Below are 72,089 nucleotides of genomic sequence, written 5' to 3' on the forward strand. Positions count from 1 at the left end.
AAAGAATTTGTCCAAATTATTTTATAAGGAAAATGAGCAGCTCACAAAAAAAGTTAATAATCAAAAAAGAAATTGAATTACCATAAGTGAGAATTAGCAAAAGTACCAGACAACAGAGCCATATGCTGAAATAATTTAGATTTTGGAATTATTAAACACAGAACATGAAAATCTATACTTATTATGTTTAAAGAAATAAAAATGTGTGTGGGAAACAAGAAATTCTAGAGAATGACCATATTTGAAAAATTATTTCATTAAACTTCAGAAAGTTAAAAAAATCAAGGAACTCAAACTGAAGAGATTTATAGCAAATTAGACACAATTAATTAGAGAATTAGTGGATTGGAAGACATTTCAGAAGAAATAATTTCTAAGACAATAAATCTTAAAAGTTCTCACCATGAGAAAATAATTATAACTGTGGTGGTAATAGATGTTAACTAGATTTATCATGGTGATCATGTCACCATATATACAAATATCAAATCACTTTGTAGTACACCTGAAACTGATATAATGTCATACATCAATAATACCTCAATATTTTTGGCCACACTGCACATGGCGTGTGGGATGTAGGATCTTAGTTTCCCCACAAAGGAATCCAACCCATGTCCCTTGTAGTGGAAATGTGGAGTCTTAACCACTGGACCACCAGAGAAGTCCCTCAGTTTTTTTAAAAACAGAAATTATTCAGAAATCAGCACAGAGAGGCAAAGAGGTAAAATATATGAAAGAGTCTACAAAGTAATTTTATAGACAGGCTTTGCTATTTGATAAGTTTCAATCCAAGGTGTATAATATAACATCTAGTAGGTATTATAATAAATTTTTTTTCTGATCAAAAAATCAACCGATAAAAGAAAACAAAATTTCCAAGAAAGAAACTTGGAATTTAGAGTGATAGATCTGAATTATACACTTAATCAGAGTTCTAAAAAGAAAGTAGAGGTAATAGCTAAGAGCTTTTCAGAACTAAGCAGAGATACAGAGTAAAGCAGCCAGAGAAATAACACAGATTACTTTCAAAGAAAGGAGAGACATCAGACAGCTAACTGACAGCTGATTCCCAACAATGGTGGAACCAAAAGACAATTGAATTATAGCTTTAATGTGCTAATGGAAAAGAACTATCAACCTACAAGTGTATGCCTTGCAGAAATATCTTTCAGCTAAGACGGTGAAATATAATGAAAGGAATTGCCACCAGAATCTCATTTAGGAAATTTCAAAGGCAAAATAAGTTACTGCAGATGCCAGAGATGTAAAAAGAAGAACAGAGCAAAGCAAGTGAAAACATATGAATAAATCTAAATAAATATTAACTGTATAAAAATAATTAAGTCTTAGAGGGTTAAACTATATAAATATATAGAATTAGGATATAATAACAACACAAACTGAGAGGGAGCAGTAAATGAACCTAGTATTTAAAGGTCCTTTTGTTGTCTGAAGAGTATTGATTAGTTCTAAATTTGTGTAGGTTTCATACTGCAGTCTCAGTAATGAATAACTGTTTAAAAATAAAATCAGAGGGCATAATCTTGGGATTAGAAGAGAAGAAAACCATGGAATAAAAAAAGGTAAGAAAGAAAGGACAGAAACGTGGTAAAGAGGAGCTTATAGAACAAAAGTAAGGCTATAAAGTTAAACCAAATATTTAAGTATTTAAAGTATTTAACTAGCCGAAATGAACAAAGATGTCAGATTGGTCTTAGAAACATACAGGCAGTTATTTACTGAGACATATTAAAAACCATAAGAAAGCAAAAATATTGAAAGGAAAAGAATGGGAAACGTATATATCATAGAACAGTATGCAACCCAACTTGATATACAGATTCAAGGCAATTTCTACCAAAATCTCAGGTGATGTCTTTGTAGAGATTGACAAGTTGAGTGTAAAATTCATATGGAAATTCAAGGAGATCAAAACAACCTTGAAATAGAACAAAGTAGAAGGACTTGCGTATCCCAATTTCAAAACTGACTACAGCACTACAGGAACCGAGACAGTGTGGTACTGGTACAAAGATATACATATAAATCAAAGGGATAGAATTGAAAGTTCAGAAATAAACCCTCAAATGTATAGTCAATTGATTTTTAAAATTTATTTTCAAATTGAAGTATAGTTGATTTACAATAACTGTGTTAGTTTCAGGTGTGCAGCAAAGTGATTTAATTTATATATATACATAAAACATATATGTTCTCTGCAATTGTTGCTTGAATAAATGGAAGTTGGGGTGAAATTGAAGAAAAAGAATAGAGACACTAGAAGAAAGTCATATAAGGCTGGGTTCAGTTGCTTTTATTTTTTTTTTCAGTTGCTTTTAAATAAAATATTTATTGAGGTACACAAACAAAAAAATTTGCAAATCTCCAGTGTACAATTCATGATTTTTTACATGTAAAAGCATCCATATAACCAACGCCCAGGTCAAGAAATATTAATAGAACATTACAAAAACCCCAGAAGCCTACCTGGTACCCTTTCTCAGTCACTATCTCCCCTAAGAGAACTATTAATCTAACTTCTAACACCAAAGATAAGCCTTGTCTGTATAACAACTTCTGTATTACAGCCAAGACTGGATCAAAATTTGATACCTTCATTATACACTTCAACCATACACCACTACTACTAGCAGTGGCTAAGGCTTGTTGAGCGCTTTCTGTTTACCAAGTATAGTTCTAATTGCTTTACATATATTAACTAATTTATCCTCAAAGCCCCCTGTGAAGTAGGTACTATAATTACTCCCCATTTACCAATGAATAATCTGGCATAGAAAGAAGTTAACAAAGACCCATAAGAGCTAAGTGGTGGAGCTGGTATCTGACCCCAGATAACAAGTCTCCAGAGTTTGTTCAGTGCAATGTACAAACAACATCAAACTATCTCAGCAACATATGGCAATAGTGTAAAATGGCTACTTTGCATCACCTGCAGTTGCAAAATGTGAATGTCAGAACAAGAGATACAGGGTCTCCCAGGCACTTGTGGTCAGATGCCCTTTATATGTCAATGCTGTATAGTTGTTGAAAACCAGACTTTTCTGAGTTCAAACCCCAACTCTGCTGCTCACTAACCCTGTGACCTTAGGCACTTAGTTACTTAACCTTTTTGTGGCCCAGTTTTCTCATCCAAAACTGTAGATAATAATAGCACCTAGGTCATATGATTTTTGTGAAAGTTAAAGGAATCATTCCTGGCATAAGGTGTGAGCTTCATTCATTCATTCACCTATTCAACAAATATTTGTTCGTGCTTACCATGTGCCAGGCACTTTGATGCTTGGGATGGATCCGTGAACAAATCAAAGATCGTGCCCTCTTGGAGCGTAGTAAAGAGCAACCTGGAAGGGGGGTGGATGGAGAGAACAGAAGAAAAACAGTATAGTACATTCAAAAGTGATACAGTGCTATATTTTTTCAAGTAGAGTAGGATAACGAGAAGTGGAAACACTGGAGAGGTTGAAAGTTGACAGGATTAAATAGAAGGGTCAGGGTAGGTCTCACAGAGAAGCTAAGATCTGAACAAACACTTGAGGAAGGTAAGGCAATAAGATATGTGAATATCATGTACTTTTTGAGGAGCATTCAAGGCAGAGGGAACAGGCAGCCAAATCCCTAATGGTGAGAGGGTGCCTGGGTGTTATAGGAACAAGGCAGCCAGTATTGCTAGAGTGGCGTCATCAAGGGACAAAGTGGCGGGAGAGGAGGTCAAAAAGGTATTGTATGGAGGTGGGAGTGGAGAAAGAGGGGATGGGGATTCTCCATGCAAATCCTGTAGGACCTTGTAGGCTGTTATAAGGATTTTGGTTTTTACAACAAGTCAAAGTGAAAGCCTTTGTTAGGCTTTTGAGCAGAGTGGTAACATGGTCTGACTTAGTATTTTATAACAGTCTCTCTGGATCTGTGTTGAGAATAGACGGTGAGGGGGTTGTGGGTTGACTTGTGTCCCCCCAAAAGATATCATCATGTCCTTACCCCTCTTCCTGTACCTATGAATGTGCTCTTGTTAGAAACAAGGTCTTTGCAAATATAATCAAGTTAAGATGAGGTCGTACTGAATTAACGTGGGCCCTAACCCAGTTAACTAACATTCTTACAAAAGGAGGGGACTTTGGGCACACAGACACACACAGAGAAGAGATAGCTATGTGGAGACACACAGACACATAAGAACACCACAAGAACACAGAGGCAGAGATCGGAGTGATGTGTCTATAAGCCAGGGAAGGCGACAGATGGCTGGCAACTCCCAGGAGTTAGGAGAGACACACTGTTCCTCAGAAGCTCAAGAAGGAGTCAGCTCTGGTGACACCCTGATTTCAGACTGCTAGCCTCTAGAACTATGACAGAATAAGTGTCTGTTGTTTTAAGTGCCCAGTTTGTGATACTTTGATATGCCAGCCCTAGGAAACTAATATAGATCAAGTGTGGAAGCAGTTAGGAGGCTATTGCCATAGTCCAGGCAAGAGATGGTGGGGGTCAGGATCAGAGTGGTGATAATAGAGACAGTGAGACGCCATCAGATCCTGAATACATTATGAAGGTACAGCCAACAGAATCTGCTGATGTATAGGATATGAAGTGCGAGAAATATTCGCTGTTATTATCTGCATGAATAATTTAAATATTTATAAACATGATGCATATACCAATAAATGTGTATTTTTTCATTCTCCCAAATATCCTGCATTTGAGACTACTCAAGCAAGTTTGCCAGGGAAATCAAAAAGCAGCTTATTTTGCTGTGTGATCAAGGAGTAAATCACATTACTTGTCTGGGTCTCAATATCCTATTTGGTAAAACAAGAAGATTGGGTTCCATTGTGTGACTGTATGATCTTGTTACTATCACATGCCTTGTTTTGGTATTGATAAAGGTTCTAGAGGGGTAAACTGTTTTCTGTCTTCCATATTTGAAAACCTATCTCCAAGTCTGAGTACCTTCAAATAACAAATCTCTGTCCTCACTGTTGTTTACTCTCTGCCATTTGATACTTGACTACATGAAGGAGTGACCTCCTACAACGGAAGCAGAGTCCTCACCACTGGACTGCCATAGAAGTGCCCTCCATCAGTGTGTTTATATTTTAGGAGGGTAATGAATTTATAAGACAAGATGATATTAGTACTAATGATAACAGCAAACATTTATATAGGGTTGGCTATGTGAAAAGGGGTAGCAGAGGATGAGATGGTTAGATAGCATAACCGTCTCAGTGGACGTGAGTTGGAGCAAACTCTGGGAGATAGTGGAGGACAGAGGCGTCTGGCATGCTGCAGTCCATGGGGCCACAAATAGTTGGACACAACTTAGCGACTGAACAACAACATGTCAGGGATTACTCTAAGGGTTTTAAAGATATTAACTCACCCAATCCTCACAACATTCCTATGAGTTAGGTACAATTATAGCTTCTATTGTATGAGCAGGGAAACTGACTCACAGAGCAATTAGGAAACATTCTTTTCTTATATTCGGAGAAGGCAATAGCACCTCATTCCAGTACTCTTGCCTGGAAAATCCATGGACAGAGGAGCCTGGTAGGCTGCAGTCCATGGGGTCGCTGGGAGTCGGGCACGACTGAGCGACTTCACTTTCACTTTTCACTTTCATGCATTGGAGAAGGAAATGGCAACCCACTCCAGTGTTCTTGCCTGGAGAATCCCAGGGGTGGGGAAGTCTGGTGGGCTGCCGTCTCTGGGGTCGCACAGAGTCGGACACGACTGAAGCGACTTAGCAGCAGCAGCAGCTTTTCTTATATTAATAAAGGATCTTATATCAGGGGAAAAAAATGAAACCCTTTTAAAAGAACGAAAATAGACATGATAAAATGCAAAGTAGTTTGGAGACTTAATGTCAAGGAAAGTAGTTTTGTCAGAATCCCAGAAACTAATTCTGATGGGGTCCATAACAAAATCAATGTTGGCATTGAGCCTCTTCCTGCTGCCAACTCTTGTTGACATTGGTTCTCTAAGGAGGAAAAAAAAGACTGAGAACTAGGCCTCCGGGCATCTGAACGCAACATTGTCAGCCACCAAACACCTGTTAGATCTGATTCCCAAGAAGTTTTGAAATGAATCCTGGTCTTGTTTCTGTCATTCCCTTGCTAGGTCTTGAAAAATTAGACTGTCACTTTCTTTTTTAAAATCCTTTTCTCTTTATTTATTTTTTAAGATTTATTTGTTTGTGTATTTTTGGCTGCACTGGGTCTTTGTTGCTACATGCAGGCTTTCTCCAGTTACAGCGGCTCACTGGTTGCAGGCACATAGGCTTTAGTTGCTCTCTGGCATGTGGCATCTTACAGGACCAGGGATGGAAATGGTGTCCCCTGCATTGGTAGGTGGATTCTTAATCACTAGACCACCAGGGAAGCCCTTAGACTGTCATTTTTTAAATTGTATAAACCTCCTTTCACTTGAGATTCCAGAGTCAAAGTTTCTTTTCACCTTGCTACTCCCTAGAAAATACCAGATTTCCTGAAAGTCACTGCTGCTGCTGCTGCTGCTAAGTCGCTTCAGTCATGTCTGACTCTGTGTGACCCCATAGACGGCAGCCTACCAGGCTCCGTCATCCCTGGGATTCTCCAGGCAAGAACACTGGAGTGGGTTGCCATTTCCTTCTGCAATGCATGAAAGTGAAAAGTGAAAGTGAAGTCACTCAGTCGTGTCCGACTCCCAGCGACCCCATGGACTGCAGCCTACCAGGCTCCTCCATCCATGGGATTTGCCAGGCAAGAGTACTGGAGTGGGTCACTAGGATTATTATTTTGGACAGTCCAGTCTCTCTTTGTTTCAGGCCTCACAACTTTTGTCTAGTCCATCTTTCCGTTAAGCCCAGGCTGGGTACCAATCAGACTATAGCCAAGGTGCATAGTCAGTGTGTGTAGCCAATTTGATGATGGAAGAATCATCATTCGGCAACAAGGCTAGTCAAAGTCTGAAGAGATCATTAATTTATTTAACAAAATAGTAGGACTTAAATCTATCACATGATGAAGAACATGGGCTTGTTCCCCAACCAAATCAGGAAAGTTGTGAACAACCTTTGAAGCTGGAAGAGAGTAGCTTGGGGACTGATCAAAGGAAACCACTTAACACTGCCAGTAGCTTGGATTCTTGTGTGTGTGAATGTGTGTGTGTGTGTGTTTTAGTCGCTCAGTCCTATCTGTCTCTTTGTGACCCCATGGACTGTAACTCACCAGGCTCCTCTGTCCATGGGATTCTCCAGGGAAGAATACTGGAGTGAGTTGCCAAGCCCTTTTCCAGGGGATCTTCCCAACCCAGGGATCGAACTCATGTCTTCTGCATTATAGGCAGATTCTTTACTGTCTGAGCCACCAGAGAAGCCCAGTGTTGGAATAGTTGCCTTCAAGAATACTGGAGTGGGTTGCCATGCCCTCCTCCAGGGGATCTTCTCAACCCAGGGATTGAACCCAGGTCTCCTGCGTTGCAGGCAGATTCTTTACCATCTGAGCCATCAGGGACGCCCATTTACCAGCAACTGGTTTTAAATTCAAATAGGTGCAAGAGTGGTTTAGAGAAATTCCTGAGTGATGGGTGAGGACACCATGGGCTAGCTGGGGAACGAGCCTGGTCTCCCATAGGCGCGACCAGGACACATGCTCTCCTGATACAGGCCCTTAGAACCTCGGTCAGAGGCAGAAATTCCGGCCAGACCATTGTGCTGACTGGCAAGGATGTGCGGGGGGGGGGGGGGGGGGGCGTGTAATTCCCACGTTGTCAGGGACTCCGAACCAAATCCAGGCAACCTTCCAGAGCTGACCGTCCTCGAGGGAACGTTACTAAACTGCAGGCCTAGGGATTATCCGTGTGCCACTCCCCCCCCCACCCCGCCAATCGCAGAGTCCAGGTGGCTTTGTGAGTCACCCACACCCTCCGTAATAAGGCCACCATGGGTGGGGCTGCCTCGCAGTTTCTCGCTCCTTCCCTCCCTGACTCTTCTCTCCTGCTCTTCGAGCTCGGCTTTCGTGCAGGCAGAAGCCACCGCAGCGCCCGCCCCACCGGGCATGCTCAGTGCTCAGGCGGGTTGTGACGACCGCCAAGCAGCGCAGGGCCCCGCGCGCCTGGCAGCGGCGCGCGGGTCCCTTTAAATCGGACCGGCCGGTTGCCAGGCAACGGCGCGAGCCGCGCTGGCGCTGCAGTGCAGAGGCTCTGCTCCGGGCCGGCCCGGCCGGGTCGCGGTGGCCAGCGCCGAACCCAGGTCATCTGCCCGCTGCTGGAGGCCGTCTTCGGAGAAGAGGGACCAGGGCCCACTGGACCCCACCCACGCCACCAGGTACGTCTGAGCCCAGTCAGGCCGGGGCTCCCCAGGCTCGCCCCTCGCCCTCCCTGGGTGACCCGGGCGGAGGCATCGTGCTCCCTGCCTCGACGCCCGCTGCGGTTTCCTCACTCTTTAGGGCTCCGGCCGGGAACTGGCGGGCGTTTGCGAACGAAGGTGACTGGGCGTGGAAGTCGGGGTGTGGAAGGAGGGGTGGGGTCAGGCCTCGTCCCTGCTTTCTCCCAGCCAAGGGGTAGATGGGGGTAGGGCCTGGGGAAGTGGGAGGTGTCACCTGCAGTGGCGTCCCGGGCAGCACCCGAGCCTCACCATCTCCTCTGCACGGGAAGCTGCGGTGGCAGGAGTTTAGTTAATCGTTTACAGAGAAAACCCCCAAACTCTGCATGCTTAGATGCAGCTTTATAGCAAAAATGTGACTTTCATACTAATACGGTACTCAACCTTTCAGAATTAAGGTGACTTCCTATCTTTTCTTCTAGAAGGAGTAATTCCACACTAATAACAAAGAATTGGGGGTAAGAACCGTTCACAGGGCCCAGTTTTCAATGGTTCTTGGCTTCGCTCTCAATATCCGCCAAACAATAGACAAGACAGTTTGTCCCGTGAAGTGGACACTTGGCTCATATGTGAGGACCCTGAGAGATTAAGGCAAAAACTGGGATCCCTTTCCTTTTTAATGGTTTTTCAAAATAACTGGACTCTGGGAGAGGGAGCCAAGGCCTTGGCTCCAGCCTCTGCTAACGTGGCTCTTGGCATGCTCCTTACTAACAAGCATGTTGCTGTGGCCGCTAGTGGTGGCTCATTTGTTCAGTAGTTGCTAAAGGCAAGAAGGTACAGTGTTGAATAAGATGCGACCATGATTGTTGTCCCATCTGATATTTGCATTGCTGGGGGAAGGAAGACTTAATGGCGTAATAGCTGGGAAATTGGGTTGACAAGTTAAAATGAAAACTTGCTTCAAAGTGTCTGATGTTGCATTTCAGATCAGCCAAACAACATTAAAGCTATCACTTGTAATTTTAAGCTACAGCTCAGATATGAACACAATTTGGTCATTCTTGTTAATTATATTTTCTAATTAAGCTGTGGCATTTTCTTTTTCAGTTCAATCTGGAGAAGGAGAACGGTGGCAACCAACAGAAGACCTTGGACTTCAGGAACTGTAAGTACCCTTGTGCTGGCTGATAGCTTGCTATGGGTGTTGAGAAGCACAGAGCCTCACCCAACAAATATCTTCAATCTTTTAACAAGACCATTAGTCTGCACTGTCAGTACACTATCAAAAAAGCCTCATAGAAATACAAAAAAAAGTGTCCTAAAGACTTTAGCTGAGCCCAATAAACTTTGAGGGAAAAATAAAAGTTCTTTCCCTAAAATGCCACCCACAAAACCTCATAAGCCAAAGGAAAAATTACAAGTATTTACAGAAACTCAATTAGAATCAAAACATTATAGAATTTTCAGGAAGAATATTAAGAATTATTCACTCAACAAATATTTATTGAGGGCTACTATGTGCCAGGCAACAACAAGGGATACAATGATGAAAAAGATGCCAGGAGATCTCAGCATATTGGTAAAATGAAACTGTATGAAATGATGCTGAAGCACAGAAAAAACTTGCAGAGTCATCCTTGCTAATCTTCAAACTGATGCCCCAATTGTAATATTTTTAAGATGTTTATTGGTGGCTCTGAAAAACATTGGGACATTTGGTAAGTTCATGGCAAAGCGATTAGTGATTTAAAAAAATGTAAATCTCTTTGGTGTAGAAAGGCTACCACTCTTCTGCTTAGAATAAATTTAGCTTGGAAATCTGGGGACATCAACAACTTACAGGATTTAGGGCTAATTCTTCCATGAAGATACAGCTCAAATTAATGTAAGATTCAAGTTTAAGTTCCCCTCTACCTACCTTAACAGTACTTCTTTTTTTTTTAACTGACTTCTTCTGAGGTCTGATGACTTCAGACTGGCAATTCTGAAGCACATATCTTTGGAGAAGGGTTGGGTTGTTGGTTGATGTTTCAAGGGAAGGTAAGGAAAATCTAAAAAAGAACAAAACCCATTGTGTACAGTATAAAATTGCTTGCATTTTCGTTTTCACTAATTTTTCTTAACCACCTGGAAAAAGGTGTATTGTCTGTATATTACACCTGAAGAAACTGAGGTTCACAAAAGGTAAGTTTCTATGAAGTTCTAAAATGTGGGTGCCAAGATATCTGACGTCTTCAGTCTTTTTTCCACCAGGGTTGACACAATTCCTTTCTCAAGAACTTTCTTTTCCTTCTTCCCACAATTTTGCACGGCAAAACATATTTACCCACCTTCTTTCAGACAGCTTTGGAGAGTCCTCATAATGGAGAAGCTCCCATAGAGGGGGCAGGTCAGAATCTTCTGGAGCAAGGGAAGAGAGTAATGGTGGCAGGGTTTTGTGCTTGGGAACAAGGGAAGCAGAAAAATAGGTTGAGAACTACTGCTTTTATGTGAGAACAGATTGGACAGTTGAGCAATGAAGGAAGGCCAGTGATCTTTGTAACAAACTTTTCTATTCCTATCTTGGCCAACCAGTTTTTCTGAGGGTTGAGAGAACTGAAACCATCCAAGAATAATGGGGAAAAGTTCCCTGGGCTAAGAAGGGCCTTTTGTCTTCCCCCTTACTGCCCCTAAGCTGTCACTAAAAGCCACAGTTTTAGTTGAGTGTGGCTGAAGTGCTGAGGGTTATAACATAAGGTTGTCCATCACAGGTTGGAAATGACCTTTTCTAAACATCACTCCCAGTTTACAAAGTTTGGGGCAAAGCACTGTTGCAAGATGGGAAAAAGCTTCTGGAGGTTTCCCAGTCCCTGGCTCCCCCTGCCTGGAAGCATAATTGCCTTTTGCAGGCAGATCGAGATTTATGCAAAAGAGATACTCCTGACATTTTGAAATAAAATCTAATGTAAATGAGATAAGGAAATAGAGAAAAAAGATCTTTGATTTTTATGTCATCAGATTTCTCTAAAGCATGTAATTTAAAGTGAATATTTTAGAAAATAATTAGATTTCCTATATTTGATCACTTATCCATCTTAATATGAGCATATTCCCCAGGGCCCCATACCTTGAAAATGAAAATGAGATAGTTTAGTGGGTTTCTCCTTTCACAATAAACAGTGTATTAGTTTCTGGAGCTATTTGAGGACAGATATGCATTCACCTAAGATTTTTATGTAATAGTTTGCCTAAAAATCCACAATAAGTGATCACTCTTCGCTTAGCTCTCAACAATTACACTATGTTATATTACATTATAAATCATTTTCAATTTATTTTATCAGTGGTTCCCAAATTCTTTAGGTGAGTAGAAACCATTTCCATGAGTCAATAAATTTCCTTACTCCACCAAGATGCACTACTACTTTACCTTTGCAAAAATAAGGAAGTTACTAGAGGATGAATGGTGATGTTTTAGAGAGACACTAACTAGAATAATCAGGAGTCCATTATCAATTCACGTCAGACACAAATGCATACATGTAGCCATATAATGGACAAGCATGCAGTGCAGTCCCAAGGACTTCTGGGAGATCACTGGCTTAGAGGACCACTAACGTCATTTTTGTCATATGACTTTATATTGTTTTCCTGTGTCCTGGTTGTTTCTTTCTTTAAATGTTTCATTCCTCTTGAACCTCCTTCCCCTACCGAAGGTCCTTCAACACCCGATATTGTGTTGGGTAGGCACTTGTAATAAAAAGTGTTAGCAATTGACCCACTAAAAAGGCATGCTTATTCTCTCAACGGCTCTGGTTTGATTTGCCTTATGCTGCGACAAATTACCTAGTCAAGTTTATTGAAAGCAAACTGGCTGCCATGCCAGGATAGAGGAAGGAGTGTCATTGTCTCAAAGCATATTTCTTGTCTTTGCCAGAGAATACCAATGTCGTACTTGTTCTGTGGAAAAAACAAAGAGCACAATTTGAGAAGAGAAAATGAGCCTGGTACCTTTTACCCTCAGTCTGGGCTTTGCCATCCTCTGTGACTCGATTTGGGAACAATCCCTTAAAGCATATCTTGCCAATGAAAGAGGAAAAAAAGAAAGAGAAAGGAAAGAAAGAAAGGGAGAGAGAAAGAAAGAAGCAGTTCAGAGACCTCTTGACCCTGCCCTGTGTAAGCCAGGGGAGGGAAATTCCAAAAGGCTTTTCAAACCTTTCTCTGTTCTGTCCTTTGATATGTGACATGCAATTCTCCTTACCCTCCCCCATTCATTTTTCCTCTCTCCTTTTGTGGCCCTTTAAAAAATACCTAAGCTCTGAAAATAGTGGGTTGTTTTCTTTCAATCTGTGGAATGAAACCTATCAGAAGAATAAAGAGAAATTTTAGAATAAGCACTGATCTGGGAGACAGGGTCTCAGTTTTACCACTATAGGCTGTGAGGACTTGGACAAGTCACTTCACTTCTTTGAGCCTCAGTTATAAAATAAGTGGACTGTTCCCAGTTCTGTGAAAAGCATTGGCTGTATCAGGAAATTGTACAGAGGCTCAGGAAAGAAAGATAGTAACACTGAAAAAAATATATATATATATAAGTTTTTAGCCAGAGATTTATGGGAGGGTTGGAGATAGAGTGACTTTTTCAAGGTGCAAAATCATTAATGAAAAGAGCTTTCTATTTTAACCTTTATCTACAGCCAGACCCCTATCTCAGATTTGTCATTATTGCTATCTCCAAGTATAAAGTGGCCTCACCTGACTTGCCCCGCTGCACACCTCTTTCCTGGTCAACCTCACCAATACCTTTCACTCAGAATTTGGTAGAAGGAATAATAGTAATCTGTCTCCCAGTGCTACCAGATTAGAAGCATTTTTGGGGCCACTCTGCACAACTTGTCAGAGAGTACTGCACCCCACTCCAGTACTCTTGCCTGGAAAATCCCATGGACGGAGGAGCCTGGTGGGCTGCAGTCCATGGGGTTGCTAAGAGTCGGACACGACTGAGCGACTTCACTTTCACTTTTCACTTTCATGCATTGGAGAAGGAAATGGCAACCCAACTCCAGTGTTCTTGCCTGGAGAATCCCAGGGACGGGGGAGCCTGGTGGGCTGCCGTCTATGGGGTCGCACAGAGTCGGACACAACTGAAGCGACTTAGCAGCAGCAGCAGCAGCACAACCTGTGGGATCTTCATTCCCCAACCAGGGTTGGAACCCGAGCCCTCAGCAGTGAAAGTACACAGTTCCAACTGCTGGACTGCCAGGGAATTCCCTAGATGCATTTTTAAACTCTTACAGAGTTGTCTGGTAAAAATTTGACTGCTAAAAACTGTGACTGGCAATTAGCATCTTTCCCCTTTTCTCTGTTCGTTTCCTTTATGATCACTGTAATAATCCCCAGTATTTGCATTCATGTTTCTAGAGAGGAGAGCAAGTGTGATTATGGTCATCTTCGTCTTTAAGGGCAGATACATCACTGATGCTTCTGGATGGTGACTAATAGGATAACAAAGTCAGAGAGGACTATTTCAAGAGAAAGCAGAGGATGCTCCAATGGCAAATATTGGTACATATCATGAATTTCAAGTCTCGACTTACTACTGTGGTCTGATTGACTAAACTTAAAGTTTGGGTTATGGCTTTTAAACCAATCATTTTAACACCTTCACTGCATATTTGCACCTTTTCCTTTCCTCGAAACCAAATACTTGTCAGTGGAGATATATCCTTGGGTATAATGAGTTACCTTCCCTCTTCTTTGCGGGGGAAGGTGTCAGGCATGTAGGTATTGAGTTTATTCTCTCATTGTCTGTAGCAAGAAAAACTTGGTAGAATTTAAACTACATTTGTTAAAAAGTATCGAGAAGTAATATACCAAAGAGTGGTTATCTCAGTACCATGGGATCATGACGAATATTTCTGTGTGTGTGTGTGTGTGTGTCTGTGATCTTCTGTATCTTCCAAAATTTTACAGTCATGCTAATGCATGACTATTAGCATCTTTATATGAAATATTATATTAATTAATATAATATAACATTTATACTCTTTAATAATACTAAAGAAAATATTAATTTAAAAATAAGCACAACTGCCATTTTTGTTACCAAGATAAAATTACATTTGTGTGCATGGGAAGAATAGATGCAAACATACTTTGATTTTTCTCAGTAGTAATGTTGCAAATATATTGCAGCAATTTAATGTATAGAATGAATAAAGTGATCCCCTCCTTTTTCTTCCCACCCTTTAGCAGTAACTGCAGTCACCAGTTTGGTGGCTTCAGATGCCAGTTGCCCATCAGTGTGTTGCTTGGGTCCTTCTTTTTCCCTTTTTTCAAAAGTAGTCACTGATCAAATATTTTTGTGTTTTAGGAAAGCTGTATGTTATGGACTCTCTTTGAATGGGGAAGACTCCTTTGGAAACAAAATAAATATCCTGTAACTTTTGTAAATTTAGAAAGTTGGTTGTGGTTTAATATGCTAATTTTTCATCTAAAAATTATACTTGGAGTCAGTATCTTGGAAAAAGAAACCCATTTGGTGGCATTAGTATTTCCAATTGTTGACATTCGGTTCTCATCATGAAATTGCTGTCAAAATGGATTGAATTCTGTACACTTGGCAGTCTTGTCTAAAAGCAAAGCCCAAGACTGGAATAACAGGAATTTACAGGTCAAGACAGAAGGGCACTTGGCAGAGTTAGTCATAAGGAAGTCTGCATGGTATACTTTACCAAAAACAGCTCACATTGCATTAAGCACTGATGTTTCAGTCACTTTAAAGAATGAATAAACAGTAGTTCAACCAAGAAGAACTAGAAAAAAATCAAGCACATTGGAAGCACAGGCTTACCTATTAATTAAAAATCACTTATACTGTTTTGAAGCAATCTGTTTTCATGTTGCTTTCTCATAGGATTATTTTCTCTATAATAAATAGCCAAGCTTGTCCATTTATTGGTTATATTTCATAGGATCAGAGAACTTTAAAGCTGGAAGGGTCTGTAGAACTTAGCCAGTTTAGCCCTTTCCATTTATAAAAGAAGGAACTGAGGCCTGAGTCGCGTGGTGAATTAGAGGGTGTGCCAGCCCTCAAATATTTAGATTCTTTCACCAACGGGCCAGGATTCTTAGTTCTTTCCACTGTCCCAGCTGCCAGTGTAAATATGTGCCTTGATTTTAAATTTTGTTTTTCAGGAATTGGAAGAGGTACCTGAAGAAATGGATGCTAGGAGAAAACACTGGAAGGAGAATAAGTTTGCTCCTCTTTTCAGTGCACAGGATATTCCAAACGAAGCTGCTCAGCTTGAATCTTCTTCTGAACAAATGCCTTTAGATAAGGTCAAGAGAATGGAAATAATATTTAATTTGTCTAGTAGAAAGTTTCGAGAAGAAAATAAATTTAAAAGGAAAGAATTTATTTCCCAACCAAATGAAAATGAGCAAGAATCAAATTTAATAGAGAGAAAGATAAACATTTCAAAGACTGAGGCAGACACAAATTCTGTCTCCTGTGAGTCATCTAATTTAGACATTGCAACTGAAGAAAGCTTTAATAGCACAGAAGAGCTTCCTACCTGGGTTATAAAGGAGTTATCAACTCCACCACAAAAAGACAAGAAAAAGAAATTCACTGAAGGAATGTCTTCAAAACTTCGCCTGAATCTTTTGAATGAAGAGCTGGAAGTGCTTGATATGAAATGCAAAAAAATTGAAGAGGAATTTGAAAGTGCAGAAAAAGAACTTTTGAACTCCAAAAAAGAAGTCTCCACAAAACCCCTAAATTTTCAAGAAGCAGAGGTGGAAACCTCCAAGACAGACTGGGAGCTTCAAGCTTTAAGAAATGACCTCTCTGAAAAAGCAACAAATGTTAAAAACTTAACTGAAGAGCTCCAGCAAGCCAAAGAGGTCATCCACAAGTTGAGCCTTGAGAACAAGGATTTAAAAGAAACTGTTAGGAAGTTAAAGCGGCAGACTGAGGTTGGAAATGCATTCCTAAAAGAAGAAATGAAATTGTATTATGAATTAGAAATGGAAAAGATCCGTGGAGAGCTCACTGCCATCAAGAATGAACTGAGAACAGAGAAGAGCCTACAAGCAAGAAATAACAGAGCCCTGGAGTTGCTTAGGAAACACTTTGCTTCTGTAATGCCATCAGGTACCTCTGACAACTTTATGGGGGATTTTTTTTAAAACTTAAAAAAAGAAAATAAAAAAAATCCTTTCATTGGGCAAATCTTTGAGCCAAATCAGTGTTTCTTGTGCTTTCCTTGTGTATGACTTAAAACGTGTGGGACAGGATATAGTTTTCATGTTTGGTGAATCGGGCTACCCATAAAGGCTATAGATGTTAACTTCAAAGCTTCTGCTTTCTTTTTCTAATGAATTTATTGCCTAAGTCCAAATAGAAATGAAGTTTCAGAAACCCCTTTATATATATACATATGTATATATATATATGTGTGTGTGTATATATATATATGTATATATATATGTTTTTAACTCAGAGACATATAGTAATTCACCAAATCATTGATAAACACAAATTAACAGACATTTGTGATCTTGTGAGCAATATTTCCTTGGCACATGAATATTCTTCTATCTGTGTTCATTGATATTAACAATAAAAATTTCATTTATGGATATAAGTATGACTTGTGTATGGGTCTTAAAGACTCAACAGGATACTGAAAAGGTATCTGCTTTCCCTGAGATCTATCCTTAATTAGGAATAGATGAACATCACCCCCAAATGCAGGCTTTTCCTCCTTCCTGCTGTTTTCCCCATGCTTTCTCACTTGACCTGGCCATGGTTCTCATAGACTGGAAGACAACTTAGAGACATGGCTGTGACCTTGGCTAGAGCCCTGATTTTGACAGCCTTGGCTTTTGCATTTTCTTATGTTGACCAGCAAGGGGCGATGTTGACACAGTTCTTCCAAAATTCTACCAGGGGAAAATTTGTAAGCTTCCTGTCCAGTTTACTTCACCAGCTGGCTGAGAGGGAGTGAAAGGTGTTGGATGTCATCTAGGTAAGCTTTTACTGAGCTGGCTTGATTTATACAGGAATCCAGCTGTGTAAAGAGCCCAGACGATGACAGTTTCTTTTTTACTTAAAAAGAATAAAAATGTACTGCCTCAGGCCTTTGGTGGAGACTGTGGGCCAGTCGATTGTTGCACTTGTTTGTATCAATCAAGATTTTTTTTGTAATTGGAGCTCTATTTGCATGGTATTTTTAAGTCCAGTGAGCCAAATGTAATTACAGCCTGTGATGGTGAGATACAGTTGTAAGGGTTCAAGTATTTTCCCTCACGGGAAATCCCCAGACTGGGAGTCTAGACATTTTGAGTTCTAGGACCTGCTTTGTTGTTACTAACTAGCTAATTAACCTTCTAGACCTAAAAGTCCTCATCTATAAAATGCAGAAGTAGATCTATCATCCAGATTCTGTTCAGTTCTAACATTCTGTGATTTCATCACAGTGATTTTAATCACAAGTGTATAACTACCTACGAGCAAGTAAAACATGGCTTTGAAAGCATTCAGCTCTTAATACTTCAGGGGACCTACTTTACAGAGCTTCTCCTTTCAAAGGAAATGCACAAAGGCTCTTTTTTATAGTTTGAACATCTCCGAATACCATGTCAATAATAAATCAGGAGAGGGAGTAAATGAGGTTATTTCTCCTCCTTTCTCTTGATTCCTTTTTACTCATTAAGGTCAGGGAAGGCACTTGAATAGAGAGAAACTAGGTTGACCTGGAGTTGAGCAGAACTTGCCTGGCCTGGGAAGATTGGACTAAATTGGGAGATAATCATCTTTGGAACTTTCTGACTTCAACGTGATAACTTTACCCAGGAGCTGGCAGCCTGCTCAAAGAGGAAGCTGACTTTCAGGCTTTTAATGGTCACTGCTTCCAACCCAGGGTCTTTCCTTCCCCCACAAAGACGCTCAGCCCCTGACTGCTAGTGTGCACATAAGCTTACATGTTTAAAATATTTCACAAATTGTATTAAGCTATTACGCTCCAACCTCTTAGTATATTTCAATTTCTAAAGAGAAGTTTTTACTCCAGAATTTCTATCAACCAACCACACATCGATAGTCTTCGGTGACAACTTGGTTTATCTTGCGTGTGTGTGTGTATGTGTTTATGAGTGCTTGGGGGATGAGAAAGGAGTATGGTTTTAGGAGGTGCAGAAAAGATAAGTGCATCACTTAGTCCAGCTCTTAGGTCGAGTGGTGGGGGAGGCTTTGTATTTCTAGGATGGAACTGAAACAGTCCTGATGAGACAGCCTGGGATGGTGAGTCCCAGCAAGCTTCACCCTGTGGAAAGGCCCTTTAGAAAGCCTAGATCCAGAAACAATCCAGGGAGAACAATATAAAATCACCAAGTCCAGAGGGCCAAGGAGAGCCAACAGTTTGGAGCTGAGAAAGGACCACATCTTTTGATGCTTTAATTTTTCAAAGCAGGGCTGAAGCAAGCTGAGAGAAAGCTTAGAAGTTACTGTTCATCTTCATGGGCAGATGGGAACAGCAGTGGATTGAATTGGCTTACAGAACCAGAGTCAAGGCTGATGCAAATACTCTGTCCCATTGTCTCTGTAATCACACTCACTTGAGTGATTGTGGGCCCCCAATTTAGATCAGAACATATTGTCACTGTACCTTCTAGTCCATTGAATGAGCAATGTGGCAGTGTTTCTTAACAGGAATGGCATGTCAAGCCACTTATCCCTTCAATCTGTTGGGTAAAATATTTGAAATCAGCAATACAATTGCACACCATCCCTATCAACTCCCAATTCCATAATTATTCAAAAACAAGGGCTCTAGGAATAGCTGCTCCACCTTGAGTTTACAACCCAGTTCTAGAAACATTTGCTGAGCAGTTATTACCATAGTTAATCACTTCTAAAACATAGATATACTAAGTGCTAAGTCGCTTCAGTCATGTATGACTCTTTGCAACCCCTCCGACTGCACCCCACCAGGTTCCTCTGTCCGTGGGATTCTCCAGGTAAGAATATTGGAGTGGGTTGCCCTTTCCTTCTCCAGGGGATCTTCCCAACCCAGGGATCAAACCTGCATCTCTTGTCTCCTGCATTGGCAGGCGGCTTCTTTACCACTAGCACCACCTGGGAAGCCCCAAATAAATAAATAACTAAATAAATAAACATCCCTGAATTTGGGGCACATCTTTAAATTGATGGCAAGTCATAGTATAATTGTCTGTGTTTGGTTTTTTAAGTCTCTCTTAGTAGTTCATAAAATAATGGTGGATCTTACAATCACTGGGGTTTTAGATTTGATGAAATGTGGTATGAGCTAGGCCAGGGATATGGGGATAAAAGGATTTAAGAGTAAGACAGGTCTCTGACCTCAGGGACCTTACTTATGCAACTAACTAAAACAACGTGGCCAGGGCTCTACTAGCAGTGCTAATACAAAGTGCTGTGGGAGCACAGAGGAGGAGCAATTAATTCTGCCTGTGGGGCTGGGAAGGACTTCATAAAGGAGGTGACATTTGAGCTGGGCCTTGAAGGATAAGAAGGATTTTTCCAGGCAAAGCATGGGGGCAGGGGTGGGGGCATTTCTGGAATGTGAATGTGCAAAGTCTATTTGGCTTCAAAGAAAACTCTTTAACAGCAATGAATTAGAACACTGCGATGTTACATTCTGCTGACTACGTTTTAAAGTCCCATGCGAGGTTCTACTCTGAAAACTGCCTGGATTCCAGCTTTTTGCAGATAAACTGGAGAATGAAGTTCTTGTGACATAAACACGAGATTCCAGATAACAAATTGCAGGAAACATTTTTTTACTGGTGCCACTGTACCTGTGGCTGCCATCATTTTTGTTTTGGAAACAAAAGATCTAAGAGATTGTCTTCATAGTACCCAGCTAAGTCCACTGTGAGTGGTCCGGTTTCAAAGAGAGATATGAAACAGAAATACCACAGTGGCTCCTGTCTTCAAGAAGCAGTGTAACACAGAGATGAAGTGCCCAAACTTTGGTTATCTACTTACTAGCCCTGTGGCTGGTCAAGTTGTGTGATTCCCTGTAGCTCAATTTTCTCACTTTGCAGGATGGGGTTAATAAATAGTGTTGTCAGAAGGATAAGATGAGATCACATACAGTCAGTAAATGTCACCATCTTTATTATTATTATTTTATCATATAACTGACAAGGGGAAGTTGATCAAGTCCATCTGTCTCCTCCCAGCTATTATTTTCATTAAGCTTTTTACATTTATTGACCCTCAAATTGTGTTCTCTGGAGAATTAGGATAAACTCATTCATAAGATGTGTATCAATGATGTGTGTGATATATTTGGGAAGATGGAACAAATTGCAGGGGGGGAGGCGATATTTTGATTTTGTTAGTGTATGAAGGCTTAAGCCAAAGTAGTGAATCTGTCATGATGGACTTTCAGGCCTCAAGACAAAGGGAATTTTCTTGGGTCAGAGCCCACCCAGCCCCCCTTCAATCAGGTCAGAGTAAGGCTGGCCCCTGGCCTTGGCAGGCACAATACCAGAAGGAGGAAGAAAGCCCCGCTCTAGTGCTCCAGTGGGAAAAAGCTCATCTAGGAAGAGGGAATGGAGACAAGAGAGGCTATTATAGTATTTTCCATTTCCCCTTGGCACAAGGAGCCATGCAGCTGGGGACCCACTACTACAGCTGCTCGGATAAGAATAAGTCATTGTCTTCTTTTCTGTACTCTTAAGACACTGAAGCTGAAGTTTCCCATGTACTGTAGGTGTGCCCTTTTTTCCGTACTGAGTATCAAGGTGGTGTCTCCCCTGTTGAGTGGGCAGAGCTACTGTTCACACAGCCTCCTCCTCCCTCGCTTCCTCTCCCCCTCTCATTCTCATTCTCTTCCTCACCATTGATCACACCCAACTTTTGATGATTGCAACATTTCAGTGGGCTCAAGTTGCATTTCCCAGGAGACTCAGTTTATACCTGCTTCTCTGAGGGTGTGTTCTGGGGTACTTTTAAGAATTTCTTTGGCCTTTCAGCCCATGCCTGCTAACTCCACAATAGGTATATTCCAGACCATGATAGAAGATATAACCTGAGAGATTCTTTTTTATGTCAGTAGTACTGTAGCCTGCACTTGGACTGTTGGTTGGAGACTAATTTATTTTGTGTCAAATATTTCCTTGTACCTTGTCTTCTGTAATCTGCACAAAAATCCTTGATTATCAGATGAGGAAACCAAGGCTCAAAGATATTAAATGACTTTTTCAATATCACACAGTAAGCAGTGGATCTGGAATTCAAACCCAGCTTGGCCAACTCCACATGTGATGTTTGTTCCATTATATCAGGTCACTTTTTTGTACAAAAATTAATAAGCCAAAGGTTCAATCACCATAGAGGTTATTTAACTTTCTCAAGGATAAACTGGTTTATTGCCACAATCCAGACTCAACTTGAGTCAACCATCTCTTAAATGGCAAGGCTGAGTAGTGAAGATGCATCTGATTATTGAAAAGACCATAAAGTATACATCTTCTGATGGTGGGTTATTAGGTCTACATGAAGGACACAACATACAGTAACATAAACAAGAACAGTTGAAATATGAAGACCAATTGACAGCTCTCTAAAACAAGCTCCAGCACTAATAGAACCAACTTAGTAAACAACAAGGAGTCTTTCTATGCTCATCATAGCTTTGGGGTTTGAGTTTTTTCTTTAAAATTAAAAATTACTAATCACATTTTACCCAATTTTTTCCTTTGTATCTTTGCTTCCTAAAGTGTTTTCATTGAAAGATGGCTACTTTTTAAGAAAAAAAAAAAATGCTCTAAGCCCCCCTTACCGCTTGGACAGTGTTAAGTATGCTGATAATTTATATACTTCACTCTTATTCTTTCCTTGATGCTCTGGTAAATTTCTGAAAGTTCCAATGAAGGAATCATATTGTGTTCATTCATAACTAAACAGTTCTCCGAAAAACCATTTCAATATCTCTTTATTAAAATATCTTCAATAACAGACAAAATGTTTCCTTTAGATTTACAAATTTTTTCAAGATTTTATAAAACAACATGTCCCCTTCATATAATGAAGTAGAAGAAAATCTGGAGAGCTGCTCTTGACATTCATGAATGTGGGTTATGTCAGCAGTAAGCCTGGAGGGCATTTCTGGTTATAAGGTAATCAACCTTTTAAAATGCATAATACATTTTATGTGGTTTTAATGAGTACAAAAATACCTTTACATGTAGCATAAGGACTTTTCTCCCATAAAACATGAGTTATCTAAAATCTTTTCCTTTGGGTATATATTAGGGTATGTTTATAAATAGAGCTGAGATTGAAGGGCTCCAGCTCATATGTTTGTGCCAAGGCAGGGCAGTGTACTAGCAAAGCAGGAGATGTGGAGTTTGCCTTGTTGGGTCACTGATAGAAGATGGAGTTTAGGATCCCAGAAATTTATGAGGGATCGACACCTGTGAAGGAAAAGAGGAAGCAACATTGAGCAGAGAGGGAATTGCCATGTGAACAGCAAAGTCTTGACAACCGGGCAGAAGCTCTGGAGTTTTATCCATCAAAGTGACCCCCATTGGGTGGAAATGGCTGGGCCTTTGTGCCTCGCCAAATGCCGGCGGTCTCTGGAAGGCGGAATGGCTCTCTGAGGATAAAGCTGTTCCTCAAAGAGCTGACGGCTACAGATGTCTCCAGCCCTCACTCCCCTCTGTCGGGTAGAGTCCGTCCTTAAGGAGATTTGGGAGGTTCATCTTTGCATCCACAACCCTGTCCTCCAAAGTCTTTCTGGCCTCCTTCAGGCTTCTCTTCCAGAGGGGAAACTTAAAAGAGTTACGTTCGTGGGACTGACGACAACCACCACCTCTGCAGCTGCTCTTGGGGCTGCAATTATCACTCAGCATCTCCTTCCTTCAGCTTCTTAGGCTTCCCAGGAGGCTCACTGGTAAAGAACCCACCTGCCAATGCAGGAGATGTGGGTTCGATCACTGGTCGGGAAGATCCCCTGGAGAAGGAAATGGCAACCCACTCCAGTATTCTTGCCTGGAGAATCCCATGGACAGAGGAGGCTGGCGGGCTACAGTCAGCTGGGTCGCGAAAAGTCAGACACGACAGCATGCATAACCACAGGATCTTCTTCCTTCACTCTCTGTTCTAGGTCATGCTCTCCCGGTGCTACCGCCCTCTGGTGGCCTCAGTGCCTTACTGGCGGGCCTGACCCAGACCGTCTTCGAAGGGAGGGAGCCCCTGGTCATCATGCCCTTCTCAGGCTGAGGCTGCTGTATCTGTCCACCTCCTGTCATCACTGGGCAAAAGAGAACTCACAGAGGCCCAAGTGGCCACACAGTTCCACACGCGCTTCTTCAGGGCTCTCGTTTAACAGCAGCCCTGCTCCTGACAATCAGAGTCCATTACCCCTGCTGTGTCACTGACCTCTCTTCTGGCCTGCTGGACACTGGACACAAGGGCCCTAAAAGGCTTAGGCAGCAGCTGTAGCTTAGAATTCAATGGGATTCTTGGGAATTCCCTGGTGGTCCAGTGGTTAGGACATGGTGCTCTCACTGCCAGGGCCCTGGTTTGATCCCTGGTCAGAGAACTAAGATCCCACAAGCTGCACAGTGCAACCAAAAGAAAAGGAAAGGAAACAAACTCAGTGGGATTCTAGTTGTGTCCCCAGAGAAGGGATGCCTCCTTTGGAAACCAGGTCCTCAAGTCCTGTAGAGTTACAGGGAGGGTAAGTGTAAGTTCCTGCATTAGGCAGGATTCAAACAGAGAAGTAGAACCATTAAGAGATTTTATTTTGATATCTATACCTATATCTTCTACATTTCTTTATCACCTATCTATCTGTCTACCTATCTATCATCTATGGATAGAGACATCACAGATGGTGTGATACAATGTTATATGGCATCCCATAATAAGTCCTGAGAAAGAAGTTGCTAGCTGAGGACCTGCAGGCAGGAGAGTGAAGCCCATACTTGAAATCTGTGTCTGTTTCTATGAGAATGACCCATTGGCCCTTTCAGGATGGAAGGAACATAATGTTGTGAGCTTGCTACCAGGTGCCCAGTTGGTCTCAAGGAATAGTGCCATCCTGGGGGCTTTGTGTTGGTCTCTGTATGTGGCATGTTGAACATTCTGCAGTAGCATTAGCAAGATCAGCCTTCGTAAGCAGGAGTCCATGCTGTTGGAGCCATGTGTAGCTTCTGAGTCTGCCACCGTGGGCACTGTGTTCACGTGCCCATCTTGCCATCACTGGGGTGGCCAGTGACAAAGATTGGCTGATGTCGGCTGCCCAGGTCGTTTTGTTTACTTGGTTATTCAGTGCCTCCTCTGAGCAGTATGCTCTCTGGTGGATGTTAACATGTGATGCAAAGATCTTCATGCGTAGAGCCAATTCACATGCTTCTGTCTCAGATCTCCTTGTTCCTCATCTACCAGGCTTTTTCCTTCCAAACCCCTAACCAGCTATTCAGAACCTTCACCACTGACCATCAATGTATAAATATTTTAACCTAGAGCTACTTCTCTTTCCACCCGAAGTGGGTGATTAAGTATATCACCCAAATCACTGCCCATTGGGAGGACTTTCATGTGACACTCTCTTTCAAGTCCCCCATCCCCTGAAGGAGGCTAATATAGCTACCATCCATTTTTCACTTCTGCCCACATACTGACCCAACCCATCTGTAAACCAGGCTTTTCCCTCCTCCTCCAGTTCATCTGATGGGGGTCCCCAAAGAGCTGTTGGCATGAACTGAGGGAGGTGCTCTGTGTATCAGTGGTGCGTGCTATGGGCATCGGAGCTACCTGAGCTGGCAACTTGCTTATTCCCTTTAGTACTGTTCATGATCACCCTTGGATACCTCCCTTTCATCTTGTAATGAATTGTTGCTGGGTCTGCCTGACCTTATGATTTAATGGACCTGATAAGACCCAGTTTATGATAGATAATTCTAGTTGCATGGTTACTTCGTGTCCTGTGGTCAGGTGTTTCATCTTCTCCAGGGCCCAGCAGCATACCAGGAGCTGTTTTTCTAAAGGCATGTGACTCTTTTCTGCAGATGGCATGGCCTTGTTCCAGAACCCCGTGGGCCTGCATTGTGATTCTCCCATGGGGGTTTGCCATGGATTCCATACTGTGTCTTCCCACTGCTGATACCTCTAATTCCATGTGATCTGCCAAGATCATATGGCTGGGCAGCATGCATGGCAGCCTGGACCTGCTGCAAAGCCCTTCACTGCTCTGGGCCCCAGTCATAGCTGATGTGTGTTGCCTTGTCACTTGGGATGGAGTGGAATCTCTGGATGTGAGATACACTGCCTCTACAACCCAAGAAGACCCATCAGAGGTCATGATTCCTTCTCTTGTGGCAAGAGGTACAAGTATAAGAAGTTGTCTTTTGCTTTGAAGGGGGTGCCCCCAGCAAATCCCTGGCCACTGGACCTCTAAATATTTTATGGATCTGGTAAACCTCTGAATCTTTGTAGGGTTTATCTGCCATCCTCAGGAGTACATGCATCTTACCAAGAAGTGGAACAATAGCTCCCTCTTGCTCTTCTAGTCTGATCAACGAAATATTGTCAATGTAGTAGGCTAGTGAGATGTTCTGCAGGATTCCCAGAAGGTTCTGATCTCTTCAGACTAAATTATGACAGAGGATAGCAGAGCTAATATAGCGCTGGGACAAAGCTGTAGGTGTGGGACTTCCCTGGTAGCACAGTGGATAGGCATCTACCTGCCAGTGCAGGGGACACAGGCTTGATCCCTGGTCCAGGAAGATTCCACACGCCGTGGAACAACTAAGCCCGTGTGCCACAACTACTGAGCCCATGTTCTAGGGCCCACAAGCTGCAACTACTAAAGCCCACGTGCCTAGAGCCTGTGCTCCACGACAAGAGAAGCCACCACGATGAGAAGCCCACGCACTGCAATGAAGAGCAGCCCCCACTCACCGCAACTAGAGAAAGGCCTCGTGAAGAAACGAGTATCCGCCAGAACCGCCCCAAAAAACCCCAACAACCGTAAATGTGTATACTATTTCCTCTTCCATTTGAATGCTAATTCTTTTCGATTCTCCTTTCTGATTGGGACAGAAAATAAAGTATTTGCCAAACCAGTGGCCATAAGGACGTATTTAAGGGGATCACATCTAGCACAGCTGATGTGATTGGAGCTACTACTTGGTTGAACTTGTGGTGGTCTACAGTCCTATCCCAGCTAATGTCTGCAGGCACAAGACTGGCAAATTAAATAGAAATATGATGAGAATCACCACCCTGCAATCCTTTAGAACCTTAAGAGTGGTATTAATCTCTACAAGCCCCTTCTGCAATGTGACCATTTACTGTCACAGCCAAGCAGGGCAGTGTGGTGCTGGTGGTTCAGTATCAGAGGTTTCCACTTGCCTTCCCCACTGTGATAGCTCTTATCTCACTGGCCAAGGACACAGAGTGGTAGTTGTGCCAACTACCTAATTGTACCCTTGGAGACTGGAGTGATGACCACGAAGTTCTTGTAGCCACGGACCTTCCATGAACTGGATCTTGGCCAGGACTCCACGTATTACCTGGGCCTCATATGTTCCCACTTTCACTGGAGGCTATGATGATATTTTGAGTATCCAGGTATCTATGTCAACTCAGACCCTATGTCCTATAGCCCTCAAAATATCAAAGTGTACTCTTTCTCCAGTACACAGTTACCCAAATAAATGATCAGAGGTCCCTTTGCAGAAGGGAAATCACTATAGTGGATACTTGCTGTGATATTGCAGGGTCCTTTCTCTGAGGGATTCAGCCAGGTCTTCTATCAGTGAGTCGAAAACTGAATTGGGTCTGGAAACTGGACAGGGGATCATGATTTTTCGTTGTTTTAAACAAGGGGCCTTGGTCTCCCAGACTGTTTCTGTTATCACAAATGGAGTAGTAATAGTGCCTGTAAATGCTACGCTCTGTTCACTATCTCCATAACTCTGTGGGTCAGACCCCTTGGCTGCCAGTGTAAACTTGGTTATATTACAATAACTGCAAACTCCTGGTGCCTGGTGATTAAGCACCACAACCTGGCTTCTGTTGTCATGAGTTTTTTCATCTATAAGGCTATCAGTAACCTAAGTTTATGACAGTTTTTTCTCAGACCTGGATGGCAAAGGAGGCCACCACTGAACTCTTGAGTGACGTTGGCGTCCGTCTCACCTGAGCATTCCTGACAGCTTTGTTAAATAGTGTGCTCTCTGGCTCTTCCTATGGAAGACAAACTTTTATGCTGGTTCTTGTGGTTGGACGTGGGGATGTCCATTCCAGCACGCCCACTTCCTTGAGCCTTCTAATCCCATCCTCAACTATTTGCCACCACAGTAATTGACATTTCAAATCCATACAGCATAGGCTATCACATTTTCCTTCTAGGAGCCATCCTAATAGAAAATTTACACCACTTCCTGGGGTCCGTAACAAGGTGTTATACCTGTATTTCAGGAAAGTACTCAGTAAACTCAATTATATCTCTCTGAGGTTATCCATCCCCACATCGATCAACCACCCTCAAAATCCGATCTTCTCCTGCTGACACACACCAGCTACCTCTTGCAGCTTCTTTGGAATATAGTCCTTTTCCTCCGTTGTCAGGCCCAGTGCATCTGGGTTATGTTTAGACTTACCCTGTATTCACAGCACCGTTTGTTGCCCACTGTGTGCTCTTGACACCCTGGTCAAAGATGACTTGGCTGTATATGTATGAGTTTATTTCTGGATTCTCTATCCTGTTCCATTGATCTATGTATCATTTTTATGCCAATACCATACTATTTTGATTACTATAGCTTTGTTATATAGTATGAAATCAGAACACATGATGCCTCCAGGCTTGCTCTTCTTTCTCAAGATTGCTTTGGCTATTGGGGGTCTTTTGTGTTTCCATATGAACTTTAGGATTGTTTTTTCTCTACTTCTGTGGGACTCTGGAGCAACCAGTGATGACCTAAGTGCTCTGTTATCAAGCCAAAATAGCTACACCTTTATAATCCAACCTCTCTGAGTCAACAGATGCAGGCTGTCTCAGAAAAGGTGCGATCTGGCTGTGAGGTAACTCTGTAGCTGTGGAAGGAGCTGACAGCTGGAGGCTGTTTGCTGACTGAACTCCCCACAGCTAGGCAGCATTTCCTTCCTCGAGGTGGACTTCTTTGTGTCTATCACGGAGAAGACGAGGAGGATCTGAGTCCTGACTCACTGTGTGACACCGGACAAAGTTCTACATTGCTGAATCTTTATGGAAATACCTCCCTCATGGGGTTGTTATGGGAAGATTAAAGGAAGCAATACACATATGATATCACTTTGTAAACTCTAAGGTGTATTATAAATCTCCACATGCAAAAAAGTCCACATTAACTGGGATTCATAGGGTTTTTTCCCTTTCTCTGAACTACTTCCACTTCTTTCAGCCTCCTAAATTAAGGTGATGCACTGAATAAAGTCTTAACCAGCATTTTTCCTGTATTGGGGAAAGATCTTCCTTTCATGTGAAGATCCATGTTTGACTTAATATGGATAGCCAATAGTGCCTAATACAGAGCTTTGTTTGTTGTTGTTTCGTCACTAAGTCATGTCCAACTCTTTTGGACTATAGCCCACCATGCTCTCTGTCCATGGGATTTTCCACGCAATAATGCTGGAGTGAGTTGCCACTTCCTTCTTGAAGTGATCTTCCTGACCCAGGGATCAAAATCTCCTGTACTGCAGGCATATTCTTTAATTCTGAGCCACCTTGGAAACCCAATACAGAGCTTGGCACTCAATAAATATTTGCTCAGTTAGTGAGTGAATGGGAAAAGTTGTGCCCACTTTTAGAGGAGACAGAAAATGTAATCAGAAATGAATAATTATCTGGAAAATTAAATAATAAACCCATATTTTATTTTCATGATATAGCTACATTAGTAGACCAACAGGTTGTGAAATCCTTTAGTTTGAATATGCCATTACCAACGGGCTGAGAATTTCCCATCAGATGGGTCCTGCATGTTCTGAGACAATTGGCTCATTGGCTCCCTTGTAACAGGCACAAATTGTTAGTAGTATTTACCTGGTGGCTTTATAATCATGTTCATGCAAGTAAGCTCTTGTTTAGGTAGACAATGCTTCTTTCTATCGTGTGAGGATCCTATGTGATCATGTACATAAGAAGCTTTGTAAATGACTATGTGCATGCTTTCATTTCCATTAATATTATTTTCTGACCAATCAGTCCCTCCCTGAAAGATAATTTCAAGCCACTGTCAAGAAGTCCTTTCTGGACTTCCATGGTGGTGCAGTCCACAGGAGTCAGCCTGCCAATACAGGGAACACAGGTTTGAGCCCTGGTGTGGGAGGATTCCATGTGCAGTGGAGTGGCTGGGCCCATGCACCACAACTACCAAGCCCGCAATCTATAGCCTGTGGGCCACAACTACTGAGCCAAGTGCCGTAATTACTGAAGCCTGTGTGCCTAGAGCCTGTGCTCTGCAATAGAAGAGGTCGCCACAATGAGAAGCCGCACACCGCAACAAAGAGTAGTCTCTGCTCGCCGCAAGTAGAGAAAGCTTGCCCATAGCAACAAGACCCAGCATAACCATAAATAAATAAAATAATTTTTAAAAGTCCTTTCCTTGAGGCCTTGCCCCAAAGTGTCACTTTCTCACTGAAGGCTGGACTTTAAATTTCCTCTTTCTTTCCTATCAAAACATGAGCTCCTTGATTATCACAGTACAGATATTCAATAATATTTGTTGAATGACTAAGTGACTGAATGAAATATTTTTAAAAGGCAATTAAAAAAAAGAGATGTTATCATATAAGAAACAAATCGCCAGTCCAGGTTCGATGCACGATACAGGAAGCTTGGGGCTGGTGCACTGGGATGACCCAGAGGGATGGTATGGGGAGGGAGGTGGGAGGGGGGTTCAGGATTGGGAACACGTGTACACCCATGGTGGATTCATGTTGATGTATGGCAAAATCCATACAATATTGTAAAGTAATTAGCCTCTAATTAAAATAAATAAATTTAATTTAAAAAAATAAAAAAGAGATGTTTATTGCTAAATAGAAGGCCTCATTTGTTCCCCTTCTATTAAATGTTCTGGTTCCAAGAGAACAACTAAACTACTTTTTTTTCACTCTAGGCTTTCCCCAAGTTTCATAGAACTTTACATAGGAACTTTTTCATTTTTACATATGATTTCAGTTTTATTTATGCTACTATATATATGTATATAAAAGAGAAATACACACATATAGGGAGAGAGTCAACCTATGTTACAGTCAATATATTTGTAACTTTTTCTGCTTAAAATTTTCTAATTAAATTTTCTATACAAAGTCATTGCCAATTAATATGGCAATGATTTACATACAGCTTATATAACCAAAATACATTTAGAAAGCTATAGTCTTGGATCCCCTTCCTCTCCAAAACTGAATAATTAACAATGTCATAACTTGCATGTATATATAGTATTTGAAAAACAGTATCTCAAATCAAGTATAGAAGTATCCATACCACCTACTTTGAATCACAATATTCCCATTACTTTGTACAGTGTTTATACATAGATTATAATAGCTTCTGAAATACTAGTTGTTTAACTATTGTTACCTTTGCTGAACTGTGTGACATTATAGAAATTGTTTTGGTTTTATTATGGAAAATTTCAAACATACAGAAAAGCAAGCAATAATATAATGAACCCCCACAGATACATCACTCAGCTTCAATAATTACTAGCACATAGCCCAACTTGTGTCAAATATATTCCCTCCATTCTTCCTCCCCCAACTCCTACAGGACAATTTTAAAGCAAATCTGAGACAGCATATCATTTCACCAATAAATGCTTCAGTTTCTAAAAACTATTTTGAAAGAGATATTTGCCATGTTGTGTTTGTTTACTGGTATCTATAACAATATTAATCTCCTTGAGGAAAATGTAAAATCAAATATTCTCAACAAGGCAGTATTGGTATTTAATCCTGTATTCTTTCTTTGTTTTATCTTTGGCTGCACTGGGTCTTCATTGCTGCAAGCAGGCTTTCTCTGCTTGTAGCTCATGGGCTTCTCATCGCAGTGACTTCTCATTGCAGTGACTTCTCGTCGTGGAGCACAGGCTCTAGGCACACGGGCTTCAGTACTTGTGGCACATGGGCTTAGTTGCCTCATAGCATGTGAGATCTTCTCAGACTAGGGATAGAAGCAGTGTCCTTTGCATTGCTAGACAGATCTTCACCACTGGACCACCAGGGAAGCCCTAATTCTACATTTTTCAAAAGCAGCTTAAGGGACTTCCCTGGCAGTCTAGCTGGGGGCAGGGGTTCAACCCATGGTCGGTGAACTAAGATCCTATATGCCATATAGAGTAGCCCCCCTCACCAAAACAAAAACAAAAACAAAATCGGCAGCTTAAATTAAAACGACACATATATTTATTATCTCAGTTCCAGGAATCCAGGCTTGGTTTAGCTGAGTCCTTCGCCTCAAGGTCTCTCACAAGGTGCAAAGTGTTAACTAGTGCTGGGGCCTCTTCTGAGACTCAACTGGGGAAGAATCCATTCCTAAAATCTTACAGTTTGCTGTCAGGGTTTATTTCCTTGTGGTCTCTGTTGGACTGAGGGACTCAGTTCCTGGCTGTCTCCTGGCCAGACACTCACCTCATTTTCTTGTCACCTAGGCTTCCCTAATATGGCTGCCTGCTTCACCAAAGTGCTGAGACAGCAACAGAGAGTCTGCTTAGCAAGACAGAGGTTACCATTTTACGTAACATAATCATGGAAGTGACACCCATAGCCCCTGCCACATTCTACTGGTTAAAAGCAAGTTTCAGACCACACTTGAAGGGAGACAATTACACAAGGTGTGAATGCCAGGAGATGGGGGTCATTGGGAGCATCTGAAAGCCAGCATGTCACACCTCAGACCTAGAGTGACAGATAAAATCAAGGTTCAGAACAACCTTCAGAGTGGGGTCCAATCACTCAGGAGCAGGGCTCTATTAAGATTGACTGTGGCCAAGAGGTGAACTGGGTACAACAAAAGGCCTCTTAGACAACCTCCACTAATCTGACTAGCTGAACTCACAGATACTTTCCAGTCTCTGTGGATGTGCTCACTAATGCCTGAGTTGTCTGCCTACAGGAGTCACCTGCCTGGGGAAGGCTTCCCACCGGTCAGCCCTGAGCACTCCCACCTCGTCCACTGGGATGGTATACCTTCCACAAGTCAGTTCAGTCTGGCCCTCTTTTGGACCATTCAGGCTGCTATAACAAAATATCACAGACTGGGTGGCTTATAGACGATGAATTTTTCCTCACACTTCTGGAAGCTGGAAGTCCAATGTGAATGAGCCAGAACAGTCTCATTCTATTGAAGGCCCTTTTCTAGGTTGCAGACTGCTAGCTTCTCACTGTATCCTCACATGGTGAAAGGGGTGAGCAAGCTCTCGAGCTCCTTGTGAGTGAAAGTCACTCAGTTGTGTTCAACTCTTTGCAACCTGACCCCATGGACTATACAGTCTATGGAATTCTCTAGGCCAGAATACTGGATTGGGAGCTCCTTGTATAAGAGCACTAATTTCATTCAAGAGGGTTCCAACCTCATGACATAGTCACCTCCTAATATCATCACCTGAGGGGTAAGAATGTCCATATATGAATTTTGGAGGGACACATTCAGACCAAAGCAGTCCCCTAACCCCTAATAACACTAGTTATTGTAATTATAACTAAATATTACATAAATTGAATAGATATGGCTGTAAAAACATTTTATAAAAGCTAAGTTTAATGATTGTAGAAACTGTTAAAAGACTTAAATAGCTAAAATATTGTCAGTTTAGTTGTGGTTGAGATATCAGCAAAGATGGGAAAACATGAAAATCTAGAAATATCCTACTCTCAGATTTCACTACCCATATCTCTGAGTCCTTTATTTGTTTTGAATAAACAGACACTGGGAATCAGATGCTGTTTAAATGTGCTATTTAAACAAGAAGGATAAGGAGAAAAACCCATCAACATATTCATGTTCGGGGGAAAAAAAACATTGGCCTTAAATCAATAGATTGGTGAGCAAGTGTACAGGTTTTAAGATAGGATAAAATGTACGTGTATCTTTTTTCCTTTTTTTGGAATGATTTTGTAGTTAGCATATATTGATCTCTATCAGAACTGGCTGTCGACAGTCTCCTCATATAGTCCATGGGCATCCCAGGGTAGAGCTGGCTTCCCACACACCTTCTGCTGTGCTCTTCTTCCAAGTGGTACCATGCTTGCTTGGGCCTCTGACTTCCATTTCCCAGCACCAAGTGGTTGGTGTTCCCTGCCATATAGGTGATTTCATTCACCCACAGGCATGGGTGGCTGGATATCCGGCTGACTGCCATGCAGATCAAGAATCCTGCTTCTCTCAGCTCATGATGTTTCTCTAGGCCTGTGACTGATTGGAGCCTTTCAGGTGCTTTGGCAAACCACAGCTGTGACTCCTTCCAAAACCCAAGGGTCTGAGAACAGAAACCCGAGGGATTTCACATCCAGCTGTGTTTACCTGAATCTGCCAGGGAGACCTGCTACCCTCCTCTTATCTGTCCTAATTGCTCCTTTCTTTTTTGTTGACAGTTTTATTCATATAACTTCCTAATACATATAATTCACTCATTTAATACGTACAATCCAGTGATTTTTACTATATTCATAGGCTTGTGCAACCATCACCACCATCTAATTTTAGAAAATTTTCCTCATCCCAAAAGGAAAACCTGTACTGATTAAGCAATAGTTTCCCATTTCCCTATCCCCCTGCTGCTAAGTCGCTTCAGTCGTGTCCGACTCTGTGCGATCCCATAGACGGCAGCCCACCAGGCTCCCCTGTCCCTGGGATTCTCCAGGCAAGACCCTATCCCCCAACCCCAAGCAAATACCAATCTGCTTTGTCTCTACTGATTTGCCTATTCTGGGTATGTTATGTCAATGGAAACATTGTTTTCTTTCATTGCACATAATGTTTTTGAGGTTCATCTAGATTGTAGTATGTATTAGTACTTCATTCTTTTTTATGGCTGAGTAATATCTCCAGTGTAGGGATATACCACTTCTTATTCATCTGTTCATCTGTTGTGAACGTTGTATAGTTTCTACTTTTTTGGCTATTATGAATAATGCTGCTATGAACATTAACACACAGGTTTCTATGAGGACGTATGCTTTCGTTTCTCTAGGAGGAGAATTGCTAGGTCATATGGTAACTGTAACTTGTCGAGGAACTGAGGATGCATTTCATAGAAAATTGATTATTAATTTTCAGCATGTAAATTTTTTACTTCATGGATTAGTCACCAGCCAGTTTATTCTCACACTTGCATCTCTGTTATTCATATGTTCCATGATCATTTGGTGTCTTCTCAGGGAATAAAAGTAAATTTAATTATTGGTCTAATCACAAATAGAATTAGGCAACTGAAAACAACAAAATATATATATATATATATATATTGGTTAATTAGTTGCCATTACTCCTTAATTTATCCACTGTCCTTTTTGTATTTAGGTCAAACATTTTTACTCTAATCAATTTGAAAAATGATGAAAAATCGAGTACACTACTTATATCTCACTAATTGTATTCCTGTTGTTATTTTAGAAAGATGGTGAAAGGAAGTAGCTGAATATGAAATTTAACATTGGGTAGATGCACCATAATTTAACCAAGCCCTTACTGATGGACACTTGGACTCTTTGTAATCTTTTAAATGATTTAGAACGTTTTGAATATAAGACCATAAGACATGGAAACTTTGGGGGTATGACTTTGGCCATTTACTTTAAAAAAATTGCTTTCAGGAAGAGATAAAGGGAGTAAGGAACTCCCAGACAGAAGTTAACCAGATATACCTGGGTACAATCTAAGATTTCTCCCTTAAACCTCTTCAGGAGTAGTTTTGAGATCCATGAATTTGCTGTGTGATGCAGGGAGCTCAAATCCAGTGCTCTGTGACAACCTAAATTGGATGGGATGGGGTGGGAGTGGGAGGGAGGTTCAAGAGGGAGGGGGCATATGTGTACCTGTGGCTAATTCATATTGATATATGGCAGAAACCAGCACAATATTGTAAAGCAATTATTGTCCAATTAAAAATAAATTTAAATTAAATAAGACATAATGGAAAAAGCAAAAGAAAATTATTAAGAGTTTTTAAAGAGTAAACTCATTTCAAAATGGCCTATATAGGAATGGACTCTAAAAAAAGTGCATATATGTATAAGTGATGTACTTTGCTGTACAGCAGAAACTAATACAACACTATTAATAAACTATACTCCAGTAAAAATTAATTTTAAAAAGTTTGACAACATATATTTGAAAAGTTGCTTGCATTTTGAAAACAGAGAAGAAATAGAAACCAAGTAAAATATACTTTAAGCAAAAGACTCAAAAATATTTTTTGAAAACAAGAGGAGTCAGAAGAACCAAGGGTACTATAATAGTGAATATATTTAAGAGTTTATAAATTTCATTCAAAACAAGGCTTCATTTGTTGGGTTTTTTAAAATATGTGATTTGAGGTGCTGTTTTCATTTTCAAAAGACAACCACTTTCAAAATATTTAAACAAGTCTTGACTGTATTTACCATGATATTTCCAAATAATATTATATGCATATTATTGTTTCTTGATTCGTCCATTTGAGACGTTATCCATTCTCTTTTCCTTTTCTTGGTAGAAGTATATATTGAAAGTTTATTATATGCATTGTGCTAGAGCTTAAATGTAACATAAAAAAGAAACCATGGTTTATCAAGGTTTTTATAGTTTCAAGGTCTTTATAATTTAGGAGCTGAGTCAAGAATACAAAAGTTAATACATTAAAAATACAATTATTATACTTGAATGTGAGGCATATACATTTTCTAGCACTATTCCCTAAATACCTCTTGCATTATCTTGATTTTTTTAACAAGGTCTTTTTTTCGGCTGTGCTGGGTCTTTGTCCCTGCATGGGGTTTTCTCTAGTTCTGGCAAGCGGCGGCCATTCTCTAGTTGCAGTGCATGGGCTTCTCATTGCAATGGCTTCTCTTGTTGTGAAGCACAGGATCTAGGTGCTCGAATTTCACTAATTGCAGCATGTGGGCTCAGTAGTTGTGGCTCTCGGGCTCTAGAGCACGAGCTCAATAGTCGCTCTGAAGCATGTGGAGTCTTCCTGGATCAAGGATTGAACCTGTGTCTCCTACATTGGCAGGCAGATTCTTTACCACTGAGCTACCAGGGAAGCCCTGCTTTCTGTTTTTTTTTAAATAGACTTTATATTTTAGAGCCATTTTATGTTCACAGCAACACTAAGCAGTAGGTACAGAGATTTCCCATATACCTCCTATCTCCGTGTATGCATATCCTCTCCCATTATTTACTTCCCCCACCAGAGTGGTACATTTGTTACAAATGATGAACCGACACTGAAATATAATCATCCAAATCCATAGTTTACATTACCATTCACTCTTGACAGTGTACATTTTATGAGTTTAGACAAATGGATAATAATATGTATCCACCATTATAGAATGATAGAGTATTTGTGCCTGGATGCTCAGTCACTTCAGTCATGTCCAACTCTTTGCAACCCTATGGACTATAGTCCACCAGGCTCCTCTGTCCATGGGGTTCTCCAAGCAGGAATACTGGAGTGGGGTTGTCTTGCCCTCCCCCAGGGGATCTTCTCGATCCAGGGATCGAACCTGGGTCTCCTGCCCTGCAGGTGGATTCTTTACCCACTGAGCCACCTGGGAAGCCCACAGAGTATTTTCACTGCCCTAAAAATCCACTGTACTCTGCCTGTTCATCTATCTTCCTCTCACCTCTGCCCCAATCCCTGGCAACTACTGATTTTTTTACTGTCACCTTTTCCAAAATGTCAAACAGTTGAAATTATACATTATGTAAACTCTTAAGATTGACTTCTTTCACTTGGTAATATGTATTTAAGCTTCCTTCATGTCTAATAATGTCATTACTCATTCAGTTTAGTTCAGTTCAGTCGCTCAGTCATGTCCACCTCTTTACAACCCCATGAATTGCAGCACGCCAGGCATCCCTGTCCATCACCAACTCCCGGAGTTCACTCGGACTCACATCCATCAAGTCAGTGATGCCATCCAGCCATCTCATCCTCTGTTGTCCCCTTCTCCTCCTACCCCCAATCCCTCCCAGCATCAGAGTCTTTTCCAATGAGTCAACTCTTCGCATGAGGTGGCCAAAGTACTGGAGTTTCAGCTTTAGCATCATTCCTTCCAAAGAAATCCCAGGGCTGATCTTCAGAATGGACTGGTTGGATCTCCTTGCAGTCCAAGGGACTCTCAAGAGTCTTCTCCATCACCACAGTTCAAAAGCATCAATTCTTTGGTGCCCAGCCTTCTTCACAGTCCAACTCTCACATCCATACATGGCCACTAGAAAAACCATAGCCTTGACTAGATGGACCTTTGTTGGCAAAGTAATGTCTCTGCTTTTCAATATGCTATCTAGGTTGGTCATAACTTTTCTTCCAAGGAGTAAGTGTCTTTTAATTTCATGGCTGCAATCACCATCTGCAGTGATTTTGGAGCCCCCCAAAATAAAGTCTGACCCTGTTTCCACTGTTTCCCCATCTACTTGCCATGAAGTGATGGGACCAGATGCCATGATCTTTGTCTTCTGAATGTTAAGCTTTAAGCCAACTTTTTCACTCTCCACTTTCACTTTCATCAGAATGCTTTTTAGTTCCTCTTCACTTTCTGCCATAAGGGTGGTGTCATCTGCATATCTGAGGTTATTGATCTTTCTCCCGGCAATCTTGATTCCAGCTTGTGCTTCTTCCAGCCCAGCATTTCTCAGGATGTACTCTGCATATAAGTTAAATAAACAGGGTGACAATATACAGCCTTGACGTACTCCTTTTCCTATTTGGAACCAGTCTGTTGTTCCATGTCCAGTTCTAACTGCTGCTTCCTGACCTGCATACAGATTTCTCAAGAGGCAGGTCAGGTGGTCTGGTATTCCCATCTCTTTCAGAATTTTCCACAGTTTATTGTGATCCACACAGTCAAAGGCTTTGGCATAGTCAATAAAGCAGAAATAGATGTTTTTCTGGAACTCTCTTGCTTTTTCAATGATCCAACAGATGTTGGCAATTTGATCTCTGGTTCCTCTGCCTTTTCTAAAACCAGCTTGAACATCTGGAAGTTCATGGTTCACGTATTGCTGAAGCCTGGCTTGGAGAATTTTGAGCATTACTTTACTAGCGTGTGAGATGAGTGCAATTGTGCGGTAGTTTGAGCATTCTTTGGCATTGCCTTTCTTTAGGATTGGAATGAAAACTGACCTTTTCCAGTCCTGTGGCCACTGCTGAGTTTTCCAAATTACTCATTAGGGAAATGCAAATCAAAACCACAGTGAAATACCACTTCACATCCACTAAGATGGCAATAAACAAAAAGGATGATAACAAGTATTGGTAAAGATATGGAGAAAATTTGAAACCTCATACATGGCTGGTGTGAAGCAAAATGTTGCAGCTGATTTGGAAAACCAAAAAGTTAACCAAAGTTTTAACCAAAAAGTTAAACATATTTACTACATGACCTAGCAATTCCACTTCTAAGTATACATCTAAGAGAAATAAAATATGCAATCTCACAAGACTTGTCTGTGAATGTTCATAGCAACATTATATATAATAGCCAAAATGTGGAAATAATCTGTGTCCATTGATACATTGATAAAGTGTGGTATATCAGTAAAATGGAATATCAATCAGCCATAAAAGGAATGCAGTACTGATCCATACCATAGCATAGATGAACCTTGAAAAAAATGACGTTAAATCAAAGAAGGCAGACACAAAAGGCCCCATATGGATAATTCCATTCATTTGAAACATCCAGGATAGACAAATCCATCGAGACAGAAAGTTAATTAGAGGTCAAGGTTGCACAACTTTGTGAATACACTAAAAAGCAATGAACTGTACATTTAAAAATGGTATGTGGCATGTGAATTATAGCTTGGGGTGGGGGAGAGGAAGAAAAGGAGAAGGGAAAAAATACCACTACCAAGCAAATGAAATTGCTGATGTTGTCACAGATTCTCCTAAGGTGCCAATTATTTTCTCTGTGAAGGGAAGGGGCAGGTTTCTGATAAAGCCAACATCTAATTGGGAATGGCTGTGCTCCAGGACCCTGCAGGACACATTTTAATAACACTCCTCTAATAGTTACTCTGGTAATTTCTCCAGAAATGTGTGCAGTACATTTTGCTTTCCCCAACAATTTCTGTTAAAAGCACAGTGATGTTTTCTGTTCTATGTTTATCCAAAACTTAGATGCACAGGTTGTTCTTGAAAGACATTTTCTTCTCCAGCTGAGCAATGGACATGCCAGGGAGCTGATCATGTCTGATGAGAAGCTGTCTCACTTACACACATTCTGGCCTATGAAAGAGGATTAATGCAGTGTCAGTTAAGTGACATGCTCTTGTTTGTAGTTTAAATCCCATAAATTTGTGATCAAGGCATTTGTTTTTATACTGAAATGGGAGAATATAAATACTCAGGCTTGTGTGTAATGATTTTGCCACCTAGTTTGCCAGTGAAAAGTTTTTCTTTTCACTTGTTTGTTGTTAATGCTGCTTGGCTTCCTGCCAGTTCAATAACAATTACCCCACATTGTCATCTTGTCTGAAAGAATTCTTCAATAGTAGATTCTGCACAAATGTCTAATGAATGAATGAATGATGTGTTTTTCTTGTTTATTTTTCAGGGGGGTACAGAATCATAAATAAATGTTTTATGTTGTGAGTCAGCCATAAAGAAATTAGATCCAACATCATTTAAATGAAAAGTCAAAGGCTAGGAAGCAGAAACACAGTAGTGTGATAGGATCTGTTATGAACGTGGATCACTTTGTCCCCAGCCAATAGCATGATTCCTAGGAGGCCAGGAAAGAGCCAGGCAAGAGTGAGGGTTAGGCCATAAAAGAAGGTAGGTCTCCCTGTGCACAGTCTCTTTACTTCCTCTTCCAAGCAATTGACCTCTCCTTAACTCTAGTTACTGAATGAAGGCTTCATATTGGCATGGAGTGCAGTTTCTTAAAAGACCCCCAAAGATTGGGTTTGCTGAGCCTAAAGTGAAAAAAAGTGAAAGGTAGCACACAGTCATGTCCGACTCTGTGATTTCATGGACTATAGCCTGTCCCACTCCTCTGTCCATGGAATTCTCCAGGCAAGAGTACTGGAGTGGGGTGCCATTGCCTTCTCCAGGGGATCTTCCCAACCCGAGGATCGAACCCATGTCTCCCACATTGCAGGCAGGTTCTTTACCAGCTGAACCACAAGGGAAGCCCTTGGGAATACTTAATGCTCTCTGTTGCCCCTTGTGAGTGCTCAAAAGGCTGACAGCCTGATAAACTGATAACAAGGAACAGATAGCTTCATCATGGGAGATGAAATAATCAGAAATTGAAAAGTTTTAGCCAAGTTGTCAATGATTAAGGACAACCCCTGTGTTAAGGTTGAAAGTCGCTTTAATTGCTCACTTATGGATGACAGCGCTCAGGTCACAGAAGTCCTTGCTCGCCCTGTTCCTAAACCATTTGCCAGCCCTGTTTTTCTCCCCTTCTTTGAAAGTGTCTTGAAAGGTCTGTAAGCTCCAACCTGAACACCACCCACACTTGGTCAACAGTGGTATCCCTGGTAACTACTCAGGGAATTACTGAACTAACTGGCAAGTCCAAATCCCTTTCTTGCTTTGAAAGTCTTCCTGCTGTCTCAATTTCTCAACTGAATTTGGAAGTTTTTATCATTACAATTTGGTCCCAGACCCCTACTGCTACCAAGCTCATATGTAACTTTCATCCCTATCTTTCAGACCTACGCCACCTCTATGCCTGCTTTCCACCAATCCTTTCTGAACATGTCTTGTTTCTGCCAAAAGGTGTGTTCTAAGCCCTGGGGTCACATCATTTCCATGCTGGTCAGCATACAACTTTGAACATAGGAAATATTTAAGAAATTTATCTGAAGAAAATGAAAACACTAATTCAAAAAGATATAGGTACCCTTGTGTTCATTGCAACATTATTTACAATAACCAAGATAGGAAAACAACCCAAGTGTCCATCAATGATTAAATTGGTAAAGAAATTGTGGTACATATATGCAATGGAATATTATTCAGTCATAAAAAGAGTAAATTCTTATCAATTTTCCACATCATGGATGGACCTTAAAGGCATTATGCTAAGTGAAAAAAGTCGAACAGAGAAAGAAAACTATTGTATGATCTCTCTCTCCTTCTCTCTCTCTTTTTTTCTTTTTTGGCCATTTACCATGGCATGCAGGAACTTAGTTCCCTGAATAAGGATGAAACCTCACCCTCTGCAGTGGAAGTGCAGAGTTTTAACCACTAGACTGCCAGGGAAGTCCCTGTATGATCTCTCTTATATGTGGAATCTAAGGGAAAAAAGCCACCAAGTTCATAGATAAAGAGAACAGATTGGTAGTTTTAAGAGACAGGGAGTAGAGGGTGGGAGGAATGGGTGAACTGTTTTGGCAGATGTTTTTCATTAGATAAATTGACCAATTTTAAAAAAATATAAATTTATTTATTTTAATTGGAGGCTAATTACTTTACAATATTGTATTGGTTTTGCCATACATCAACATGAATCTGCCATGGGTGTACACGTGTTCCCCATCCTGAACCCCCCTCCCACATCCCCTCCCTGTACCATCCCTCTGGGTCATCCCAGTGCACCAGACCCAAGCATCCTGTATCATGCATCAAACCTGGACTGGCGATTCATTTCACATATGATATTATACATATTTCAATTGCATTCTCCCAAATCATCCCACCCTCGCCCTCTCCCACAGAGTCCAAAAGACTGTTCTATACATCTGTGTCTCTTTTGCTGTCTCGCATACAGGGTTATCATTACCATCTTTTTAAATTCCATATATATGTGTTAGTACACTGTATTGGTGTTTTTCTTTCTGGCTTACTTCACTCTGTATAATAGGCTCCAGTTTCATCCACCTCATTAGAACTGCTTCAAATGTATTCTTTTTAATGGCTGAGTAATACTCCATTGTGTATATGTACCACTGCTTTCTTATCCATTCATCTGCTGATGGACATCTAGGTTGCTTCCATGTCCTGGCTATTATAAACAGTGCTGCGATGAACATTGGGGTACACGTGTCTCTTTCAATTCTGGTTTCCTTGGTGTGTATGCCCAGCAGTGGGATTGCTGTGTCATATGGCAGTTCTATTTCCAGCTTTTTAAGGAATCTCCACACTGTTCTCCATAGTGGCTGTACTAGTTTGCATTCCCACCAACAGTGTAAGAGGGTTCCCTTTTCTCCACACCCTCTCCAGCATTTATTGTTTGTAGACTTTTGGATAGCAGCCATTCTGACTGGCGTGAAATGGTACCTCATTGTGGTTTTGATTTGCATTTCTCTGATAATGAGTGATGTTGAGCATCTTTTCATGTGTTTGTTAGCCATCTGTATGTCTTCTTTGGAGAAATGTCTATTTAGTTCTTTGGCCCATTTTTTGATTGGGTCGTATATTTTTCTGGAATTGAGCTGCAGGGGTTGCTTGTATATTTTTGAGATTAATTCTTTGTCAGTTGCTTCATTTGCTATTATTTTCTCCCATTCTGAAGGCTGTCTTTTCACCTTGCTTATAGTTTCCTTTGTTGTACAGAAGCTTTTAATTTTAATTAGGTCCCATTTGTTTATTTTTGCTTTTATTTCCAACATTCTGGGAGGTGGGTCATAGAGGATCCTGCTGTGATTTATGTTGGAGAGTGTTTTGCCTATGTTCTCCTCTAGGAGTTTTATAGTTTCTGGTCTTATGGTTAGATCTTTAATCCATTTTGAGTTTATTATTTTTTTTAAATTTTATTTTATTTTTAAACTTTACAATATTGTATTGGTTTTGCCAAACATTGAAATGAATCCACAACAGGTATACATGTGTTCCCCATCCTGGTGTTAGAAAGTGTTCTAGTTTCATTCTTTTACAAGTGGTCAACCAGTTTTCCCAGCATGACTTGTTAAAGAGATTGTCTTTTCTCCATTGTATATTCTTGCCTCCTTTGTCAAAGATAAGGTGTCCATAGGTGCGTGGATTTATCTCTGGGCTTTCTATTTTGTTCCACTGATCTATATTTCTGTCTTTGTGCCAGTACCATACTGTCTTGATGACTGTGGCTTTGTAGTAGAGCCTGAAGTCAGGCAGGTTGATTCCTCCAGTTCCATTCTTCTTTCTCAAGATTGCTTTGGCTATTCGAGGATTTTTGTATTTCCATACAAATTGTGAAATTATTTGTTCTAGCTCTGTGAAAAACACCATTGGTAGCTTGATAGGGATTGCATTGAATCTATAGATTGCTTTGGGTAGTATACTCATTTTCACTATATTGATTCTTCCGATCCATGAACATGGTATATTTCTCCATCTATTAGTGTCCTCTTTGATTTCTTTCACCAGTGTTTTATCGTTTTCTATATATAGGTCTTTTGTTTCTTTAGGTAGATATATTCCTAAGTATTTTATTCTTTTCATTGCAATGGTGAATGGAATTGTTTCCTTAATTTCTCTTTCTATTTCCTCATTATTAGTGTATAGGAATGCAATGGATTTCTGTGTGTTGATTTTATATCCTGCAACTTTACTATATTCATTGATTAGCTCTAGTAATTTTCTGGTGGAGTCTTTAGGGTTTTCTATGTAGAGGATCATGTCATCTGCAAACAGTGAGAGTTTTACTTCTTCTTTTCCAATTTGGATTCCTTTTATTTCTTTTTCTGCTCTGATTGCTGTAGCCAAAACTTCCAAAACTATGTTGAATAGTAGTGGTGAAAGTGGGCACCCTTGTCTTGTTCCTGACTTTAGGGGAAATGCTTTCAATTTTTCACCACTGAGGATAATCTTTGCTGAGGGTTTGTCATATATAGCTTTATTATGTTGAGATATGTTCCTTCTATTCCTGCTTTCTGGAGGGTTTTTCTTTTTTTATCATAAATGGATGTTGAATTTTGTCAAAGGCTTTCTCTGCATCTATTGAGATAATCATATGGCTTTTATCTTTCAGTTTGTTAATGTGGTGTATTACATTGATTGATTTGCGGATATTGAAGAATCCTTGTATCCCTGGGATAAAGCCCACTTGGTCATGATGCATGATCTTTTTAATGTGTTGTTGGATTCTGATTGCTAGAATTTTGTTAAGGATTTTTGCATCTATGTTCATTAGCGATTTGGCCTGTAGTTTTCTTTTTTTGTGGCATCTTTGTCAGGTTTTGGTGTTAGGGTGATGGTGGCCTCATAGAATGAGTTTGGAAGTTTACCTTCCTCTGCAATTTTCTGGAAGAGTTTGAGTAGGATAGGTGTTAGCTCTTCTCTAAATTTTTGGCAGAATTCAGCTGTGGAGCCGTCTGGACATGGGCTTTTGTTTGCTGGAAGATTTCTGATTACAGTTTCAATTTCCATGCTTGTGATGGGTCTGTTAAGATTTTCTATTTCTTTCTGGTTCAGTTTTGGAAAGTTGTACTTTTCTGAGAATTTGTCCATTTCTTCCAAGTTGTCCATTTTATTGGCATATAATTGCTGATAGTAGTCTCTTATGATCCTTTGTTTTTCTGTGTTGTCTGTTGTGATCTCTCCATTTTCATTTCTAATTTTATTGATCTGATTTTTCTCCCTTTGTTTCTTGATGAGTCTGGCTAACGGTTTGTCAATTTTATTTATCCTCTCAAAGAACCAGCTTTTGGCTTTGTTGATTTTTGCTGTGGTCTCTTTTGTTTCTTTTGCATTTATTTCTGCCCTAATTTTTAAGATTTCTTTCCTTCTACTAACCCTGGGGTTCTTCATTTCTTCCTTTTCTAGTTGCTTTAGGTGTAGAGTTAGATTATCTATTTGACTTTTTTCTTGTTTCTTGAGGTATGCCTGTATTGCTATGAACCTTTCCCTTAGCACTGCTTTTACAGTGTCCCACAGGTTTTGGGTTGTTGTGTTTTCATTTTCATTCATTTCTATGCATATTTTTATTTCTTTTTTGATTTCTTCTGTGATTTGTTTGTTATTCAGCAGCGTGTTGTTCACCGTCCATATGTTGGAATTTTTAATAGTTTTTCTCCTGTAATTGACATCTAATCTTACTGCATTGTAGTCAGTCAGAAAAGATGGTTGGAATGATTTCAATTTTTTTGAATTTACCAAGGCTAGATTTATGGCCCAGGATGTGATCTATCCTGGAGAAGGTTCCGTGTGCGCTTGAGAAAAAGGTGAAATTCATTGTTTTGGGGTGAAATGTCCTATAGATATCAATTAGGTCTAACTGGTCTATTGTATCATTTAAAGTTTGTGTTTCATTGTTAATTTTCTGTTTAGTTGATCTATCCATAGGCATGAGTGGGGTATTAAAGTCTCCCACTATTATTGTGTTATTGTTAATTTCCCCTGTCATACTTGTTAGCATTTGTCTTACATATTGTGGTGCTCCTATGTTGGGTGCATATATATTTATAATTGTTATATCTTCTTCTTGGACTGGTCCTTTGATCATTATGTAGTGTCCTTCTTTGTCTCTTTTCACAACCTTTGTTTTAAAGTCTATTTTATCTGATATGAGTATTGCTACTTCTGCTTTCTTTGGGTCTCTATTTGCATGGAATATCTTTCTCCAGCCCTTCCCTTTCAGTCTGCATGTGTCCCTTGTTTTGAGGTGGGTCTCTTGTATACAACATATATAGGGGTCTTGTTTAGGTATCCATTCAGCCAGTCTTTGTCTTTTGGTTGGGGCATTCAACCCATTTAAGTTTAAGGTAATTATTGATAAGTATGATCCCGTTGTCATTTACTTTATTGTTTTGGGTTTGAGTTTATACACCCTTTCTATGTTTCCTGTGTAGAGAAGATCCTTTAGCATTTGTTGGAGAGCTGGTTTAGTGGTGCTGAATTCTCTCAGCTTTTGCTTGTCTGTAAAGCTTTTGATTTCTCCTTCATATTTGAATGAGATCCTTGCTGGGTACAGTAATCTGGGCTGCAGGTTATTTTCTTTCATCACTTTAAGTATGTCCTGCCATTCCCTCCTGGCCTGAAGAGTTTCTATTGAACGATCAGTTGTTATCCTTATGGGAATCCCCTTGTGTGTTATTTGTTGTTTTTCCCTTGCTGCTTTTAATATTTGTTCTTTGTGTTTGATCTTTGTTAATTTATTAATATGTGTCTTGGGGTGTTTCACCTTCGGTTTATCCTGTTTGGTACTCTCTGGGTTTCTTGGACTTGGTTGATTATTTCCTTCCCCATTTTAGGGAAGTTTTCAACTATTATCTCCTCAAGTATTTTCTCATGGCCTTTCTTTTTGTCTTCTTCTTCTGGGACTCCTATGATTCGAATGTTGGGGCTTTTAACATTGTCCCAGAGGTCTCTGAGATTGTCCTCATTTCTTTTAATTCATTTTTCCTTTTTCCTCTCTGATTCATTTATTTCTACCATTCTATCCTCTACCTCACTAATCCTATCTTCTGCCTCCATTATTCTACTATTCATACCCTCCAGAGTGTTTTTGATCTCATTTATTGCATTATTCATTATATATTGACTCTTTTTTATTTCTTCTAGGTCCTTGTTAAACCTTTCTTGTATCTTCTCGATCCTTGTCTCCAGGCTATTTATCTGTGATTCCATTTTGGATCATTTTCACTATCATTATTTGGAATTCTTTATCAGGTAGATTCTCTATCTCTTCCTCTTTTGTTTGGCTTGGTGGGCATTTATCCTGTTCCTTTATCTGCTGGGTATTCCTCTGTCTCTTCATCTTGTTTATATTGCTGTGTTTGGGGTGTCCTTTCTGTATTCTGGCAGTTTGTGGAGTTCTCTGTATTGTGGAGGTTCCTCGCTGTGGGTGGGGTTGTATGGGTGGCTTGTCAAGGTTTCCTGGTTAGGGAAGCTTCTGTTGGTGTTCTGGTAGGTGGAGCTGGATTTCTTCTCTCTGGAGTGCAAAGAAGTGTCCAGTAATGAGTTATGAGATGTCAGTGGGTTTGGAGTGACTTTGGGCAGCCTGTATATTGAAGCTTGGGACTATGTTCCTGTGTTGCTGGAGAATTTGCGTGGTATGTCTTGCTCTGGAACTTGTTAGCCCTTGGGGCGTGCTTGGTTTCAATGTAGGTATGGAGGCGTTTGATGAGCTCCGGTCGATTAATGTTCCCTGGAGTCAGGAGTTCTCTGGTGTTCTCAGGATTTAGACATAAGCCTCCTGCTTCTGGTTTTCAGTCTTATTCTTACAGTAGCCTCAAGATTTCTCCATCTATACAGCACCATTGATAAAACATCTCCTTTCAAAGACAATGGGCTGCTTTTCTGGGTGCCTGATGTCCTCTGCCGGCATTCAGAAGTTGTTTTGTGGAATTTTCTCAGTGTTCAAATGTTCTTTTGATGAATTTGTCGGGGAGAAAGTGGCCTCCCCGTCCTATTCCTCCGCCATCTTAGGATCGCCCCAAATTGACCAATTTTTTTAAAATTTAAAAAGTTATGGATTAGGGGATAGTAGATACAATCCTGGGGCTTCCCTGGCTCAGCAGTAAGGAATCTGCCTGCAATGCAGGAGACCTGGGTTCAATCCCTGAGTTGGTAAGATCCCCTGGAGGAGGGCATGGCAACCCACTCCAGTATTCTTGCCTGGAGAATTCCATGAGCAGAGGAGCTGGGCATGCTACAATCCATAGGGTTGCACAGAGTCAGACACAACTGAAGCGACTAAGCAGCAGCAGCAGACACAATCCTAGCACCTTTCCTCCGCCTGTCTTTGCAAGACAGCTATCTCCATACTTCCAACTGAAGAAGCCTCTACACTTTACAGTAATATGAATACAGTAATACAGTTTATGAAAAGAACAATGGCCCAAAGAAGAAGAAGAACAACAACAGCTAGCATTTATTGAATGGGCACTAGGGGCTAAGTATTTGACATAAAGCCCTATGAGGGAGGTCTCATCAGCCTGATTTTAATGTTGAAGGACACGAAGCTCAAAGAGGATACAATGCTTGGGTCAGCTCACACAGCTAGCTGGCTTGTGGCTGAGCAGGGATTCAAACCTAGGGCTACCTGACTCAAGGAGCCTATGTTCCTTTAACCATAGTGTACTGCCTCATTTTTGGTGCCAAAATAAGGAAGAGGTGAGGGGAACTGAGTGAGGGGAAAGGGATGTAATTTGACCCTTAGAATATATGTTTTACTTACTTTTATTATCCTTCTTATGATCAACTATAAAGTCAGGAAATATGTCCCACCCACTAGATCTGTATTATACTTCTGGGAAAAGGTATTTTTATATAAATTCAAATCACAGAAAATAATAAAACATGGTTTTCTTTCTCTCCCTATTCTCCCTTGGATTCCATTTACCTTTATGAGAATTTTCAAAGGCAAATTTTCAGGTTAATTTTCTTTTGAAGTAAAATCTACATACTACATAAAGTACACAAACCTTTAATGCATAGCCCAGTGAATTGTCACAAAATGAACACAGTCATGTCCTCACTACCCAGATGAAAATGAAGAACAGGGACTTCCCTGCTGGTCCAGTGGCTAAGACTCAGTGCTTCCATTGTGAGGGATGGGCTTTAGGGAACTGGGATCTCATGTGGTACAGTTCAGTTCAGTTCAGTCGCTCAGTCGTGTCCGACTCTTCACGACCCCGTGAATTGCAGCACTCCAGGCTTCCCGGTCCATCACCAACTCCTGGAGTTTACTCAAACTCATGTCCATCGAGTTGGTGATGCCATCCAGCCATCTCATCCTCTGTCGTCCCCTTCTCCTCCTGCCTCCAATCCATCCCAGCATCAGAGTCTTTTCCAATGAGTCAACTCTTTGCATGAGGTGGCCAAAGTACTGGAGTTTCAGCTTTAGCATTAGTCCTTCCGATGAACATCCAGGACTGATCTCCTTTAGAATGGACTGGTTGGATCTCCTTGCAGTCCAAGGGGCTCTCAAGAGTCTTCTCCAACACCACAGTTCAAAAGCATCAATTCTTCAACGCTCAGCTTTCTTCACAGTCCAACCCTCACATCCATACATGACTACTGGAAAAACCTTGACTAGACGGACCTTTGTTGGCAAAGTAATGTCTCTGCTTTTGAATATGCTATCTAGGTTGGTCATAACTTTTTATTGATTATTAAAATTTATTTTATTGAAATAAAGCTGATTTACAATGTTGTATTAATTTTTGTATTGGGTATATATTTGGCACCCTGATTACTAGGTCATAGGAAAAACGTGTTCATCTTGGCAGATACTGTCAAACAGTTTCCCCAAATGGTTGTACCAATTTTTACTGCAATGAATAGAGTATAAAAATTACTCCACAAACTTGCCAAACCTTCCATCATCAGGCTTTTAAATTTTAGATTTTTCAGATAGATTTGTTATCACATTATGGATTTAATTTGATAATATGTTAAGCACTTTTGTATGTGGTAATTGGCCATCTGTAGATACTATTTTTGAAATATCAGTTAAGTCTTTTTATTCATTAAAAAATGAACTTTCTTTTTCTTAGTATGTAACAATTCTTTATATAGTCATAGAACCCACCTTCCAATGCAGGTGACATAAGGGACGCAGGTTCAATCCCTGGGTTGGGAAGATCCCCTGGAGATGGCCTTGGCAACCCATTCCAGTAATCTTGCCTGGAGAACCCCATGGACAGAGGAGCCTGGCAGGCTATAGCCCATAGGGTCGCAAAGAGTCAGATATGGCCGAAGCAATTTAGCATGCATGCTGCACAGGAGTCTTTCATTGGATAAATGGATTTCAAATCTTATCTCTCTATCTCTTGCCTTTCCACTTTTTAAATGGTGTCTTTTGGTGTACAAAAAATTCTTCATTTTAAGGAAGATCAATTTACTAATCTTTATCTTTTCTGTTGTTGTTGTTTAGTCGCTAACTCATTTTCTACTCTTTGTGACCCCATGGACTGTAGCCCACCAGGCTTCTCTGTCTATAGGATTTCCCAGGCAAGAATACTGGAGTGGGCTGCCATTTCCTCCTCCAGAGGATCTTCCTGACCCAGGGATCGAACCTGTGTCTCCTGCATTGACAAGCAGGTTCTTTACCACTGAGCCACCTTGCAAGCCCAATATGGGTCTTATAACCAGAATATATAAAGAACTTTTAAACTCAGCAACAGACAAATGATCAAATTTAAAAATGGAAAAAGGATCTGAATAGACATTTCTCCTAAGATGTGCTAATGGACAAGAAGCATAAGAAAAGATGCTCAGCAAAATTAGGCATCAGAGACATGCAATTCAAATTCACAATGGGATACGGCTCATATACATTTCAAACCCACTAGGATGATTATTAAAAAAAAAAAAAAACATTTAAAAAATTGTAGGTGAGGATGTGGAGAAACTAGGACTTTTACACACTTCTGGTGGATTTGTAAATGGGGCAACCACATTAGAAACAGTCTGAAAGTTTCTAAAAACAATAAATATAGAATCACTAAATGACTCAGCAATTCCACTGCTAGGGAGATATGCAAAAAAATTGAAAATAGGTATGAAAAGGTTCTAGTCACCAATTGCAATGTGTATATGTGTTGGGGGTGGTTGGCTTTACACACCACCAAACAATTCTTTGAGTGTCCTATGATTCAGCTCAATTCTGACACTATCTACCTGGAAATAGTTGTCAGAGACCACAAATTAAGGTCTCAGTCCCACAAGACTGACCCCTCCCCACCAACATACACTTCAAGTACAGATGTTATCTTTTCTTCTTATCCACTGGCTAAAAATCAGATGTCTATTTTTACTTGTATAAGTATTTAAGACTTGTACACAAAATGTTCAAAACTATTTCCAATTGCTGATAGTTTGAAATAACTCAAATGCATAAAATCATGCATGTATGAGTAAAATGTGATACATCCATACAATGGAACATTATTGAGTTATAAAAAGGAATGAAGTAGTGATACATAATGCATTCTGGGTGAAACATAGAAATATGCAAAGTAAAAAAAGTCAGACATAAAAGGCCACATTCATATGAAGTACCCAGAACAGGCAAATCCACAGAAACAGGAAGTAAAATAGTGGTCGTCAAGGTCTGAGGGGAGGAGGGAATGAGGAATGAGTGCTTAAAGGGTGCAGGAATTTTTTTTGTAGTAATGAAACTGTTTTGAAACTAGATAGAGGTATACAATATTATGAATGGGCCACTAAATTGTATAATTTAAAATTGTTAGCTTTAAGTTATATGAATTCTACTTCAATAAAAAAGAGAAAATGAACAAAGAGAAATAAATAACAAAATGGAAACCATAAGCCTTAACATAGCAATATTTCATTAAAAGTAAATGTAAGCACATTTGTTGAAAAAGAGGGACTGGAAGAGTGGATAAATGAATATGGTTCAATTAGATGCTGTCTACACAAACTCACTTCAACTATAACGATATACAGAAGTTGAAAGCAAAAGAATGAAAATAGATATATCCTGTAAACATTAATCAAAAGAAAGTGTTGCAGGAAGGGGGACCCCTTCCAGGGCCTCAGAGTGGGCTCTTGTCTAACATTCAGAAATGAATTGTCTGAGGAGACACACGTGCTGACAAAGCAAGAGACTTTATTTGAGAAGGGTGCCTGGGTGGAGAGCAGCAGGGTAAGGGAACCCAGGAGAACTGCTCTGCCATGTGCCTCACAGTCTCAGGTTGTATTGTAATGGGGTTAGTTTCCCAGTTGTCTCTGATCAGTCATCATGCTTGTGCCCATATTTGGTCTGACTCAGGGTCCTTCCTGGTGATACATACATCTTGCAGCCAAGATGGATTCCAGTGAAAAGGATTCTGGGAGGTTGGCAGGACAATATTATGGGATGGCATCTCCTACCTCCTTTTGACCCCTCCCAAATACTTCGGGTTAGTTTTATAAGACATATTATGGGCCAGAGTCTTCTCCCTCTTTTTGGCCCCTCCCAAATTCTTGTAATTAGCTTTTGGTGGCAGCACCATGTTCCTTATTGGGACCTACTGTTATAAGACAACTCATGCAAGTGGTTATCATTGTGCCTGGCAAAGGTGGATGGTTTGGGAATTAAGGCCAGTGCTGTCATACGAATTCTGGGGGGAAGTAAACATTCAGTCCATAAAATTGATGATAAAAACTCTTTCCCAACTAAGGATAGAAGGGAACTTGCTCAACTTAATAAAGATCATCGTACTAAAAAACCCTATAGTTAACATTATAATTAATGGTGCAATATTGAATGCTTTCCCCAGAAAACAAGCAAAAGGCAAGGATGCCTTCTACTCTCGCTACTCTTATTCATCATGGTACTGAAACTCCTAAACAGGACAAGAAGGCAAGAAAAAGATATGCAAATTAGAAAGGAGGAAATAAAACTGTCCTTATTTGCAGATGTCATTTTGTCTAAGTAGAAAATCCCAAGAATCTACCAGAAAGCACTAAAATAAGTGAATTCAGCAAGGCCAAAGGTCACTGGGTCGAGGATAACACACAGATATCAGCTGTATTTTTATATGCTGGCATTGAACAGGTAGAAACCAGAATTAAAAACAATACCATTTTAAACATGAAATCAGTTCAGTTCAGTTCAGTCACTCAGTTGTGTCTGACTCTTTGCGAACCCATGAAACGCAGCACACCAGGCCTCCCTGTCCATCACCAACTCCCAGAGTCCACCCAAACCCATGTCCATCGAGTCGGTGATGCCATCCAGCCATCTCATCCCCTGTCGTCCCCTTCTCCTCCTGCCCCCAATCCCTCCCAGCATCAGGGTCTTTTCCAATGAGTCAGCTCTTCGCATGAGGTGGCCAAAGTACTGGAGTTTCAGCTTCAGCATCAGTCCTTCCAATGAACACCCAGGACTGATCTCCTTTAGAATGGACTGGTTGGATCTCCTTGCAGTCCAAGGGACTCTCAAGAGTCTTCTCCAACACCACAGTTCAAAAGCATCAATTCTTTGGTGCTCAGCTTTCTTCACAGTCCAACTCTCACATCCATACATGACCACTGGAAAAACCATAGCCTTGACTAGACGGACCTTTGTTGGCAAAGTAATGTCTCTGCTTTTCAATATGCTATCTAGGTTGGTCATAACTTTCCTTCCAAGGAGTAAGCGTCTTTTAATTTCATGGCTGCAGTCACCATCTGCAGTGATTTTGGAACCCCCCAAAATAAAGTCAGCCACTGTATCCACTGTTTCCCCATCTATTTCCCATGAAGTGATGGGACCAGTTGCCATGATCTTAGTTTTCTGAAGATCAGAAAAGACATTGAGCTTTAAGCCAACTTTTTCACTCTCCTCTTTCACTTTCATCAAGAGGCTAAATAAAATAATTAGGTAAAATGTTAACAAAACATGTACAAAATCTAAGTGCTGAACGACTACAAATAAGCACACAAAAAGATGTTCAACATCATTAGCCACTAGAGAAATGTAAATTGAAACCACAATGAGATATTAATACACACCTGGGCTTCCCCAGTGGCTCAGATGGTTAAGAATCTACCAGAAAGTGCAGGAGACCAAGGTTTGATCCCTGGGTTGGGAAAATCCCTTGGAGAAAGGAATAGCAACCCCCTCCAGTATTCTTGCCTGGAGAATTCCGTGGATAGAGGAGCCTGGTGGGCTACAGTCCATGGGGTCGTAAAGAGTCAGACACGACCGAGCGACTAACACTTTCATTTTCACCAAAATAGCTAAAATTAAAAACACTGATGCTAGCAAATGCTGGTGAAGATGTGGAGAAACTGGATCTCTCATACATTGCTGGTGGGAATCTAAAATGGTACAGACATTCTAGAAATAGTTTGTCATTTTCTTGCCATGCATCCCAGCAACTGTATGCCTGGTATTTATTCCATAGAAATAAAACTTTATGTTCACACAAAAACCCATATGCAAATGTTTATAGAGGCTTCAATCACAATCTCTGAAAACTAGAAACTACCCAAGAGACCTTCAGTGGATAAATGGATAAGCAAACTGATATATTCATACCATGAAACACTACATAGCAGTATAAAGGAAAGAACTTCTCATCTACACAATTTGAATGGGTCTGAAAGACATTATGTTGAATGATAAAAATCCAATCTCAGAGGGTTACATACTGTATGATTCAATTTATTTAATATGATAAAAAAGACAAAATTATAAAGATGGAGAATAGATCAGTGTTTTTAACTTTTTTTTTCATTTTTGGCCCCCCTGAGAAGAGTTTTTAGACATTTTTTTCTAATAGCTTCCTCCCAAATGAAATACCAAGGAAGAAGATTTTATCAGGTAGGACTGAGGTTTGGAAAGTGACAAATTATTGTTATGGCTAAGGTTCTGTTTCAGGGAGGAGAGAGCAGCGGCATGTTGTAAAGGATGGAGAGGGAGTCACACTTCTCTGAGGATACATTTTTGCAGTTTTAGCTTTGGAAATTGTGCCAATGTTCTACATTTTCAAAAATAAAATTGAATCAACAGGAGGGGAAAAGAAACTTAAAACTGAATACAAACAGAAACAAATGAACCCAACTGTATTTCAAATGAATAACATCACCACATGGAAAATAACTAATCCAAATAACTTTGAAACAAAGTACCTGGGCTGTGTATTCTCTGACTAGGGATAAAAAAGACCTGCATACAGATCTTCAATCCATCTAAGTAGATTTGTTTTATATAGTAGTATGAAAACAGTAATTCTGAAACTATTTTATGTGTATTGGAGAAAATGAGTTAATACTGTTGGAAATCGGACTTCTTGCTGGAAGAAGGGAGATAAAAATTTTAAAAGGGTCACCAGCAGGAGATAACTTGTAGAGTTGGAATGAAGTTAGAAGTATCAGTGTGTACTCATAATTTCTCCAAAATCAAGAAAAAAATTGGAATGTAGACTAGAAAGTATTAAATATATCTGTATATGTATATATTGCACATACAGAGCGATTTTATTCTACTAGAGATTATTATTTACACAGAGAAAATGAGAGATACCTATATTGCACATACAGAGCGATTTTATTCTACTAGAGATTATTATTTACACAGAGAAAATGAGAGATACCTATATGACTACTTATTAAGAAATGATACCAGGGACTTCCCCAGTGGTCCAGTGCTTAAGACCCCCTTTTCCAATGCAAGAAGTGAGAGTTTGATCCCTGGTCAGGGAAGTAAGATCCCATATGCCACAGGGTGTGCCAAAAAAAAATTTTTTAATGAAATGATCCCAGATTGGGATTGACATATACGCATTACTATATTTGAAACAGGTAACTGAATAAGGACTTACTGTGTAGCACAGGGAACTCTACTCAGTAGTCTATAAAGGCCCAAATGGGAAAAGAATGTAAAAAAGAGTGTGTATATGTTTATGTATAACTGATTCACTTTGCAGTACACCAAAACCTAACATAACATTTTAAATCAACTATATACTCCAATAAAAACTAAAAGAAATGATCTTAAAAAGCTTTCAAAGTAACCCGGAATTTGTGTTCCTGCTTTTATTCTTTTTTTTAACCTTTAAAATATCCTTTTCTTTTTGAAGTCATATATGGTTTCATACCTCTTTTATGTTAGAAGTAATGTAGTTTTGATTAATAGAATGAGTTTTGAAGTCAGAGCATCTGTGTTTATATCCCAGCTTTTTCAGTTATTAACTATGTGGTCTCAATCAAGTTATTTAATCTCTGTGAAACTTGGATACTTGATCTCTAAAATGAGAGTAATAGTTATGTTACTCATGGGGTTGTATACATAGAGTGCCCAGTACACTGTAGATACCCAATATCTGAGTGACCCAAGCAATACAGTTCTGGTACATTGCTTCTTTACTAGCAAGAAAAATAAACAGAGCTTTGTGTCTAATTCAGGTACCCAGACGAAACAATCACATAACGTATCTATTCTGATGTTACATATTCATACACTTTCTTGGAAGTCTCCACTTGTCAGAATATTTAAAACTTGTAACACTTGTTGTAATTCTTCCCAAAGGAGAGAAACAATATAAGAAGTGCTTTGTATTTTGGGCTTTTAATCAGAGTGGTTTAGTTACTAATGGAGCAACAAGTTGTCACTTCTAGGCTGAATGTATCCTTCAGGAGATAAAGGATGACTGCTCTGGAGCACAGAGCCAGCCATCTTAAGTTTGAGTCCTAGAACTGCCTTTTCTCATTGTAAGACCTTGGGCAAATCAATTACAGTCTTTAAATATCAGTTTCCTCATCTGCAAGATCTGGATAATATTGTCTATTCATAGAGCTGTTATGAATTTATTCAAATGAGAAGGGGTGTTAACATGCTTTTGTACACAGTGAGGTGCTACACAAGTATATCAGATGGTATTAGATATTTTGTGGCACAGCTCTAGTGTACCTTGACTTGGTTTTATAAACTATGATCTTATTACTTACTGAATTCCAATAGTTATTCTCTGTAGCTATTCGAAAATAGATTTATGAGATATCAATGTAGTTCATGAACTGTAGAGTGCTTTTGACACCTACTATGGTATGTGTTCTATTTTTAACTTTTCCCCGAGCAGCCTCTTGAAAATGAATTATCTCTTGGTAAGAAAATAATTACTGTAAGAAAAAAAGTCCCACAAACAAAATCTACTAAGATTTTTGTTGTCACTTGAAAAGTAATTAACTTATAAATAAAGATGAGTGTAGCCAAACCAGTATATGCTTCTATGGGCTCCAGAATTATTGATACTATCCATTAGTATCTAATCCAGAAATGGAAATAAAGTCTGTATTGTTGGCTTACATTTCAAAAATTTTCTCTGTATTTTTTAAGACACTATCTCAAAGTACCAACAAAACTGGTTGTGAAATTTTTAAATGTACTTATCAAGCTCTTTTTTTAATGTATGTCAGACGAATCATGTCACAGATTCATGTAAATTGCCTGGTCATTTATGTATTTTGTGGATAAATGCTAGTTGTCTCCTCTAAATGACAAAGTCTTCTTACAATTTATTCATTTATTTAGTAGATTTACCTAGTGCCTTTTTTCTCTAGCTCATCCTTATCTATTTAGGAGGTAATGAAAAACAATGCATAATACGTTTTTCTATGTAACTTTCTGTTTTAGTTCATCCTGTTTCACATTTTAATTTAGATGACAAATAAAGAGCATGGTTGAGCCACTTGCTAAGTCAAACTTTCCTGATTCAAATTTTCTTATGACAACAGTTACAGTTTATGAATTCCTAAACTCTAGCCTATAAAAATAACAAGCTTTATTTGTCATTCTCAACTCTTCAGAAAACTCTACCAAACCTCAGTTGTTCTCAGATGATATTCCTGAATCTATGGTTGAAAATTTAAATATACATCTTCCCCACACTTCCACCAAATGACACTTATTCTAGTAAGCACTTAGGAACATTTCAATAGTTTCTTTAAAAATTCATCAGACTTCCCTCAGCCTCTGTATCCCAGGAGTCTGGGTTACCATTTTTCTCTGTAATTCCAAACAGGAGTTGGGGTAGTGGTTGGGGACTCTGAGTGATGTGGTTCCAAAAGAACCACTTGTAAACTAGATAGCTGAAAAATAAACCACTAAGATTTCCCAGATCGACCTGCATTTGACTTCAAGTCATTCTGTTTAGGTCCAAATGTGATTTGACAAAATAAATTGGAAGCAGGTAGAAGGTGTGCAGACCTTATACAATCCCACAGTTAAGAAAGAGCAAAAATGTTTTCATATCATCATAGACTCTTCAGGTCTGGAAGGATTAATGAACATTAACGGTCATGTACTCGAATCACCCATGTGATACTAGAATCTCCTTTACAGTACCTTGCCAAATCTTTGTCGAGCTTCTGCTTGAATATTTGCAATGACAGTTAACTCATTATCTCAGAAGGCAGAGAATTCCATCTTCCTTACATTGATCCAAAATCTGTAGCTTCCACCCACTGGTTTTAGTTCTACTCCAGGAGGCCATTCAAAAAAAAGTCTAATGCCTCTTCCACGTGACAGTCCTTCAAAGATTTAAAGACAGCTCTCATACTCCCCATGTTATGTCTTCTCTAGGCTGAACATCCCTAGTTTCTTCAAGTGTTCCTCCTATAACCGTGGAGGAGCTTAATAAATAATTGTGGGTTGAAAAGATAAGTGTTTCTTTTTCTTTGACTATATTAATACTCTGTTTTGAACACATCATTTTAAAAATTAATATTTATGGAGTACTTACTATGTGTTACTTCATTTAATTTTCACAATATTCTTATTATTATCTCTATCTGACAGTTGAAGAAACACAGAAGTTAAGTAACTTGCTCAATGCCACAAAACTAAAAATAAATGAAAAGTGACAAACTGAATTAAAAGTGACAAAACTGGAATTGGGGTAGGGCAGTTGAGACGGTAAAGCCCACGCCACACTATTCTGCATTCTTAAGAGTGTTGCTCACAATTGAACACCAATACCTTAGGTGTGGCACAAAGTACGTATGACTATGATCTCCTTTTTAGATATTATATTTTCTTGAATGTAGCCTACTATCAGTTGAATGTTTGGAGGGAACAATTTATATTATTGGCACACATTAAGCTTATGCTTTCAAAGAGATAGCATACCTAAACTGTACTCATGCAGTTGGTTTTTTGAACTCAAATATATGACCTTATATTTTGCCCCTGTAAACTTCCGTCTTTCTTAATTCATTCAGTGTCTTTAACTTGCCAATATCTTTTTGAGTTCTAATCTTTCTATATGATATAGTTATCATTCCCCCAAGTTTGTATTTATTGCAACACAAGGAGCCAGTCTTATGTTCTATATTTTTTTGAAAAGACTGATGAACAGAGGAAGGCTGCAGAAAAGAACCCTGTGGCAAGCCACTAGAAACTTCCTTCAAGGGTGCCATCACTCAGCAGCACCCTTTGAGTACAACTGTATCAACCAGTTGCTAATTCATCAAATTGTTTAAACAGCTTTTTCACAGCAGCATTGTTCACAATAGCCAAAAGTTGGAAACAATAAGAATGTCCATGAACAGAAAAATGGATAAGCAAAACATGGCATATACATGAAATGGAATATAATTTAGCCTTGAAATGAAATTCTGATACTGTCAACATGGAACCTTAAAAAGATTATGCTGAATGAAATAATCCAGACACAGAAGGACAAATATTATGACTCCACTTATAAGAAGTATCTATAGTGGTCAAATTCATAAACACAGAAAAAGAAGAAAAATTAACAGGGGCTCAGAGAAGGGGAATATGTGAGTGATTATTTAACAGATACAGAATTTCTATTTAGGAGGCTAAAAAAAATTTCTGGAAATGGATAGAGGAGATGAATTTACAACATTGTGAATATAGTTAAGGCCACTGGATTACACACTTAAAATGGTTAAAATGGTAAATTTTATGTTATGTATATAATTTTAATTCCTGGACACAATTTCCAACATGTGGAGTGGAGACTTATCCACATATCAACCAAACAGTTCATGGATACCAGCAGGTGAATTGTTCCGGAAATTGTCCTATGCTGTGCCGTGCCATGCTCAGTCGCTTCAGTCACATCTGACTCTTTGCTACCCCATGGACTGCAGCCTGGTAGGCGCCTCTGTCCGTGGAATTTTCCAGACAAGAATACTGGAGTGGGTTGCCATGCCCTCCTCCAGGGGATCTTCCCAACCCAGGAATCAAACCCAGGTTTCCTGCATTGCAGGTGGGTTCTTTACCATCTGTACCACCAGGGAAGCCCATGAATACTGGAGCCCATGAATACCCTATCCCTTCCCCCAGGGATCTTCCCGACCCAGGAATTGAACCGGGATCTCCTTCATTGCAGTCAGATTCTTTACTAGCTGACTTACCAGGAAAGCCCATTATAAAAGGATAGACTTCAGGAACAGCAGATGGAAGAGATGCAGAGGGCAAGGTATGGGGTGAGGGTATAGAGCATCCATGCTCTGTCCCAGCCCTCCACAGGTTCACCAACCTGGAAGCTCCCTGAACCCCATCCTTTAGGATTTTTATGACAGTTTCATTATGTATGCATGACTGATTAAATCATTAAATCATTAGCTGTTGCTGACTTATTCAACCTCCAGCCCCTCTCCCCTCCCCAGAAATCAAGAAGTGGAACTGAAAATTCCAACCCTCTAATCCCAATTGGTTACCCTGACAACCCATCCCTATCCTTAGATGAGTTCCAAATTCACTCATTAACACACAAAAGACACCTTTCTGGCTCTTATCACTTCAGTTCAGTTGTTCAGTCATGTCCTATTCTTTGTGACCTCATGGACTGCAACATGCCAGGCTTCCCTGTCCTCACCAACTCCCAGAGCTTGCCCAAACTCATATCCATTGAGTCAGTGATGCCATCCAACCATCTCATCCTCTGTCATCCCCTTCTCCTCCTGCCTTCAATCTTTCCCAGCATCATGGTCTTTTCTAATGAATCAGTTCTTCACATCACCTGGCCAAAGTACTGGAGCTTCAGCTTCAGCATCAGTCCTTCCAATGAATATTCAGGACTGATTTCCTTCAAGACTGACTTGTTGGATCTCCTTTCGGTCCAAGGGACTCTCAAGAGTCTTCTCCAACACCACAGTTCAAAAGCATCAATTCTTCGGCACTCAGCTTTCTTTATGGTCCACCTCTCGCATCCATATGTGGCTACTGGAAAAGCCATAGCTTTGACTAGACAGACCTTTGTCAGCAAAGTAATGTCTCTGCTTTTTAATATGCTGTCTAGGTTGGTCATAGCTTTTCTTCCAAGGAGCAAGTGTCTTTTAATTTCATGGTTGCAATCAGTATCTGCAATGATTTTTGGAGCCCCCCAAAATAAAGTCTGACACTGGCACATTGTTTCCCCTCTATTTCCCGTGAAGTGATGGGACTGGATGCCATGATCTTAGTTTTCTGAATGTTGAGTTTTACGCCAGCTCTTTCACTCTCTCACTTTCATCAAGAGGCTCTTCAGTTCCTCTTCACTTTCTGACATAAGGGTGGTGTCAGCTGCACATCTGAGATTACTGATTAACATACAAAAGATACCTTTATGGTTCTCATCACTTAGGAAATACAAAAGGTTTTAGGAGCTCTGTGCTAGAGATGGAGATGAAGACCAAATATATATTTCTTATTATTAATCACAATATCACAAAATATTTTACCATAATTAAAAAAACCATCCACCTGTATTTCTGCACTTAAAGAACCCTTGTCAAATGCCTTGCTGAAGTCTGGAGAGGCTGTATGTCATTTTATGATCAATTTGGTAATCCAATTCAACCTGTCTAAATTACTCTATCAAATCAAGTTAGTTTGCTATCTGTATCTCTAACTATGTAGAAATATGTACATATATCCTCTTGGTTTCCAAAATCACTGCAGATGGTGACTGCAGCCATGAAATTAAAAGATTCTTGCTCCTTGGAAGAAAAGCTATAACCAACCCAGACAGAGTATTAAAAAGCAGAGACATTACTTTGCTGACAAAGGTCTATCTAGTCAAAGCTATGGTTTTTACAGTAGCCACATATGGATGTGAGAGGTGGACCATAAAGAAAGCTGAACATCGAGGAATTGATGCTTTTGAACTGTGGTGTTGGAGAAGACTCTTGAGAGTCCCTTGGACTGCAAGGAGATCAAACCAGTCAGTCCTAAAGGAAATCATTCCTGAATATTGAAACTGAAGCTCCAATACTTTGGCCACCTGATGGGAAGTACTTACTCATTGGAAAAATCCCTGATGCTGGGAAAGATTGAAGGCAGGAGGAGAAGGGGACGACAGAGGATGAGATGGTTGGAAGGCATCACCGAATTAATTGGACATGAGTTTGAGCAAGCTCTGGGAATTGGTGATGAACAGGAAAGCTTGGCGTGCTGCAGTCCATGGGGTCATAGAGTAGGACATGACTGAGTGACTGAACTGAACTGAACTGATCCTCTTCTCCTCCCCTATATATACATATAATTAGATCATATATAAACATATCATGTCAGTTGGTCCCTTCTTTATCCAATTACTGAAGAACATTTTCCTTTAATAATCCTTGCCAGAATTAACTGTTATATTAATAACAAGTAATTTTTAAGGAATCTACCTTCTCTTTGAGGAGAAAGCTCTATGGTATATAAAGCATTAAACACACATTTATTATTCAAATCCTTACCTTGTCCAATAATTATATCCTCATTTTACATATGGAAAAACTGAGGCTGTGAGAATTATTTATGTGATTTAACCAAGGCCAATGTCAGAGCCAGAATTCATCGCGCTGTTGTCTAGTTCTAACGTCTACATCTATTCCTCTAAGCTTCTTTGCCTACTTCCACTCTTGCTGAACATCTCTTTTCTCCAACAACTTCTCAATCAAAGCAGAAATAAACACAGTGAGAGTTGGAGTTATTCATTTCCTGTGTCATCCATCAAATTTAATCATTTGCCCTAAGCATCAGGTATATACTTTTCTTAATCTTCCTTCTCCTTCTCTGAATATAAATTCCCTAAGAGGTCTTTTGGAGAAGGCAATGGCAACCCACTCCAGTACTCTTGCCTGGAAAAATCCCATGGATGGAGGAGCCTGGTAGGCTGCAGTCCATGGGGTTGCACAGAGTCGGACACGACTGAAGCAACTTAGCAGCAGCAGCAGCAAGAGGTCTTTTTGTTATTGTTTGTTTTAGCTTTGGGCTTTTTGTGTATTTTCTTCGTTTTCAACATTTACTGCAAGTCTCAGTTCCTTCTTGTTAATAGTTCATTCATAATTAATAAACTAATTAACATAAGTAATTAATGTAATTCAGTGACAAAGTTAATTGGTTAATTAATTCATAGTCAACTAGTTAATTAACCAATCCATAATAGTTAATTCCTAGTTAACCATGACACCCTCTTGAGTAGTTTTCCTTGCATGCGTGTCCCCTTGCCTTCTTGTTTTCATCCACTGACTCATTCAGTTAGTAAACATTAACTGAGTACCATGTGGGTTAAACTTTGAGACTATGGTGGTAAACATGATGGGCAGGGTTCTTTTCCTCATGGAGTTTATAGTCAAATGAGAAAGACAGTTGGGGGACTTCCCTGGTCATCCAGTGATCAAGATTCCGCACCTCCAGCACAAGGGCCCAGGTTTGATCCCCGGTTAAGGAACTAGATCCCACATGCTGCAACTGAGACCTGGTGCAGCCAAATAAATAAATAAATATTGTTTAAAATAAATAAATATCAAAGGCATACAAACAGAGATGAGATTGATGGTTACCAGGGCTGGGGTGGTGGAGAAATGGGAAGATATTGATGAAAGGATACAAACTTCCAGTTATAAGATGAATGAATTCCAAGAACATAATGTGCAGCATGGTGAGGGTAGTTAACAATACTGTATTGTATACTTGAAAGTTGCTACGAGTAAATCTTAAGTATTCTTGCCATAACAACAGCAAAAACAAAACGGTAAATGTGTGAGGTTGATGCGTTAACCTAATCACAGTAAACATTTTGTAATATATACATGTGTCAAATCATCACACTGAATACCTTAAACCTGCACCATATTTTATGTCAATGATATTTCAATAAAGCTGGAAAAAAGAATCAAATGGAAATTATAGAACAGAAAACTAATATCTGAAATTAAGAACTAGCTAGAAACATTTAACAACAAAACAGACCTGGCAGAAGCCAGGATCAGTGAATTGAGAGTTAAATACATAACACTTAAATTGTAGTGCTGAAAGAAAAAAGAATAAAAAACAGACAGAACAAAAAGACAGGTGGGACGCATTGAAAATGCCTAATATAAATGTCCTTTAAGTCCCAGAGGACAGGAGTGAGAACAATTGGGACAGAAGTAGTATTTGAAGAGATTATGGATGAGCATTTTCCAAAATCAAGTAAAGACATTAACACACAGATGGAACCACATACAGGCTAAGTACACACACAAAAAAATACTTATGGTGACATCAGAGTAAAATTGCAAAAGTCAGACACAAAGTCTTAGAAGCAACCAAAGAGAAAAAGCCAAATTACCTTCAAAAAAAAAAAAAAAAAAAAAAGCGAAAGAAGTCTTAAAAATGACTTTGCAACCTGGAACATTTTGAAGCTGACTTCCATAAAATCAAGGTACATTTATGAGTATGTCTTTAGTTCTTTTTCTGACAGTTGCAACTTGCTGTCAACCCAGTCCCTTTCTTTCTTTGTTAGTAACATTTCCATATTATTAGCAGATTCTCCAGAATGAGGTCCATGCTCAGTGGGAGGCACTGTGGTTCGGTGGAAATAGTAGGGCTCCGTCTCCAACAAGCATTGTGAACTTGGGCAAATTGGTGAACTAAGCTCTTTAAAACTTGGTGATAGTTCTTACCTGTAAAATGCAGTCCATGCTGCTGTCCATTGGGTCACAAAGAGTCTGACATGACTTAGAGACTGAACAATGGCAACAATCCATCTTGTGGGAGTTATGTGGCAACTGAGAAATGCTTTTAGCACAGTACCTGTGATAACATAGGAGTTCTGTGAAAGGCAGCCAATATCTTCTTTCAAGATGGAACATTTTCAGCAGAGCAGGTAAAGAATTTACCAAATGTTTCACTTTCAGCAGAAGCACCTGCAACTATCTGATGATAAAGAAGGTGATGGTGATAACAATGATGACTCTACCTACCATTTATTGGAGCACTTACTATGTGCCCATTTACCTTTATTTACTCCTTAAAGCAATCCTATAAGACCAGTGCTATTATCATTCCCATTTTACAGTTGGGGCAACTGGGGCTTAAGGAGGTTAAGCAACATGCTTAAAGTGAAAATGGCAAAGCCTAGATCCAAACCAATATGTCCTCACCTTTGAGGTTGTGCTTGAGATCTTAGGTGATCCACACCACTCATTTATGCCAGACTGGCCAAGTCTCTTGGCAAGACCATCTACACGATCCATCTGGAAGGCTTGTGTCACACCCCACGGTGATACTGCTTCTGTGCCTCCTTCCATTGGCCTGGCCCAGTTTTCTCTGTAGTTCCTTCATTCTCTGTCTTTTGGACTTGTCCACAACTGGATATCTCTGAAGTTTCAAAATATGACATTTCCTTAGGATTTTTTTAAATGTGATGACCATCCTACTAGGTTGAAATTCCCTTTCTATCTTTTCATTTGTTTCAATGACATCTTGGTCCAATCCCAGGAGTTTCCAACCCCTTCCATGAGTTTCATTTTAGTAATTAAGATCCAGTTATGCTGATTTATTTTTTTTAATATTTATTTTTATTTATTTGGCTGCATAGAGTTTTAGTTGTGGCATGTGGGATCTAGTTCTTTGACCAGGGATTGAACCCAGCTCCCCTGTATTGGGAGTGCAGAGTCTTAGCCACCGGACCACCAGGGAATTCCCCAGTTATGCTGATTTCTAAGCTTCAGTATTTGAGTTCATTCAAAATTCTTTTCTCAGGGCAAGGAGGAGTTCCAACATGGGTCTAGAACAGAGTAGGGGGTTTCCTTCTCTTTTGCTCTCTCTTCCTTCTTCTGCACTGAGAACTTTAGGGTTGAGACAGAAAAGAGCGAGAAAAATGTACACTGTCGTTTGCCTGACTTTCTGTAGTGAAGTTCTGTTACTTATGGGTCATCATTTCAGGACGGTAGATAGTAATGATCCCCAATGGGGTGTATATCCCGAGGGGAGATGCAAGATGTACCACTGGGTACTGTAAGAAAATATTAGAGCTTATAGTGATAGTTCTTTTAATCCAAAGAAAATTTTAAAAGTAGCTTCACTAATGTTTAATATACAAGTTGTCATCAGCACCTTCCCTGGATCCATATATCAGATGGTCACAAACAAGGCCTGAGGGATTAATGAGTCAAAGAGAAGTTCCACAAAGCAAATGACTTGCTCATGGTGTTCTCCCACATTCCTTGGCTCTTTAGTCTTGCAGTTTACCGGTGGAGGGTTAAATACATTTATGCATAATGTTATCTAATTTGAGACAAGCCAACTCTAATACAGTGGACAAAATATTTCAGAAGATCTTTGCAAAGAAGCCGTGGGTTGAAGCGAATGCTAATGATGCAAGCACAAAACAAGCAAAGAAAATGGAAGAGCAGAGGTTTCCCATCATCCCAATATAAGTGCTTCTTCATCGCTATTTCAAGGTGAAGACTGAGACACTCTAAGCAGATATAACAAAAGTCAGGCAAAAGTTTTTCTAATTATCAAGAAGACAATTTGAAATATGGATTTACATTCACATCTTACATCATTTGCTTTATTACATAGTCCTATTCTACACATTTCAAGATAAATGGTTAAAACTTAAGCATCTCTTCTGATGCATTTCTGTTGCCTGCTTCCTTTATTCTGTGATATAATATAAATAGACAGAGGAAGGAAAGGATTCCAAGATGATTCAAAGTTTCTTTCCTCAGTGAGTGAATGAGTTGTGATGTGGAAAGTTGATAATGAAATGGTAGATGATGATGTTTTTGAGCAAGTGAAATCTAAGATCAGAAGTAGACATTTAGGAAAAAAAAGAATAAAACAGAGAGAGAGACACACACAGTGGATTTAGACATATGTGCTTAAAGCATTTCATTTCATTTTGAAGAACTTTGAAAAATTAGATTTATAAATTTAAATATCTATAAATGGAAGCATATTGCCACAACAAACTAAAGCAATATACTGTTATGCCTTGAAAAATACAGCTATTCAATCTAGAGGGCGTTTATAAACAATAACACATTTTGAGGGAAATGTACCAGCTCCAAATAGGTGATACATGAAAAGTATAAACACTATGCCATTTTAATTATGCAATTAACAAATAAAATACTGCATTAAAAAAAAAACCAACTTCTCAACGGGAACCATAGAAGCCAGAACACAATGGTGTTATTACAGCATGAAGGAAAGTGACTCGCAAAAGTAAAAATCCAGTCAGTAAAAATATTCTTGAAAAACAAAGGTGCCATACTTATTTTATGTCAGACACACAAAATCTGAGTGAATTTATAGTCAGCAAGCCTACACTAAAAGGAATTCTTTAAGCAGAAGGAAACGATCCCAGATGGATACTAAAAATGCAGGAAAAAATAAAGAGCTATAAAGAACTAAATATTGGAATAAACACAGATTGATTTACTTGTACAAAACAGTAATAGTAATGCTTAGTAGGGTGTAAAATATAATTTAAATGCATAACAACACCATGGAATTTGGGTGGAGTTCATTCCAATCTCTAACTTCAGGGTTAGGCATGTGATACAGATGTGGTCAATAAAGTACCATGATGATTGGTTGAGTGCAGGGTATTTGATCAAAGATGAACCCCTAACAAGCCAGCAAGCACCAACCCTGAAACTTTAGCTGGAAGTATTATGGTATAGGCATTTTTCCCCCACCGGGTTGCTAAGCAGTAGGTTGCATACCTTGAGATTCCAAGGCTTAATATAACAGTGGGATCGCCTATCTGAAATGAATCCAAAACAGAAGGAAGCAGAGATGGTAGATGGACAGAGGTCTATTTGGGATGTAAGATCCTGAGTCCACCTATCCCTGAAAACTAGCCTATCTCTGAAATTTGCAATTCTGTGAATTAAGTACCTTTTTTAAAGTATAAAGACAATAATGCAAAATGGGAGTGTAAATGGAGTTAAAGAACTTTAAGGTTATATAAAATTATTGGTAAAGAAGAAAAGCAATACTTTGTATTGGGCTGCAATAAGCTAAGGATACACGTGTAATCTCCAAGGTAATCACTGAAAGAAAAACAAAAGAATGTACAAGCCACGGGCTAGAAGAGAAAATCTGAATAACAGCAAAGGTTAACGTAAAAGAAAGCAAAACAGAGAAATGAACATAAAACAGCTGAATCAAATAGAAGAAAAAGAGTGGGAGTTAAAAATCCAAACATGTTTATAATTTCATTAAAAGTGAATTGTCTGATTATGAAAATGTTAAAAATTTGATTGTGGTAATGGTTGCACAACTCTATGAATATACTGAATGTCATTGAGTTATACAACTCTATGAATTTACTAAAAGTCATTGAGTTATACAGTTTAATGGGTGAATTCTGTAGTATGTGAATCATATCTCAATAAAGTTGTTTTTTAAAGTGAATGGATGAAATATACCAATCAAAAGGTCAAAATTGTCAGACTAGATAAAAATAAAACTCAACTACAAATGGCTTACATAAGATACACCTTAAATATAAGTTGAAAGTTAAAGAATGAAAAAAGATATATTCTGCAAACACTAGCCACAAGAAAGCTGATGCAGCTGTACTAATCACAGACAAAACATGATCGGAGATAGAGAATATTTTGTAAAAATAGAAGAATCAGTCGACTTGGAGAATATTACAAATTCTAAAGCCATACACACCCATACTAGATAAAAAGCAAAAACTGACAGAACTAAAAGGTGAAATAGATAAATTTGCAGCCACAGTAAGAATGATCCAATGGATGGAGAGCAAATCTTTAAAAATACAACATTCACTCATGATTAGGAAAAAATTAACTCATAGCACATTAGTAATAGAAACTCTTAATCATATAAAGTGTACCTATTAAAAAAAAAACCCACTAGATCAAACATCATGATGAATTATTGAAAAATTTCTCCCTGAGATCAGGACTGAGACAAGGAAGTCTGTTATCACAACTTCTATATTCAACGAAGCTTGGAGTCCAGTGGCAATAACACCGGGGAAAGCTATAAAGAGTATATGGTAGGAAAGGAAGAAATAAAACTGTCATTCTTGATGACATGATTTGCACCCAAAAAAAAAGGTCCGAAAGAATCTACAGAAAATCTATTAGAATTAATAAGCAAATTTAGCAAATCTACTGGATAGTTTATATATAAAAATATAAAAAATCAATAGTATTTCTATATATTAGCATCAAGTAAATAGAAATGAAATTTTCTTTCAAAATGAAATTTTTAAAGATACCATTTATAATGGTATCAAACAACATCAAGCAATAAGGAATAAATCTAACAAAAGATACCCAAGAGCTGTAAACTGAAAACTAAAATATATTGAGAAAATTCAGAAAAAGATTTAAAAAATAGAATGATATGCCATGTTTATGGATTACATGACTCAGTACAGTGAAAGTATTGATTTTCCCCAAACTGATCTGTAAACTGAATGGAATAGTAATCAAAATACCAATGAAGTGAAGTGAAGTGGAAGTCACTCAGTCGTGTCTGGCTCTTTGTGAGCCCATGGACTATGTAGTCCATGGAATTCTCCAGGCCAAAATATTGGAGTGGGTAGCTGTTCCCTTCTCCAGGGGATCTTCCCAACCCAGGGATCAAACCCAGGTCTCCAGCATTGCAGGCAGATTCTTTAGCAGCATAGGTTATTTTTATTCCACTAAAAAAATTGACACACTTATTATAATATTTATATGGAAATGCAAAGGGTCAAAAATAGTCCAGACATATCCATGAAAACAGCTGACTCATTGGAAAAGACCCTTATGCTGGGAAAGACTGAAGGCAAAAGAGAAGAGGGAGCCAGAGGTTAAGATTGTTGGATGGCATCACCAATTCAATGGACATGAACTTGGGCAAACTCTGGGAGATAGTGAGGGACAGAGAGGCCTGGCATGCTGCAGTCCATGGAGTCATGAAGAGCTGGACACTATTTGGTGACTGAATAACAATGCTGGATCATTGAAAAAGCAAGAGAGTTCCAGAAAAACATCTATTTCTGCTTTATTGACTACGCGAAAGCCTTTGACTGTGTGGATCACAATAAACTGTGGAAAATTCTGAAAGAGATGGGAATACCAGACCAACTGATCTGCCTCTTGAGAAATTTGTATGCAGGTCAGGAAGCAACAGTCAGAACTGGACATGGAACAACAGACTGGTTCCAAATAGGAAAAGGAGTACATCAAGGCTGTATATTGTCACCTTGCTTATTTAACTTATATGCAGAGTACATCATGAGAAACGCTGGGTGGAAGAAACACAAGCTGGAATAAAGATTGCCGGGAGAAATATCAATAACCTCAGATATGCAGATAACACCACCCTTATGGCAGAAAGTGAAGAGGAACTCAAAAGCCTCTTGATGAAAGTGAAAGTGGAGAGTGAAAAAGTTGGCTTAAAGCTCAACATTCAGAAAACGAAGATCATGGCATCCAGTCCCATCACTTCATGGGAAATAGATGGGGAAACAGTGTCAGACTTTATTTTTCTGGGCTCCAAAATCACTGCAGATGGTGATTGCAGCCATGAAATTAAAAGACGCTTACTCCTTGGAAGGAAAGTTATGACCAATCTAGATAGCATATTCAAAAGCAGAGACACTACTTTGCCAACAAAGGTTCATCTAGTCAAGGCTATGGTTTTTCCTGTGGTCATGTGTGGATGTGAGAGTTGGACTGTGAAGAAGGCTGAGCACCGAAGAATTGATGCTTTTGAACTGTAGTGTTGGAGAAGACTCTTGAGAGTCCCTTGGACTGCAAGGAGATCCAACCAGTCCATTCTGAAGGAGATCAGCCCTGGGATTTCTTTGGAAGGACTGATGCTAAAGCTGAAACTCCAGTACTTTGGCCACCTCATGCGAAGCGTTGACTCATTGGAAAAGACTCTGATGCTGGGAGGGATTGGGGGCAGGAGAAGGGGACAACAGAGGATGAGATGGCTGGATGGCATCACTGACTTGATGGACGTGAGTCTGAGTGAATCCTGGGAGTTGGTGATGGACAGGGAGGCCTGGTGTGCTGCGATTCATGGGGTCGCAAAGAGTTGGACAAGACTGAGCCACTGAACTGAATTGAATGCAAAATAAAGTAGTAAAGAAGAATAGAGGAATATAAAAGGCATGAAATTAAGTTGACCCTTGAGCATCATGGGGCCCCAACTCTCTCACCCCTGCAGATGAAAATCCAAGTATAATTTATAGTCAGCCCTCCATAGATGCTGTTCATTTGTATTCACGGTTCTGCTTTGGAGGATTCAACCAACCAAGGATTGTGTAATACTGTAGTATGGATTTATTGAGAAGAATCCATGTATAAGTGGACCCACACAGTTCAAACCTATGTTGTTCAGAGGTCAACTGTATACAGTGAACAAAAAGGGAAATATCAGTGCAAGTACTCCATCAATAATAAAATCAAAAGTGAATGGATTAAACAATCCAATCAAAAGGCAGAGAATATCAGACTTGATAAAAGAAGACAAGATGCAAATGTATGCTGTTTACTGGAGGAGTCACACTTTAGATTCAAAGATACAAATAGGTTAAAACATAAAAAATGGAATAGGATACATAATGCAAATAGCAACCATAAGAAAGCTGGAGTGGCTCTATTAGTATCAGGCAAAGTGGACACCAAAAAGGAAATCATTACTAGACACAAAGGAAAACATCATATATTCAGAGTCATTCCACCAAGATCATATATGAACTATAAACATGTACACCCACAACAGAGCCCCAAATACATGAAGCAAAAACTGACTTAAGTGAAACAAGAAAGTAGAGAATTCGACAATAATTGAAGATTTCAACACCTTACTTTTGATAATGGACAGAAAAACTATGCAGAAGATGAAAAGGAAATAAAAGCCTTTTTTTTCTTCCAGTTTTATTGAGATATAATTGACATATTGCACTGTATAAATTTAAGGTGTACAGCATAGTGATTTGACTTACATATGTCA

The 72,089-nt window shown here is 39.7% G+C and overlaps 1 protein-coding gene across 1 annotated transcript; it reads left to right on the forward strand.

Moving 5' to 3' along the window:
• Nucleotides 1–7,964: 7,964 nt before the first annotated feature.
• On the forward strand, nucleotides 7,965–16,532 carry CCDC160 (coiled-coil domain containing 160). The gene is made up of 3 exons (XM_070783561.1): nucleotides 7,965–8,320; nucleotides 9,425–9,482; nucleotides 15,494–16,532. Exon 3 carries the CDS (start codon nucleotides 15,518–15,520, stop codon nucleotides 16,487–16,489), a length of 972 nt encoding a protein of 323 aa, XP_070639662.1. The 5' UTR covers nucleotides 7,965–8,320; nucleotides 9,425–9,482; nucleotides 15,494–15,517; the 3' UTR covers nucleotides 16,490–16,532.
• The last annotated feature ends 55,557 nt before the right edge of the window (nucleotides 16,533–72,089 follow it).

This window comes from Bos indicus, chromosome X (genome assembly GCF_029378745.1).
Source record: "Bos indicus isolate NIAB-ARS_2022 breed Sahiwal x Tharparkar chromosome X, NIAB-ARS_B.indTharparkar_mat_pri_1.0, whole genome shotgun sequence".
Taxonomy (NCBI): Eukaryota; Metazoa; Chordata; class Mammalia; order Artiodactyla; family Bovidae; genus Bos; species Bos indicus.

What these genes read in the sequence shown, in the direction of transcription:
- CCDC160 (XM_070783561.1), top strand. Translation starts at nt 15,518, where the DNA reads ATGGATGCTAGGAGAAAACACTGGAAGGAGAATAAGTTTGCTCCTCTT.